Below are 72,089 nucleotides of genomic sequence, written 5' to 3'. Positions count from 1 at the left end.
TGAAGAAGATCAAATTGAAAATAATGATACTTGAACATTAGTTCCTAGACTAGTAGACAAGAATGTAATTGACACAAAGTTGGTATTTAGGAATGAATTGAATGAGGATGGTGAAGTGATTAGAAATAAAATAAGATTATATTTCAAGGGTTATGGACAAGAATAAGAATTAGAAAATGGAAAGTAACCTTTTCACCATTGCAAGACTTGAAGGGGTAAAAATGTGAATTGACTATGCTACTTATAAAAAGTTCAAAGTATTTCAAATGGATGTAATTCTACATTCTTCAATGTAATTCTAAAAGAAGAAATATACATTGAAAAATGAGTTGGTTTTGCATTATTAGAAGATAAGGACATGGTGTGCAAGTTGCAAAAATATTTGTATGCTTTGAAACAAGCACCAAGAGCATGGTGTAAAAGATTTCACTCCTATTGAATTAAGACTAATTTCAAGAGAACCATTGAAGAGAGAAATGTGTATATGAAGATTGAAGGAGATAAGTTATTATTTTTAGAAGTGTTTGTTGATGATATTGTTGGAAATGATTGAAAATATCATGAGGAAAGTTTTTGGAATGATATATGGAAATGGTAAAGAATGTTCTCAATCATTGTTTTGTCATTGATGTCAAACTTGCTACTTGTAGGAATGACAATTTCTTTAGTGATCCAAATACTATCAATTAGTTGATTGACAAGGAGGAGGCAATCAATAAGATGTAACTAGTACACCTAGAGAAAGATTGAAGTTATGATGTTGTAATGAAGTACAAGGATCAGCTAAGCTAAAGATGTAAGGTTTTAGCTAAGACATCTATAAAACCTAATTAAAGTTCATTAGAGAGAAGGAGCTGAGCAAGCTAGTAGGTGCTGAGAAGATTCCTAGTTGAAGTCGAGCAAGATCAACATCAAGTGCCGAGTAAACTTCAGATGCCGAGTGATATCAAGTTTTGAGTAAACTTCAAGTGCCGAGTAAACTTCAAGTGCCGAGTGATATCAAGTGCCGAGTAAACTTCAAGTGCCGAGTAACACAGAGATGTCGAGCACCAATAAAAAAAATAATGTCGAGTTGTTGCATTATTTTGAAAATCCAAGATTCACCAGATCTAAGCTGACAAGGTTATTATCTAGAAGTTTGTCAATTAAATGGAAGATAAGAATGATGATCTGGTGGCACAGAACACCATGTAAAATGTTTTTAAGGATAAAACTGATGAAGTTTCTAGATGAGAACAAGATATGAGGTAGATACATTGTATCCTACCTAATCCATTTTGAAACCCTAAAATTGGAGAAGGAGAATTGAGCGACAAAGGAAAAATCAGATTTCTACTTAAGGAGTCATAAGTTCATGAAGAAAAGAGAGAGAGAGGTGGTCAAGCATGAAAGCATAAAATGCTGAAGGAGGTGCTAAGGAGGAAAAAGAGCATAGTTACTTTGTTTTAATAAGAAGACCCCAGATATGGATGCATTGGCATGATGAGTAAGAAGACTCAAGGAGATGAAGCTTGATAAGAAGACAAGCAATTAGAGCTAAAGTGATTGAAGCCAAGCATAAGGATTGAACTGAAAGTGTGATCTGAAATCTAAAAAGTATGTTGTAAGTTATATCAGATCAAAAGGCCATTATCGTTACTTTCTAGCAATTGTAACAGTTAGTTTAAATCCTATGGACTTAGGTTGGTTTGATAGCCATGAGATAAATCCTTTAACAAGGTGACATTCCTAGTGAATGTTCTAAAGTCCTTTAACCAGGCCCATTCCTAACAGTTTGGTGAAATCCTCTAACAAGGTCACATTTAACAGTGTTTTGTAAGTCTTTAACAGGGCAGGCTTTTAACAGGGCATCACTTTAGAAGAGTGAGAATCAAGTAGCATGTTACTGGTGCTTTTTCCCAAATTGGGTTTCTACGTAAATCATTGTGTCATGTGTTGATCTTGCATGTTTTATCTCTGCATGTTGATTTATTGTAACTTACTAATATGGTTGATTTAAGTTTGGATGGATGAAAAGTGTATGGATTTATTAAAAGTGTAGAAAATGTATTATTAGGGCATTTGGACCTTGAATAACTGATTCACCATGCCCCCCCCCCCCCCCCTCTTAGTTGTTCTAAAGAATTCTAATAGATATAACCTTAGATATAGTATGTAAGTTGTCTGAAGTTAACAAATGAAGTGCAATAAATGAAACTCTTTACAAGTCAATGATTGGTAGGTTGCACTATATTGTTTTAAAAAGACCAAATATTTCTCATGCAATTGGGATAGTTGCAAGATTTTGGTCAAATCCTAAGGAAACACACATGGTTTTAGTAAAGTGAATATTTAGATTCTTGAAATGAACTACTAAATATGATCTTTGGTATCCACATGATGGTGATTTAATTCTAAATGTGTTCATTGTTGTATAGGATGGAAACATACATGATAAGAAAAAAACAAGTGGTGGTAAAATCTTCCTAGGTGGAATACTTGTGTCTTGGATTTGAAAGAAGTAAAATTTCACTTCCCAATACAAAAAATAGGTAGGTTATGTATTAACTTCCAATAACTATTCACAAGTTACATGGATAACTTACAAGTTTGGAAGGAATCAATGAGAATATCATATAGTTGTTGACAATCATTTGTGACAATACTACTGCAATAAACATATCCAAGAACTTGGTACAACACCCTAAGACTAAGAAATTGTGATAAAGTATAAATTTCTAAAACAAAAAGTGCAAGAGAAAGAGGTGAAAATGGATTTGTTAAGCATAAATGCTAATGCTATTCCTATGGTGGAGTATCCTAGCATTTTTGGAGATATGATTCAAAGTTTGTGTGTTGCATTCATGACAAAGTTTTTCATTGATGCCAACATATTGGTTATTCTATGAATATTTCCAGTGTAGCAAAGTTAGATTGGTTTCACGAGGTTCAAGGAATGCATATGAGCTTATGTAGACTTGATATAATGTTATACAAAGTGTTTTAATACTACAATTAAGAGAAAATAAGAAAATAAAAAAAATAGTATATCATATTGTTTGGATTATATATCCTAATAGAGATGTATATCAATTCATGTGGACTTAGACAGAGGTAGAAGGCATGATGAAGATTTCATAGTCAAACACACACATCCAAATGAGCATTGAGTGAAGAGTTATGATGACTGTGAGTTGACAATTGTTTATAATTATTAAAAGTGTAAAAATGTAATGTAAGTTGTAAATTTACTATCTTAAGTTGGTCCTACATTATTATTATAAATTGGGAAAGCCTTAATAATGACTCAATAATTTGTTTTAGGACTTGTTATAAAGGAAATATGTTTTCCTTGTTTTAGTGCATGACAAAAAATTGTATTATGTAAATGTGAGTATGAGAACTTGTATGTGAGATCTAGTAAACCTAATAGAGAATATCTTTTGATCATTGAAGTGTTTGGTATAGTGAGGAATGATGAGAAGAAAAAGTGACTATATTTCCCAAGAAGTTATTTTTGGATAGTTGTATACTTATATTATTCTGAGAAGGATAGTACTAAGGCAAGTTGGATAGGGACTTTGATGCTTTTTCCAAGAAGTTATTTGGATGGTGGGTACATCTATCTTCCTAATCAACCCCTAATAGGGTTGGAATCTCCTAACAAGGATTCAAATTCTCCTAACAAGGACTAATATATACTAAATGTATTTCATTAACTCCTAACAAGGTTCATTCTCTTACAAGGAACATTTGTATTAGTACATCATTTTTGTAGGTACCATCCCCACTAAGGTTAATTAAGGGTTTCCTAGTTAACATATCTGGCGTTATTGTGCATGGTGATCTTTCTATGGTTGTTACATCTACTATTTACATGTTTTTAAATTAATAATGATATTGAGAGTTATTTTAAATGCATAACTAATTTACCCCCCATCTTCTCAGTTATCTTAGTGGACTTTACTTTTTAACAATTGGTATCAAAACATTAGGTTCTTGAAGGAAAAGATTAACATCTTAAGGAGATCTATGGCATAGTTTAGAAAGGAATGTCCAAAGTTTGATAGATTTAGCTATGATAGTTGGAAGGAAAAGATGAAGACACATTTTCTATGCATGGGTCTAGGTGATTGGTTGATTACTAAGAGTAAAAAGGATGTGACTGAAGAAAATAATCTTGAAACTTGAAATGAAGCTCAAAAATATGTATTCATGCTAAATATGCTTGCTAGAGAAGTATAGTTATCATCTCTTCTAGAAAGTGAATTTACATAGATAAAAAAATTATGATTAGCTCATGAAATTTGGATTACTTTGCAAAGTACATTTGAAGGTGATGATCATTCTCAAAAGGTTAGGTTAAAAAATTGGATATGTTCATATCAAGATGCTAAAATGATGGAAGATGAATCTGTAAGAATTTATTTTGGTAGAATAGTAGAAATTATTGTAGGAATTAAGAATTGTGGAGGATCAAAATCTGAAGATGAGGTTATGTGGAAGATATGCAGACAAACATCACAAATGATTGAACAATTTATTCCCTTATCACTTAAATTTACAAGAGACACTCTTCTTGGGAGATTATAGTCAAAAAAAATGTTGATGAGATAGAGTGGAGAATTTCCTAATGTTGAAACTTCTTTCAAGGCATAAGTGTTCAACCTCTATTCACAAGAAGTGCAAGTACCAATGGAGATTATGCTAGTAGTAGCCAAACAAAAGTTGAAGAAGAAAAGAAGATTGAAGAAGGACTTTCCCTTCTTATGAAGAGAGAACCTAAAGGTCACAAAATATTTAAATGTTTGATGTAGTGCAAGGCAGGAGTATCACCAAAGGAGATATCCTAGCCACCAACTATATATCCACACAATGGAAACACAATGAGAAGCAACAATGCAAGATCTGATACCAAATTACAATAATATATTCATAAAATATAACTTGTTACCTGCAATGTATTGGGTTGTAAGGCCTTCCCAGTTATGGCCAAATAAAAATAAAGTAATAGTTTTGATAGATCCCTCAAGATCCAAATCAAAACCTATCTAGTCTAGATCCACACTCTGGTAGAAACCCTCGAGGAAGATCTCAAATTCTGCTCACAAGCCCACCAAGCAATCTCCTTGTTTTCCAAGCCACAGCTACTAGCTCTTCTCCAAATTTACTCCTCTAGCTCCTCCTCTTCTCCATGATGGATGAATAATGACAAAAGACTTCCCCAAAACCCCTAATTATTCCAATATAAGCCTCAAGTCAGCACAAAAAACAAATTAAATACAAATACATAAATTAAATGCCACAAGTTGACTTGCAACAACAATTAAATGTCTAGAAATCGATATCCAAATAAAATTGTGATATCTCCTAGCTCTAATTGAATTAGAAATCATGCTTTAAATAATAGGTAGAAATATAGGTCCTCTATAATCCCTTAAATGTGAAAAGGCTGATTTCTCAAGGAAAAGTGCACATCCATCTTGAAAGTCACCCACAGAGACCTGTCACTTAGTCTTCCAGAAATTGATACTATAGGAGAATTGCCATATCTCCCAACCTATAAAGAGTTAGAATTTGTTCACTTAATAAAAGGAAGTACTCTAGTAAATCTCAAACCCTAAAGTACATAGCTTCTCATTCATTAAGGATAATTAGTTATATGCTCTGCAACAGGCACCTAGAAACCAAAAGAATGCAATTCCAACAACAAGGTTCAAACAGTTCCAACTTCAACACAATCCATCCAATCTATATAAAATCATGAGGAAAGATTTCCCAATGTGTCTCCAACACATCCATAACCATGAAAATGATACCCCCACCAAAATACAAACTTTATGCTCCTACATTAGACTTCCCAATTAAATAGAAAAGTATGTCCCATATGTTGATGCCTAAAGAAAGTTCAACAACCAACTTCATCTTCACCAAAGACTTTCACTTCATCAAATTCAATAGAACTACTTTTATCTCCCTAACTATAAAGAGTTATAAATTTCACACTTGATACAAGGAAGTAATCTAGGCCCTCTTCAAACCTTGAAGTGCATAGCTTCTCATTCTTTAAGGATAATTAGTTATATGCTCTGCAATAGGCACCCAGAAACTAGAAAAATTTAGTTCCAGCAGTAAGGTTCAAACAGTTCCAACTTCAACACAATTCCAACTTCAAAAAAATCCATCCAATCTCTATAAATCATGAGGAAAGATTCCTCAATGTGTCTTCGACACATCCCTAACCATGAAAATCACACCCCCACCAAAATCCAGACTTGATCCTCCTGCATCAATGTTGGACTTGTAATAAATATGGTCATTATTCTTCTAAGTATCCTAAGAGCGTAAGAAAGACTAGAAATCACTTCAAATCAATAAAACCTAATGAATATGTATTTTCAAATGATGAGGAGAAATTAAATACTAAGTTAAAATAAATATTGAGTAAAAGTGATGATGAATTAGAATTTTTTTCTATTAAGGAAGAAAGCCCTGGAAAAGAAGAAGTTAGAGAAATAAAAGAATTAGTATCTCAAGTTGAAAAGAATAAATCTAATTGTATTATTGATAATGGTTATTCCCATCACACAACTAGAGACATAAATAAGTTTGTTGAATTCAATAGCTATGATGGAGGAATTGTTAGACTTGGAAACAATGTAGCCTTCCATAAAAGGAAAAGGATCAATTACACTTGATGGAAAGACTAACACCGATGATGTTTACTTTGTTGATGGCTTGAAAAATAATCTTTTGAGTGTTGGATAGCTAGTGGACAAGGGATATCAGTTACAATTTATAGAGAAGACCTGCATTATCGAAGAAAAATATAATGCACCAATTGGTACTGGTATAAGGACAAGAGGTAATATATTTTAGGTGATTCCTATTGAGATGACATATTTATCTACTAAGGTGGATTATAGTTGGTTGTGACATAAGAGATTTTTTCATATCAACTTTGATAACACTGTGAAGGTTACTACTACATTCATAGTTAGAGATTTGCCTAAAATTTTAAAACCTACTAACATGGTGTGTAAGGAATGTGTGATGGAAAAATAGAAGAAAAATCCATTTTTAAGAAAGAAATTTACTATATTTGTGAAGTTGGACATTGTGCACATAGATTTTATTGGTCCTAAAAAGACAAAAGCATTATATGGTGAAATATATTTTATCATTCTTGTTGATGATTTCAGTAGAATGATGTGGGTAGCATTTCTTAGAGAGAAATCTGAAGCTTTTGGGAAGTTTAAGATATTTAAATGTAGAGTTGAAAATGAATTTGGTTTGAGATCTAATAGAGATGGAGAGTTTATTTCAAATGAGTTAAACATTTTTTATGAAGAAAATGGCATCAAAAGACATCTTTAAGCCCCTAAGACACTTGAACAAAATGGGATAACAGAAAGGAGAAATAAAACAATGACAAAAGTAGAAAGAGTGATGATGTTTGGGAATAATGTATCTAAGATATTTTGGAGAGAAGTAATAAATACAACAATATATTCTATGAACATAGTAAAAATTAGAAAGTCACTGGTTAGACACCCTATGGACTTTGGTTTGGACATGCACCCTCAGTTAAGTATTTTAGAATCTTTGGAAGTAAGTGTTACATTAATAGAGATGATGGCATTGGAAAGTTTGATTCAAGAAGTGATGAAGGTATTTTTCTTTGATATTAAATGAAAATCAAGGCACGTAGATTTTTAATTAGAGAACTAAGGCTATTGTTGAAAGTGCAAAAATAAGAGTTGATGAGAAGTTTAGAATTCAAGAAAGTGTACTTGATTAAAATTATGATGAAGAGACTAATACAAAGTCTAATAGATAAAATTTTGATCAAGAACTATTTATGGGACTAATTCTAATTTGCAAAATGAAGTTCAAAGAGAAGCACGAAAAAAAATTCAAAGAGAAGAACCAATATCTAAACCTAGAGTTGAAGATAGAGCTGAATTGGTGACACCTAATAAAAATATGATAAAGAATCACTATGTTGATCATATTATTGGAAGAAAAGAGAAAGGATTTATGACAAGAAACAATGTACAAGAATAACTATTTTTAATGTCTCATAATTAACCTAAAATTACCAATGAAGCCAATAATGATGATTTTTGAATTATAGCTATGAAAGAACTAGAGAAGATTGAAAAAAAAATACATGGGAATTGATGCCTATACCTAAGGATAATAATGTTATTGGAACTAAGTGGGAATTCATAAACAAGATGAATTTTTGAGAAACAAAGAAATACTAGTATGTATAGGTTATTCAGAGCAAGAAGGAATTGATTTTGAGGAAACATTTGCACCTATTGCTAGAATACAGTTAGTCAGAATATTTTTGTCTTATGCAGCTAACAAATTTTTTAAAGTGTATCAGATGGATGTCAAATGATTTTTTATAGATGATGAATTAGAAGAAGAGATATATATTGAGAAACCTAAAGGTTCCCCTTTGATAGATCTAGGAGATATAGTTTATAACTTTAAGAAAGTGTTGTATGGATTAAAATAAACATGTGGTATGCAAGATTGGATAAGTATGGGACTCAAAGAAGGTGATGTTGATAGTAATTTGTATTTTAAGGAGATCAAAAATGTCTTACTAATTATTGAGGTATTTATGGATGACATTATCTTTGGAGGTGATGTTGAAGTGTAAGAATTTGGCTTAGGCCAGAATTCACCCAAGAACAAAAGAACTCAACAATAGCACACAGTAGACCAAAATAGGCTGAGTATGATCAGAATGATGATATTCATTCAATAATGGATAAAACCAACATATTATGAGTACACTAGGAGTGCCTGAATATAAAGGCCTCAGGAGAGCTTCTAGAATGCCTAGAAGTTAGCACCATGACATGTCATACAACCAGGCACATGTCCACCAGATATGGATTATCCTCCATTAAGCACGAGAATAAGTGCGATGATGTGAGGATAAGACTACAATGGTGTAGCGCGGAAATTAGTGGAGTAGAAAACATGTGCTAAATGAGGAGTGCGGAAAACAAGTGAATGATGCATACTCCTATGTTGTAGACACCATGTGCCTAATTAGAGTTGCGTAACTCAATGAGAGTTCACAAACTCCTAAGTGTCTCACCTAAAATAATAATAAAATAATGCAAAATAATTAAATAATGCATTAACCTAAGTAAAACTTAAGTAAGTGTAATAAGTAAATACTTATTTACACCAACATGAAGAAAGTGAAGCATTTGTCATAGAAATGAAGAAGGGATTTGAGATGAGTATGATTGGTGAGATGAAAAATTTCTTAGGATTATAGATTGTTTAGAACAAAGATGGTATCTTCATACCACAAGATACATATCTCAAAGAGTTGTTGAAAATAATTGGTTTGGAAAGTTGTAAATTTATTGGAACACCTATGATAACTAGATGAAGGCTATTTAGCAAAGATAAAATACCAACTATTAAATAGAGAAAGTATACATCTATAATTGGAGGATTGTAATATATAACACACACTAGACCTGATATATATAATGCATTTGGTATTATGGCAAGATTTTAAGTTGATCCTAAAGAGTCACATTATGTAGTAGTGAAGAGAACTTTCAGATATTTAATGCATACACCTAATGTTGGGTTATGGTATGACAAATTGAATGATTTTAATTTATGTGCATACGCTAATTTGGATTGGGTGGGAAGTGTAGAAGATAGAAAGAGTACAAGTGGTGAAGTATTTTTATTAGGATGAAGATTGGTTTCTTGGCTAAGAAAGAAACATGATTGTATTTCATAGAGTATGACAGAAGTAGACTATGTAGTAGTAGCAAGTAGTTGTAATCATATTACATGGATAAAATGAATGTTGAAAGATATTGGGATTGAGTTTATAGAGCCTATTACCACACATTGTGATAACACAAGTACAATGAGTATTTCAAAGAATCCAATTTTACATTAAAAAAACAAAGCATATATCTATTAAGTTTCACTTTTAGAGAGAAACTTGTACATAAAGAAACTAGATTGGAGCATATTAGAACAAAGGAGCACATAGTAGACATATTTACAAAACCTTTTCTGAAGGATACAGTTGAGTACTTAAGAGGTATGCTTGAAGTTATGCCCCAACCTACTTTTGAGTAGTTGATACAGAGATTGCATCAGTCCAGTGGTAACAAAGCACTATTTATTTTATCTGGACTAGATGCTTGATGCTTCCTCTATGGGGGAGTATCTATGTTTGAGTTGAGTCATTAAGGAACCTTGGTACTAGCATTTAATAATGTATTTGGACACTTGATATTATTGCATATCTTATGTAGAGAATTGAAATAATGATGTCTTTGCCATTGATGTCAATTGGGGAGAATAGTACATGAAAAAAATCATTTTAGGGGAGAGTAGCACATGTAAAACATCTTTTTATATGAATGTTTCTAGATATCTTATGGAGAATCTTTATATATTGATTAATGTCAATAGGAGATAGATTGATATCCTTGGGGGATAAGTGTTTATGAGAGAGATATTTGATTGATGAAGAGGATTTGAAAAGATGTTGATGTATGGGGGAGATTTACACCTTCCCTATACATGTTGGTTACAATATAGTGGACATTTATGGTATTCATGGAACTTCAATTTTTTTCATCTATGTTGCCATCAATGCCAAAGGGGGAGATTTTTAAGAATGAATGCTGGTGGTATCCCAATGGGGCAGTATTCTAGCATCATTAGAGGAGGGTGTGTGTTGCATGCATATGAGCTTATGCATAATTGGGAAAACGTTTGATAGAGTTTTTTGATACTATAGTTAAGAGCACATAAAAAAATATGAATACAATATAGAGGTATTAAAGATTTGGTTGAGGTAGCGTTAAGACAAAGTTCTTGTGTAGCAGTTACTATTGTTTGGATTGTATCCCCTAATAGAGATGTAATCTAGTTATATGGACTTGGACAAAGGTAGAAGACATGATAAATATGTTGTGGTCAAATGCACATATCCGGATGAGCATTGAGTGAAGAGTTATGAAGATTGTGATCCAATAATTATTTGTAATTGTGAAAAGTGTAAAGATGTAATGTAATGTGTAAATGTAATATCTTATGTTGGTCCTATATTATTATAAATTGGGAAAGCCTCAAGGATGAATCAATAAATTTTTTTAGGACTTAATATAAAGGAAAGATGTTTTACTTATGGTAGTGTGTGAAAAAAAATTATATTGTGTAAATGTGAGTATGTGAAATCAAATGAACCTAATAGAGAATAGTTTCTTTACAGAGAAGTGTTTAGTGTAGTGAGGCATGGTGAGTGGAAAAAGTTACTATATTTGGAAATTTGTTGTTGGAGAATTTTATACTTGTATTATTCTTAGAAGAATAGTACTAAGGCTAGTTGGATAGTGAGTTCAATGGTCTTTCCCAAAAGCTATTTGGATGGTGGGTCCATATGTCTTCCTAATCAACTACTAATGGGGTTGGAGTATCCTAAAAAGTATTCAAAGTCTCCTAACAAGGACTAATATTCAAAGTCTCTTACAAGGAATATTTATATTAGTACATCATTTTTGTGGGTATCATCCCCACTGGGATTTTCCCTCTAATCAAGGGTTTCTCTAGTTAACATATCTAGTGTTATTTTGTAAGATGATCTTTATATGGTTGTTGCATATACTATTTACATGTTTTGGAATTAATAATGATATTGAGAGTTGTTTTGATTATGTAATTGACTCACCCTACCACCCCTCTTACTTATCTTGGTGGATTTTACTTTCTAATAGTATCAACTAAGGAACAAGTTATAGATATCTTCATAGATATATTACCTAAGGAGGCTTTGAGTATCTAAGAGGTAAATGTTATAATTGCATTAAAATAATTGAGAGGGGGGATGAATCAATTATTCAAGGTCCAAATGTCCTATTAAAAATTTTTCACTAAGTGTAGTGAACTCATTCATTCATTCATTCATCCAAGCTTTAACTTATCTAATCATCAAGTTATTGTAAATCAACATGCAATTATAACACATAAGAAATCAACACATGACACAATGATTTATGTGGAAACCCAATTTGGGAAAAACCACTAGTAACATGCTACTCAATTCTCACTCTTCTAAAGTGATGCCCTGTGAAAGGCCTACCCTGTTAAAGGCTTACAACACACTATTAAATGTGACCTTGTTAGAGGATTTAACCACCCTATTAGAAGTAGGCTTGGTTAAAGGACTTTAGAACATTCACTTGGAATGTCACCCTGTTAAAGGATTTACAAATGGCTATTAAACCAACCTAAGTCCACATGATTTTTCCATATATAATACAATTTCTAGAGAGTATTAGAAAATCTTGACCTAACTACAACATACAACTTATCTTGTAGATCTCATATCACTTCTCAGCTCATACCCTTGCCTGGCCTTCAATCTTTGCAACTCTTAATAGCTTGCCCTCCATTCAAGCTTTGTCTCCTTGAGTCTCCATACTCAATGTGCTAGTGCAATCATCTCTTCATGACCACTTGTAGAAGCAAATCCTCTGTGCTCTTCCTTCTCCTAGATGTCACCTCCTTGACACACTTTTAACCACTTCCTAGATTTGGCTCTTCAGCAACAACAATATTAGCAACTCTTTGCTTCTTGGTCTATGACTTCTTAAATAGAAGTCTTGGAGTACCATTTCCCACTTGATTCTTCCATTTTTCAATTTCAATTCGCATGGATTAGGTAGGATTCATTGCATCTAACCCATATTCTATTTCCTCTAGTAACTTCTTGAATAATCTTTTAGAATTTGCCCAAAAATGGTTTACATAGTATTTTGTGCCAACAATTCATTATCCTTATCTTCCAACTCATTCACAAAATTCAGTGTAACCACTATGTCAGCTTAGATTTGGTGAATCTTTGTCATTTGAAATAATGCAACAACTTGGCACTATTGAAATACTAGTGCTCGACACATACTATGTTACTCAACATCAACTAAGTTTCTCTTGATGCTCGGCACCTGAAGATCACTCGACACCAACTAATTTTTTTTGATGCTCAACACCTAATCTTCACTCAACACATGAAGATCACTCAACACACACTAGAAGTTCCTATTACTCAGCTCCAAATGAGAATTTTCTCACCTTCAACTAACTTGCTCGACACTCATTAAAGATTTTAATCTAAGCTTTGCAATCAAACCTTGTTACAACTTGTTCTTCCAATGTTTCTAAGTGTGACCAACCTTTGTATCTTTGAGTATGTCATCAATAGATTACTTAAACATTGTCTTAACTGATCCTTGCATTTCATTACAACATCATAACTCAACCTTTCCCTTAGGTTCTCTTGTTACATTTTGTTGATCAAATCCTCTTCATCAATCAACTAGGTGATAGTACTTGGATCTTATAAGAAAATTTCATTCCTAAAAATAGCAAGTTTGACATCAATGACAAAACAATGATTGAAAACATTCTTTTACAATAATCTCCCTCTTTGATCTTCAACAATGAGCTTTTCAATTAGATTTCCAACAATCTCCCTCTTTGGCATTGATGGCAAACCAAACTGATCAACCATCAAACTAAACTATTCAACCACAAGCTTACTAGATTAGAACAGTAAGTCAAATGTAAATTGTAACACCACATCTCCCTCTACTATTTTGATTGCTTCATTTTAGTTTCTCCCTCTTTGCTTTTGTATCCTTGTTCTTTATCTTTCTCCCTCTATATTGCTCATCTTTGACTATTCTGATCAACCTCAAACATCTTCTTCCTCATACTATTGATCAATTTTTGCTTTACTTCTCCCTCTTTGACAACAATTCCAAAGACATGTTAGCATCTTAGTATGTGGGTGTAGCTTTTATAGTTTCATTCAGTGTCTCCCTCTGTCACCTTGCTTGTGACTGATTTGGAATTTTAGTACTTCTACTACTTTAGGCATAGATTCCAAAGTAAACATCTTCTGCATCAATGTATAAAATCTTCAACATTATGCTCCTTTGATGTAGGGCATACTTGCTTTTTGGTTCAAGTAGCCTTACCTAGGGGTATCACCCCTAACTTACCTCTAAGATACTCAAAAGCATCTTTAGGTAGTGCTTTTGTGAAGATATTAGCAATTTGTTCATTTGAGCTAACATATTCCATTTTCACTTGTTTGTCTTCCACCGGCTCTCTTACATAGTGATACTTGATTACAATATGCTTAGTTTTAGCATGCATTACTGGATTCTTTGATATGTTTATGGCACTTGTATTATCACAATAAAGTATCATAGGCTCATTTACTTCTTCCTTCATACCTTGTAGCAAGTGTTTGATCCATACAGCATTGGTGCAATTTATAGGAGCTGCCACCTATTCAGCTTCAACAATAGACTATGAGGTGCAACTTTTCTTTTTGCTTGTCCATGTAATCAACCTTTTTCCTAAGAAAAGTGCCCCTCCACTGGTGCTTTTTCTATCATCAATGTTGCCTCTCCAATTTGCATCAATGTAGGCTTTTAGTTCAAAATTATCATTCTTCTTGTAATATAGACAAAAATCATTAGTTCCTTTAAGGTATCTCAGTATTCTCTTTACTGCCATTAAGTGATTTTCTCTAGGATTTGTAGAAAATCTTGCTACTATTCCAATAGCTAATGCAATGTCTAGTCTACTATGTACAATATATTACAGCTTGCCAATCATTGACCTATATAATGTCAGATTTATTTTAGCAGACTCATCATTCTTGGATAGTTTATGGCCTATTGCCATTGGTGTGCTGACTAGTTTTGACTCTTCTAGCCCAAATGTTTTGAGTACTTCCTTGATGTATTTAGATTGGGTTGAAAATATGCCATGCTTCAACTGATGTACTTGTAATCCAACAAAGAATTTAATTTCTCCAAACATTGACATCTCAAATTCATGCTTCATTTGATTAGCAAAATCTTTGCATAACACATCTTTTCCTCAAAATATTATATCATCAACAAAGATTTCTAATATCAAAATGTCTTTACCTTCCTTAGCTTTGGTATACAAGTTAATGTTGTCATCTATTTTTTCAAATCCTATTTTTACAAGATATTTGTGCAACCTCTCATACCATGCCCTATGTGCTTGCTTCAATCCATAAAGTGCTTTATGTAGGTTGCAAACCATGTCCTTTTTCTTTTCATCAACAAATCCCTCTACTTGTTCTATGTATACTTCATCTTCCAGTATACCATTCAGAAAAGTAGACTTTACATCCATTTGGTAGACTTTGAAACCTTTATATGCAACATATGCAAGTAGTGTTCTTACTCCTTCCATTCTTGCAACAGGGAAAAATGTTTCCCCATAATCCAGTCCTTCTTCTTTTGTATAGCCCTTGCAAACTAATCTGGCTTTATTTCTTGTTATCTCACCATTCTCATCAAGTTTGTTTCTAAATACCCATTTTGTACCAATCACATTCTTATCAGCTGGTCTAGGAACTAGAGACCATGTTTTATTCTTCTCAATTTGATCTATCTCTTCTTTCATGGCTTTATACCAGTCATCATCTTGTAGTGCATCTTTTACTATTTTGGGTTCAACCTTGCTTAGCAGAAATGATTCATTCATGAGCCTATTCCTTCTCATAGGTTTGGCATCCTTGTCTCCAATGATTTGATCTACAGGGTGATGTCTTCTTACATACTTAGCCAATCTTGGTTCAATCCTTCTTTCCATGTTTGATCCTTCAGCTTCAGAGTCATTTTTTTCTTCTTCATCTGGTATTTCATCATTCCTTTCTTGCATACTATTTTCTAAGTCAGAATGTGCATTTTTTGAATTATGCTGCTTGGCTTCTAAATGTAGCTCAACATTCATAGGCTACGACTCGGTAGATACTAAGTCTATTTCTAATTCCCAACTTGATTTGTAGCATTGTTTTCAACTGCCATTACTTCATAGAAGTATACAAAGGATCTATTGTAGACACCTAAATTTGATTACACCGCTTCGATAATCCTATTTAGCTACCTCTAAAGGCATCATTAATTAAATTCATTTTTAATTAATCCTTTTTCCATCCCTTAGCTGATTAATTTAATTAATCATCTATATTCCTAATTGATAAATCAAATAAACCATTATTTACCAATTAATCCTATTCTCCTATCTAATTCCAAAACCCTCATTTATTAAATAAATCTATTTGATAAATAAAGACCTCAAATCTAATAACCTCTAAACTATCCTAAATCCTCCATTTAGCCTAATCCACCCCATGCACCCATACTAACCAAGCTTAGCTACTAGCTTACCCACCCTCATGAATGCCATCCACTTGCATATCTCTAACATCCTTAATCTAATCCTAAAACCAAGCCTAATCCCTCCCCTAACCTTGTCACATTCCGTAAGTGAGCTTAAGACTTTCCTAAGCCAAGCAAAGTCAACAATCTCAACTCCCTCCAAAATATCCCAACCACCAAGCCTTCAATGCTCTTACAAGGCCATAAAGACTCTTACAAACCCATTCATTGCTCTTACAAGCCATTTATGAGGGTCTTTAAGGCCTTGAGCCTCCTTTTTTGACTCACCTTTGCCCTTTCCTCCATCCACTCACCCTGTGACATGTGTCACTCTCTGGTTGGTGCTAAACAAGCACAATCCATGTTCTCCCCTTTGAGTGCATCCTAGCCCTCCTTAAGCTTTGATCTCTTCTTGCATCTTCACCTTCCATCCATCAAGCCCTTAGCCTATAAATTGGATCCCCTCCCAAGCCATATCATCACAAACCTTTGAGCTAAAGTTATAATGCCATTTTAAGACCAAGTTTTACAACAAAGCCATCATCCACACCCAAATCCAAATCCCCCATTGAAGCCATTTTGAGCATTTGAGCATACATACCAAACCTATCAAATAGACTCATCCCTAAAACAAGAGAACAATCTCATTGAGAGAGTCCCTTAATGGCTCACATTCTCATTTGAGTTGTTTCCTCTTTGTCTCACTTTATGTTATGTTTAACAAGTTTGTAAATGCTTTTGATTTCTTAGTTTAGTATTTCTTGCATGCTTATTTCTCATATACACTATAATCCTCTAGTTTCTTTGACTCATCAATCTAAACTTTTGCATGCTCATCAAAATTTACATTTGTACTCTTCACAATCTTGTTAGTGTTAGTGTTCAAACACTTATATGCCTTACTTCTGGTGGAATATCCAAGAAATATGCCTTCATCAGTCTTAGCATCAAACTTTCCATTTCTAGTATCTTTAAGAATATAGCATTTACAACCAAAGACTTTGAAATGTTTAACATTAGGTGAGTGACCATACCACAATTTAAAAAGTGTTGCATTTGTATCTTTCTTGACATGAACTCTATTTAGTGTGTAGATTGCAATACTTACAACTTTTCACTAGTACTTGAGTGCAACATTTTTCTCCATCATCAATGTTCTAGCACAGTCAATCACTAACCTATTCCTCCTTTCAGCAATACCATTCTGTGGTGGAGTTCTTGGTGTTGATGTTTTCCTTTTGATACCTTTGCCATTGCAGAATATTTCAAACTCTCTTAATGTGAACTCACCTCCTCTGTTTGACCTTAGTCATTTCAAATTCTTTCCTATTTCCTTCTCAACTCTAGCCAAATACCAATTGAACATTTGAAATGCATTAAATTTTTTCTTTAAGAACATAGCAGTCATCATCCTAGAATAATCATCTACAAATAGCATTATGTATCTGTCTCCTAGGTAGCTTTGCACTTCTATTGGGCCACATAAATCTGTATGAACTAACTCTAGTACTTCATTGGAAGTGTATGTTTTTCTTTTGAAACTATACTTAGTCATCTTTCCTATTTGACATTGTTTGCACATTGTGTTTTTAGGTTTCTTCAATTTGGGCAACCCTCTAACTTTTTTCTTTTGGCTAATGCTGATTAGGTTATCAAAGTTAACATGACACAACCTTTTATGCCACAACCACACATCATCAAGTCTAACAACAAGACATGTTGCATCTTCCATATCAAGATAAAATAGATTACTACTAGTTTTTTTACCTTTTCCTATCAGATTTGCATGTGTCAGAGATCTTGGCAGTTTTGTTTCCAAATTCAACTTTGCAACCTACATTGCCTAACTGTGATACACCTAACAAGTTGTAGTTCAATCCTTCAACATAGTATGCATTATCAAATTAAATTTTCCTATAATTTTGATAGAGCCTTTTCCTTTGATTTGACATGGGGCATCATTACCAAATCTAACACTATTTCCATCATACTGAGTAAAGGTAATGAAATTACTTTTCTCTACTATCATGTGATGTGAGCATCCACTGTCTATGATCCACTTGTCATTCTTGTTCACATGGGTAACCAATGCTATTGCTTCATCTTCATCTTTGTCTAATTCATCCTTCATGGCTACAAAGACTATTTCATCATCATTCTCATCAGCATCTTCTTCAACAACGTAGCATCTCTTGCCTTTCTCCTTATAGTCCTTACTATCATCCTCTTTCTTGTTCCTATACTTGCTTCCTTCTTTGTAGTTCTTCTTCTGTGTACATCTTGCAGCAATATGACCTACTTCATTACAATTGAAACATATGATAAGGAGCTTACCTTTGAATTTGCCTTTACCTCTATGGAATCTCCTAGCTAGTAGTGCTTCTAACTATTCCACATCTTCCTCATTTGTGATACTATCATTGGATGCATGTTTTCCTTTTATTCTCTTTTTGATTGATGTGTCCTCCTCAGTATCTTTTATTGTTGTTTTTGCCTTGAAGGTAGATTCAAGGTTCTCAGGTCTATAGTTGTCAAAATTGGATAGCTCAAATGTAGTAAGTCTTCCCACTATTCCTTCAAAGGTTAGTGTGTTCCCTTGTACACACCTCAATTCTTGGATGGCTGAAACTCTTATAGCATAGATAGAGAGAAGAGTACTTAAGTATTTGTTGATAGCTATTTCTTCTTCCAATTGTCCACCTAGACTTCTTATTGCACTCACCACTTCTTTCATTCTTGCACCGTACTTGGCAGCATTTTCACCTTCCTCCATCTTCATGTCATCAAACTTTTCCTCTTAGGCTTTCTCTTTTTGCTCTCTGAACAGTCTGATCTCCTCCATAGATATCTAATAAGGTTTTCCACATTTTGAATGTAGTTTCACAGTCTTTGATGTCATCATATTCAACATAGTTAAGTGCAGAGGTAATCTCCAATATTGCTTGGTTATGCTCCTTCTTTTTGTTCAAATCATTTACAGTAAGAGGTCCTATTGGAGTTACATGTTCTATTCCAATTGAGGTTTGTGCATAGTCACCTATTGATCCAAGGTGCAATTTCATCAAACTCTACCATGCAGCAAAGTTGTCTTTGCTAAGCTTGGGAACTTCTCTCTTAGATATCTTGATCTTCCTTCTTCTAGTACCTTGAAATGAAATTAGTAGAAGGCTTTGATACCAATTATTATAATTGCATTAGAATAACTGAGAGGAGGGGTGAATTAGTTATTCAAGGTCCAAATGTCCTATTCAAATTTTTTTACTAAGTGTACTGAACTCATTCATTCATCCAAGATTTAACTTATCTAATCATTAAGTTACTATAAATCAACATGCAAGTATAACACATAAGAAATCAACACATGACATAGTGATTTACTTGGAAACTCAATTTGGAAAAAACCACCAGTAACATCCTACTCAATTCTCACTCTTCTGAAGTGATGCCCTGTGAAAGGCCTACCCTATTAAAGGCTTACAACACACTATTAAGTGTGACCTTGTTAGAGGATTTAACCACCCTGTTAGAAGTGGGTCTAGTTAAAGGACTTTACAACATTCACTTGGAATGTCACCCTATTAAAGGATTTACAAATGGCTCTTAAACCAACCTAAGTCCATAGGATTTTTCCATATCTAATATAATTGATACAGAGTATTAGAAAATCTTGACTTGACTACAACATACAACTTATCTTGTAGATCTCAAATCACTTCTCAGCTCATACCCTTGCCTAGCCTTCGATCTCTACAACTCTTAATAGCTTTCCCTCCTTTCAAGATTTGTCTCCTTGAGTCTCCATACTCAATGTACTAGTGAAATCATCTCTTCATGACAACTTGTAGAAGTAGAGCACTTCCTTCTCCTAGATGTTACCTCCTTGACACCCTTCTAACCACTTCGCAGATTTGGCTCTTTAATAGCAACAATATCAGTAGCTCTTTGCTTCTTGGTCTATGACTTCTTAAATAGAAGTCTTGGAGTACCATTTCCCACTCAATTCTTCCATTTTTCAATTTCAATTTGCATGAATTAGGTAGGATTCATTACATCTAACCCATATTCTATTTCCTCTAGACAGTTCTTGAATAATCCTTTAGAATTTGCCCAAAAATAGTTTACATAGTATTCTGTGCCAACAAATCATCATCCTTATCTTCCAACTTGTTCAAAAAATTCAATGTAACCACTATGTTAGCTTAGATTTGGTGAATCTTCATCATTTGAAATAATGTAGTAGCTTGACACTATTGAAATGCTAGTGCTCAACACATACTGTGTTACTCGACATCAACTAAGTTTCTCCTGATGCTCAGCACCAACTAAATTTTTTTTATGCTTGGCACCTGATCTTCACTCGATACATGAAGATCACTCGACACATGCTAGAAGTTCCTAATACTTGGATTCAACTAAGAATTTGCTTGACTTCAACTAACTTGCTTAGCACTCACTAAAGATTTTAGTCTAAACTTTGCAATCAAACCTTGTTACAACTTGTTCCTCCAATGTTTCTAAGTGTGACCAACCTCTACATCTTTGAGTATGTCATCAATACATTACTTAACTATTGTCTTAATTGATCTTTGCATTTCATTACAACATCATAACTCAACCTTTCCCTTAGGTTCTATTGTTACATTTTTTTGATCAAATCATCTTCATCAATCAACTAGGTGATAGTACTTGAATTTTATAAGAAAATGTCATTCCTACAAATAGCAGGTTTGACATCAATGAGAAAACAATGATTGAAAACATTCTTTTACAACAATCTCCCTCTTTGATCTTCAACAATGAGCTTTTCAATTATATTTCCAATAGTAAATTAGGGGCCATACCCCTACCATAGAAGAACTAAGATGTTGTTACAACAAAATCAATCCAATGGAATCATTACAAATATTTCATTGGATTGATGTTAAGGGGACTACTTCTTAGAGGGTAGTTACAAGTAAAAGGTTGGTTGTAGAAAAATGTGACTCCTAATTAATTGGAAAATTTGGCAATATTTTCAAAGGGGGATAAGGTTTGAGATTATCATTACCAAGTAAAGGGGAGAAGAATTTATGATCATCAAAAGAATATAAAGATAACACATGAACTAAGGGATAGAAAATTATTATCAAGAGAATTAGTGATAACCAAAGTTTCTATCAATGCTAAAGTGGGAGGTTGTTGGTATCACTAATGCATATTGTATAAAAGGGGTCTTATAGTGTAGGTTTGATGATCAAATTATTAGATACTATGTTTTCATTAATGAAACTTAAGTATTATTTGTTGATAGTTTATCATAAGTATTGTTCTAGCATATGTAGTGTAGAAATTAGTGTTGAATTTTTATTGTAGTAGGAAGTAGTGTTGGAAGTGGGCTAACATTTCTTGTAGGGTTTGTGATATGGCTTAACTACCTCGTGTGGTTCTATATCTTAGAAACAATAGTCCACCAAGATAACTAAGAGTGGGGGGTGAATCAATTATCTAATAATTATCAACCTTAAATAATCTTAACCATTCAATCAAAGTAAACAATAACCATACTAAGATGCACATACACAATTACACTAGATATGTTAACTAGGGGAAACCCTTTATTAGAGGGAAAACCCTTGTGGGAATGATGCCCACAAGATGATGTACTAATAAAAATATTCCTTGTTAGATGATGGACCTTGTTAGGAGTCTATTACAACATTTAGTACATATGAGTCCTTGTTAGGAGACTTTGAATCTTTGTTAGGAGATTCCAAACCTATTAGTAGTTGTGCCAACCCTATTAGGAGTTGTAGAATAAAAAATGACCCACTGTGCAAATAGCTTCTAGGGCAAGACCACTAAACTAACTGTCTAACTGATCTTTCAACTATTCCTTGTAGAATAATTGTATATACTATACTTTAACTTCTTTCCTTTGTCCTATCAACTGGACCAATCATTATTAGACCTTGTAGACTATGACACAAACCTTAGATCCAATTACCAAACCCCAGATCTCATAATAAAACCTTAGTAATGAAGTTTTCTTCAACTTCACTCCACTCTTCTTATCTTCACATTCTACTATTTGTTCTTATTAAAATCATTCACATATCCCATATAAAATCATGGAAAATTTCCTTCCTTTATATCAAATTCATAAAACAATCCCCTAAGTTAGCTATTACACCTTCTCAATTAGTTATTATAGGACCTCATTAAGAACATGTTAAACTTAGTGATAACATTAATCTTTCACCTTATAACTTGAATAACTTTCTATATGAGTAACATTATGATGAGTGAGCTTAGCTATGTCAACTCTAGAATGTCTTCTTCACATATTTAATTTTGGATTCTCAAAATAACAACTTTGCTAAGAGATATAACAAGTTTACCAGAACATGCTTCTGCAAACTCTATCTCAAAATAGTCTTCACCAAAACTTGTATAACTTATTCCAGACTTAATATCTTATGCTTCCAAGGTTAGCTGCATATAATAGAAACTTAGTATTATCTCCTTTTAAGCTCTCTTGGTGAAAGTACTCAACTATTTGTTTGTATCAACTTGATCTTTACCGTTGTTCTTCTGTTAGATACCACAAAAAACTGCCATGTTGACATCAATGATAAACACGGTCATGAATGTAACATATCATCATGATAATGATGTTATCATGTTTCTACAATACTCCCCCATGGAATTATCATCAACATTCATGCTTCCAATAATCTCCCCCTTTGGCATTTATGGCAACATAGATGAAAAACATCTAGTTCCAAAAATATCACTAGAAAATATTGTTAATCTTTATTTTTAAATCCTCTTCATTAATCATTTTCAAATCTTCTTCATCAATCATTCTCCTCTATTGATATATCTCAATGTACTCTATATCAACTACAATCTCCCCCTTCAACATGCTCTATATCAAACTATTTTTCATGATGTAATCTCTCCCACATTGACATCAGTGTCAAAGGTTTTAACAACCATCAATCTTTGCAACAACTATCTTTGACTTTATCAAGTGTCCAAAGACACTATTCAAAGTAACATCCAAAAAGAGTCCTAGATGACTCTATCCATCATAGATACTCCCCCATATAGGAAGCATCAACATTCAGTCTAGACAAATAATAGTGCTCTGCTACACTAGGCCGATGCACTCTTGCATCATCTAGTCTAATGTAGGAATGATCATAACCCCTATCATACCTTGCAAATACTCAAAAGTCTCTTTGGGTAGAGGCTTGGTGAAAATATCTACAATCTACTCTTTGATACTTACATACTTCAATCTAATTTCCTTTTCTGCAACTTTCTCTTTCCACATGTGATACTTGATAGAAATTTGTTTAGTCTTAGAATCCAACACTAGATTCTTAGACATGCTCAATGTTCTTGTGTTATCACAATGTATGACAATAGGTTCACTAAATTCTATCCTCATATCCTTCAACATCTACTTCATCCAAACAACTTGATTACAATTTTTTGCTACTACAACATATTCTACATCTATTGTACTCTACAAGATACAATAGTGCTTAACAAAGAAACCAATCTTCCTCCAAGAAAGAAGGCTACACCATTGGTGCTCTTTTTGTCATCCATACTATCTACCCAATCAACATTAGTATAGGCATATAAAGTGAAATCATTAGAAATGTCATACCACAACCCAAAATCTAGTGTTCCTTTAAGGTATGTAAATATCCTTTTGACTATTTCATAATGTGCTTTTCTAGGATCAGCTTGAAATCTTGCAATAAATCCAACTACAATTTCTATATCTAGTCTTTTGAGAGTGAAAGATTACAACCCTCCAATCATAGATCTGTAATTCTTCTACTCAATAGTAGGTGTCTCATCCTTTGTAGATAAATTGTGTCTAGTTACCATAGGTGTTTCAACTGGTTTACATGTTTCCAAACCAAACCTTTTCAGTAGATCTTTCAAATACTTAGTTTGAGAAATAAAGATTCCTTCTTTGTCCTGCACAATCTATAATCCTATGAAGTATTTCATCTCTCTTATCATACTCATTTCAAATTCCTTCTTCATTTCTTCTACAAACTTGTCACTTTAATCATCATCTCCTCCAAATATGATATCATCAACAAATATTACCGAAATCATCAATCCATCCTCTATTTATTTCTAATATAGATTACTATCTACCATACCTTTTCTAAATCCAAGCTTTTTCAAATGCTTGTCCAACCTTCCATACCAGGTTTTGGGTGCTTTCTTTAAGCCATACAATGCTTTCTTCAATCTACATACTATGTCCTTGTCATCTGTTAAACTAAAATCTTTAGGTTGTTCTATGTATACCTCTTCTTCAAGTTTTCCATTTATAAATGTTAACTTGACATACATTTGATACACTTTGAATCTCTTATGTGTTGCATAGGCTAAGAATAACCTTACTGCTCCTATTCTTGCATAGGCTAAGAAGAGCATAGGTTTCATCATAGTCTATTCCTTCTTTTTTCAATTAACCTTTACATACCAATCTTTCTTTGTTCCTTACGACTTCACCTTGTTCATTCATCTTGTTCCTAAATACCCATTTTTTTCTTATTACATTCTTGTCTACTAGTCTAGGGATCAATACCCATGTCTCATTCTTCACTATCTAATTCAATTCTTCTTTCATAGCTTGCTTCAAATAGTCATCTTTACATACTTCATCTCATTCTTTGGTTCAACTTGAGATCTTAGACATAGTTCTTCATTGATTTGGCTTCTTGTCATCCCACCTTTTATCTCTAATTTTGATGATCTACTCCAGTGGATGATTCTTTGTCATATTCTTACCAGAAGTAGGAGTTGTTATCTCAATGCTTAGCTTTGATGAAGGTTTTGGGCTTTGTTCATGCCTTTTCTCTCCTTCATTCTACAAATCATTGTTAGTCTCAAAGAATACTTCATTATTCCTTGGTTTAGTAACAACATTCTCATCATTAGAATTGTAGTCAACTATTATTTCTTGTATCCTAAATTTCTCATCAACTCTTACATTTGCACTCTCAAAAATAGTCTTAGTTCTCAAATTATAGCATCTATAAACTCTAATTTTTAATGAATAACCAATACACATACCTTCATCACTTCTAGTATCAAACTTACCAACATCATCATCTCTTTTGATATAACATTTATTGCCAAATATTCTAAAATACTTAATTGTAGGTGAGTGACCAAACCATAGTTCATAGGGGTTTTTTTTTTTGTGTCCTTCCCAACTTGCACTCTATTCATAGTGTAGACCATTTTATTCATAGATTCTCTTCAAAAAATCTTGGATACATCATTCTTAGCTAATATAGCTCTTGCAACTTTTGTTATTGACTTGTTTCTTCTCTCTGCAATGCCATTTTCTTTAGGGGTTCTTGAAGTTGATAACTATCTTTTGATTCCATTAGCTTCACAAAATATGTTAAACTCATTTGAAATAAACTACCCTCTTCTATTTGATCTTAAACATTTAATCTTCATACTTGATTCATTCTCAATTCTATTCTTGAATATCTTGAACTTATCAAATGCCTTAGATTTTTCTTTAAGAAATGCAACCCACGTCATTTTAGAAAAATCACCAACTAAAATCATGAAATACCTTTCACTATAGAATCCTTTAGTCTTAATAGGACCACTAAGATCTATATGTACAATCTTCAACTTTTCTTTTGTAGTCAACTTCTTGTTTGGAAAAGAAGTTTTGGTATGCTTTACCAATACACACTCCTTGCAAATTTTGTTACTAGGCTTAACAATCTTAGGAAAATCTCTAATTTCAACCATACTACTAGTTTTCACAATGTTGTCAAAGTTTAAATGAAAAAATCTCTTATGTCATAACCAACTATCATCTACCTTAGCAACAAAACATGTCATTTTAGTTGGACTTAGCTAAAATACATTACCTCTAGATCTAGTTCCTATTCCAATTACCTTTCCATCTTTGTCTTTGATCATGCATGTCTTCTCTGTGAATTGTAACTAATAACCTTTATCTACTAGTTGTCCAACACTCAAAATATTGTGTTTCAAACCATCAACAAAATATACATTCTTAGTGTTAGTCTTACCATCATGAGTTATAGATCCAATACCTTTAATATGGAATGTTGTATTTTTTCCAACTCTAACGATGCCTCCATCATGACTTTTGTAGTCAACAAACTTGTTCATATCACAAGTCATATGATGTGAACAACCACTATCAATTATCCAAACATATTTATTTTTCAACATGTGATACCAAAGTCATTTTCTCTAGACTTTCTTCTTTAATAGCTACAAATCCTATTTCATCATCACTAGCACTTACTACTTGTTCATAATAATCATCTTCTTCATTTGCATACAAACACTCTTTATATCTCCTAGGTTTGAACTTTCCTTTATACTTTTTCTCTCTTTTAGGAAATTTAGATGCATAATGGCCAAACTCATTACAAGTCCAACATTAAAAAAATTTCTTACCATCCTTTTATCTTCTTACTAGAAGGGCTACTCATTCTATCTTCATGTCCTCATCTGATCTGCTACTACTAGCAAAGTGTAGCACTTGTGCCCCTTGATAAAATAGGTCAAATATTTAGGGCACTAAAAGTTGTTTCTATTATGGTCAATTCTCCAGATTGTCTAAGCTCATTCTCAACTACTTCAAGTCTTTCAAGTAGTGTCTCCTTTGTGAAATCTTTGGTACAATAGATCAACAACTGTATCATTTGAACTGCTTGCTTAAATGGTGGCATTAAGCTCTTCAATATCTTCTAGATCACCTCATTATCTTCCTTTGTTCCTCCTTGAGATTTGATACCTACAAGAATTTCTATTATCTTTCCCACATATGTTCTTAAAGATTTATTTTACATCATTTTAGCATCTTGAAATGCACAAATCCAACTTTGTAGCATGAATTTTTTAGAATCTTCATCACCTTCAAAACTATATTCTAAATCTTTCCAAATCTTATGAGAAGTATCAAGTTATTTTACCTAGTTGTAATCAATTTCAATAAGTGCAAACAATAGTGCTTCTCTAGCTCTCATGTTGGACATGAAAAGTTCTCTCTCATTCTCAGTACAAGTGTCCAATGAACTTTTAATAATAATTATCTTTTCTAATTTTGTCAAGATCCAATATCCTAGATCCATACACAATAGGTGTGTCTTCATATTTTCCTTCCAACTATCATAATGTGTTCCATCAAACTTTAGATTGTCCTTTCTAAATATGTTTTCCATGGTTCTCCCAAAGTTGTTAAACTTTATCTTTTAGGACCTGAAGCTCTAATACTAATTTTTAGAAATAATAGTCCACCAAGATAACTAAGAGGGGGGGCGAGGGGTGTGTTGTGTGGGGGATTGAATCAATCATCCAATAATTATCAACCTTAAATAATCTTAACAATTTAATCAATGTAAATAGCAAGCATACTAAGATGCACATACACAATTACACTAGATATGTTAACTAGGGAAACCTTTGATTAGAGGGAAAACCCCAATGGGAATGATGGCCACTAGATGATGTACTAATATAAATATTCCTTGTTAGAGGATGGACCCTGTTAGGAGTCTATTACAACATTTAGTACATATGAGTCCCTGTTAGGAGTCTTTGAATCCCTGTTGGGAGATTCCAACCTTGTTAGGAGTTGTATAAGGTAGAAGGACCCTTTGTCCAAATAGCTTCTGGGGCAAGATCGCTAAACTCACTATCCAATTGATTTTTCAACTATTCCTTGCAGAATACTTGTCTATACTTTACTTTAACTTCTTTCCTCTATCCTATCAATTGGATCAATCACTGTAAGATCTTGTAGACCAAGTCATGAACCTTGAATCCAAATATCAAACCTCAAATCTCACAATAAAACCTCGGCAGTGAAGTTCTCTTCAACTTCACTCTACTCGACTTAACTTCACATTCCATTCTTCATATTTCTTGTAATCATTGACATATCCCATATACAATCATACATAATAAAGGAAAATGTCCTTCCTTTATAGTAAATCCAAAAAAAATTCTCTAAGTCAACTATTACACCTTCTCAATTAATTGTTATAGAACCTCATTAAGAACATGTTACACTTAGAAATAACATTAATATTTCACCTTGTAACTTGAATAAGTTTTTGTATGAATAATATTATGACAAGTGAGCTTAGCTATGTCAACTCCAGAATGTTTTCTTCACATATTTAACTTTGGCTTCTAAAAATAACAACTTCTCTAGGAGATATAACAAGTTTACTAGAATGTGCTTCTACAAACTCTATCTCAAAATAGTCTTCACTAAAACTTGCATAACTTCTTCCATAATTAATATCTTATGCTTTTGAGGTTAGATGCATATATTAGACACTTAGTATCATCTCCCTTTAACCTCTTAGTCAAGGGGGTGAATCAGTTATCCAATAATTATCAATCTTAAATAATCTTAAACATTTAATCAAAGTAAACAAAAACTATACTAAGATGAAAATACATAATTAGACTAGATATGTTAACTAGGGAAACCCTTGATCAGAGGGAAAACCCTAGTGGGAATGATGCCCACAAGATGATGTACTAATATAAATATTCCTTGTTAGAGGATGGACCCTATTAGGAGTCTATTACAACACTTAGTACATATAATTCCTTGTTAGGAGACTTTGAATCCCTGTTGGGAGATTCCAACCCTATTAGGAGTTGTAGAAGGCATAAGGACCATTGTCCAAACAACTTTTGGGGCAAGACCACTGAACACTATCTAACTAATTTTTCAACTATTCCTTGTAGAATAATTATCTGTAATATACTTTAACTTCTTTCATCTATCCTATCAATCAAACCAAGCACTATCAAACCTTGTAGACTAGGTCATGAACCTTTAATCCAAATATCAAACCTTAGATCTCATAATAAAACCTTGGCAATGAAGTTCTCTTGAACTTCACTTTTCTCTACTTATCTTCACATTCTACTCTTCATGCTTCTTGTAATAATTCACATATCCCATATAAAATCATACATAATAAAGGAAAATTTCCTTCCTTTATAGTGAATTCGTAAAACAATTCCTTGAGTTAGCTATTATACCTTCTCAATTAATTATTATAGGACCTCATTAAGAACATGTTACACTTAGTAGTAACATTAATATTTCACCTTGTAACTTGAATAAAATTATGTATGAGTAATATTATGAAAAATGAGCTTAGCTAAATCAACTCTAGAATGTCTTCTTCACATATTTAACTTTGTCTTGTCAAGAAAAAAACTTTGCCAAGAGATATAACAAGTTTACCAGAACATGCTTCTACAAACTCTATCTCAGAATAGTCTTCACCAAAACTTGAATAACTTCTTCCATACTTAATATCTTATGCTTCCAAGGTTATCTACATATACTAGACACTTAGTATTATCTCCCATTAACCTCTCTTAGTGAAAGTACTCAACTATCTATCTATACCAACTTGATGTTTACCATTGTTCTTTTGTCAAATACCACATAAGATTTCTATGTTGACATCAATGACAAACACAATCATAAATATAAAATATCATGATGATGATGATCTAATCATGTTTCCACAATACTCTCTCATAGAAGTATCATTAGTATTCATGCTTCCAAAACTATAAGACTATTGATTGTATTAGGCTTTAATAGGTCAATCTTTTGGAACAACTCCAGCCTTTCTAACAATTGGTATCAAAGCTTGGTCACATGTTTGAATCTCATAGGCCATGGCAAGTGACACTAGGAGGGAGATTATTGGAAATGGGCTAGCATCCCTTGTAGGGTTCACAACATGGTTTAACCACCTCCTATGGTCTATAAGACTATATATTGTATTAGACATTAATAGGACAATCTTTTGGTGCAACGACAACTCTGGCCTTTGTAGCAAGGTTATGGTTTGTATGGTAGACTCAGAGATGTATCATAATGTATTTTCTATGATTGTACATGTTGTAAATAATTTGGGACAAAGCCATGATTGATTGAAGTGTGATAAAGCATAAATAATAGTTAGTGACATAAAGTGAATGATTTGATTGGTGTAACAAATCTATAAAGATTTTGTTAGGAATAAGGTGTCTCAACCTTGGAAAATTCATATTCTTATTATTTTTTTTGTAATTTTTTTTGTGTGAATAATGTACTTAAGTGTGAGTGTATATGTCTAGTTGGCATGTTGATGTGTCAACTCCACTTGTATGTGTCGACATCTTGAATTATGTGTAAGGAGATCATGGCTAAAACAATTATGATAGATTCCTATGAAATGTAAGAGCTATCTCTAGAAGATTTTATGATGGGTGAAGACATGAATACATGTAGAAATTTATCATTGAGTACTATACACTCGAGTCTCCCACTTACGTGCCATTTTTTTTGGAGAATGGTAAAACCCTAATATGATTGTTCTTTGGAAGTTTCCTTAAAAGGGAAAGTGTTCTTAGAATACTTTAGAATAACTGAGAGGGGGGGTGAATCAGTTATCCAAGGTCTAGATGTACATATAAATTTTTTCACATCTTATTGAACCCATAAAACATCATTCATCATGCATGCATCCATAATATTATGCAATTACTTAAAACTTGTATGTTACTATCAAATCAACTTTGCAAAAATGTAAAACATGAAACATAATAGATTTATCAACACACTTGACACAATTATTTACATGGAAACTCAATTTGTGAAAAATTATTAGTAACATGCTACTCTCTTTACTCTTCTAAAGTGATGCCTTGTGAAAGGAAAACCTTGTTAAAGGTTACAATACACACTGTTAAATGTGACCCTGTTAAAGGATTTCAATCACCTTGTTAGGAGTGAGCCTTATTAAAGGACTTTAGACTATTCACTTAGAATGTCACCTGGTTAAAGGATTTACAAATGAATTTTAAGTCAACCTTAATCCAAAGGATTTACCCTAGACTGATATAATTATTAGAGAGTAATAGTAAGGCTTTATCTGATACAACTTACAACTTCATTTGCTTAATCCAAAAGATTTACCCTAGGCTGATATAATTATTAGAGAGTAATAGTAAGGCCTTATCTGATACAACTTACAAATTCATTTGTAGATTATAGATCTCTATTCACTCCTCAATTCTGCTTGGCCTTCATACTTTATAGCTCTAATAGCTTGTTCACCCTTCAAGCATTCATACCCTCAAGCCTTCTTTCTTAATATGTGATTGCAGACTCTTCTCTTTGGTCACTAGATGAAGAAAAACCCTTGACTCCTTGTCTCCCTTAGGTCGTCGCACATGAAAACCTTGCTTCATGACCAACCATTTCTATGAATAAGAAATTAAGATATTTTTCCACTCATTCTCCATTGTCCAGTTTAGGGTTTAGATGAATTAAGTAGGATATAATGTATGTACCCCATATCTCATATCTCTTCTAGAAAATTCACCTAGAATCCACTTTGAATACACCTAAAAATGGTTTACTTTGAATTTTGTACCACCAGCTCATATACCTTATCTTCCACCTAGTTCACATAATCCAAAAAAATAAACTTGTTGGCTTAGATCCATCAAATTCATGATCTTTTGAATAATGCAACAACTTGACACATATTTTGTTGCTTGGCATCCACTGTGAAATTTCCCGACACAAACTAAAGTTTACTAATGCTTAGCATCAACTAAACTTTACTCGATATTCACTATTCTTCTCGACATACACTAGAATGAACTTTTACTTGGCTCCAACTAATTTTCTACTCAGCTAGCTCTGCCTTTTCTCAGCACCTACTATCCACTTGGTCAAGCTTGGTAGAAAACCTTTGTGTAACTTGTTCTTTTAAACTTTCTTAGTGTAACCAGCCTTTGTATCCTTAAGTAAATTTTCAATAAATCATGTCATCACTATCTTAATTAATTCTTGTACTTCATTACATAATCATAACTCAACCTTTTCTCTAGGTGTTATTGTTACATCTTTTGAAAAAATCCTCTTCATCAATCAAGTAAGTGATAGTACTTAAATCTTATAAGAAATTGCCTTACCATCAAATAGTAGGTTTGACATCAGTGACAAAACAATGATTGAAACACATAGTCCTCTTCACCAATCTCCCTCTTTCAATCTAGTTTCAACAATCTCCTTCAACAATGATCTTTTCAATATGATCTCAACAATCTCCCTCTTTGGAATTGATGGAAAACCAAACCAATCAACCAAATCAACCAAATGGTAAACACACTATTCAACCAAATTGATTAGGTTAAAATAGTAAGACAATGCCAAAAAGAAAACTTGTATTGAAATCTCTCCCTCTATTAGCAACTTTCATCTTCTGAATAGGTCACAAAATAATTTCTTATAACTCCCTCTTACTATATTTTCCTCTTACTAGGTAGATGGTAGGATTTCTCTTTCTTTGCTCTCCTAATCAACAACTATCTCCTTCAGCAATTATCTCCCTCTTACGATTAGTAAACTCTCTTTCTTTTTGATAACAATGATCTCTTGATATAGATTAATCAATCTCTCTTGATTAGTAAAACTCTCCCTCTTTGACAACAATCCCAAAGACTTGTCATCTTTAACATGACAGATATAAACTTTTTTAGTTTCTTCAATTTCTCCCTCTGTCACCTTGCTTGTAACTGATTTAAAGTTTCAGCTCTTTGATTACTTTAGGTAGCTCCAAAGTAAGATCCTCTACATCAATGTGTAACATATAAACATTATCTTGTTTGATGTAGGGCACTCCTCTTGTTACTTCGATAGCCCTAGATAGGGGTATCACCCCTAGTTTACCTCTTAGATACTCATGAGCATCCTTAGGTAATACTTTTGTGAAGATATCAATAATTTTCTCCTTTGTGTTAACATATTCCACCTTCACCTCTTTATCTTGAACTAACTCTCTCAAGTAATGATAATTGATTGTAATGCACTTAGTCTTTATGTGTATCATAGAATTTTTTGATATATTGAAAGCACTTATTTTATCATAATAAAGTATCTCTAGTTTTGTGATCTCTTCATTCATACCTTTGAGTAGTTGTTTGATCCATACAATGTTTTTACAATTTATAGCAGCAAGAACATATTCAACTTTAGAAGTAGATTGTGAAGTACAATTTAGTTTCTTGCTAGTCCATGTAACTAGTCTCTTGCCTAAGAAAATGCTCCTCTACTAGTGCTCTTTCTGTCATCAATGTTTCTAGCCCAATCAACATTAGTGTAGGCTCTCAATTCAAATTTCTCATTCTTCTTGTGGTATAGACCAAACTCTTCTATTCCTTTTAGATATCTCATTATTCTTTTTATAGCCATCAAATGATTCTCCCTAGGATTAGAAAAGAATATTGTAACTATCCCTACAGATAATGCAATGTTATGTATGTTATGTACTACATATTGCAATTTTCCAATCATACACTTGTACAATGTGTGATTCACCTCAGTTGAATCATCATTCTTTGACAACTTTTTTCCTATTACAATAGGTGTACTTACTAGTTTGAAATCATCCAATCCAAAAGTTTTTAGTATTTCCTTGACATACTTTGATTGAGTGATGTATATACCATATTTCATCTAATATGTACTTAAAAACCTACAAAGAATTTTATCTCTCCAAATATAGACATCTCAAATTCTTACTTCATCTGATTTTCAAAATCCTTACATAAAGCATCTTGACCTCCAAATATGATATCATCAAAAAAAAATTAGATAACAAAATACCTTTTCCTTGCTCTATCTTCATGTACAAATTTATGTTATCTTAGTGCTTTCAAATCCAATCTTCATAAAATAATTGTGAAGTCTCTCATACCATGTTCTTGGTGCTTGTTTCAAACCATATAGAGCCTTGTACAGTCTACATACCATGTTCTTATCGTTAACATCACCAAAACCTTTTGGATATTCTATGTAAACTTCTTCCTCTAATTTACCATTTAGAAATATAGATTTAACATCCATTTGATAAACTTTAAAAACTTTGTATGCAAAATAAGCAAGTAATGTTCTTACTCCTTCCAATCTAGCAATAGGAGCAAATGTCTCTCCATAGCCAATTCCTTCTTCTTGTGCATATTCCTTGCAAACTAGTCTTTCTTTGTTCCTTGTGATTTCACCATTTTCATTTAGCTTGTTTCTGAATACCCACTTAGTAATAATCACATTTTTGTCTTTTGGTCTAGGAACTAGAGTCCATGTTTTGTTTTTCTCAAATTTTTCAATATCTTCTTCCATGGCTTTACTTCAGTCATCATATTCTAAAGCATCTCCCACTGATTTGGTTTCCTTCATGCTTAGTAGACATGTATCATTTCTCAATTTTTTTCTTATCATTGGTCTAGCATCTTTATCCCGAGTGATTTGAGTAGTAGGATGATGTCTTTTGACATACTTAGACAATATTGGTTTAGCTCTTGTTTCTTCATTTTATCTTTCAACTTTAGAGTCACTACGTACATCTTTGTGAAGTAGCTCAACATCTCTTTCATGTGCACTAATCTTAAAATCAAAATGTGTATCCACTTCGTTCTATAACTTGGCATTTGTATGTAGCTCAATTCTTGAATACAACTTGACATTCATAGAGTGTAACTCGGCAGTCACTGAAACTTGCTATTGATTTGTAGCTTGATTTGCAACATCTTCACTAGCATGCATACCTTCATAAAAGTATACAAATGATTTGTATTCTTCTAGTTCTTTCATAGGTTCAGCCTCGTATACCTCTATATATTCATCAAAGTTCACATTTGCACTTTCCACAATTTTTTTTAATGTTAGTATTTAAACACTTATAAGCTTTACTTCTTGTAACATTTACTTCTAAATATCTTAAAGTATTTTACATTGGGTGAGTATCCATACCATAGTCCAAAAGGTGTTAAATGAGTACCTTTCTTGATTTGCACATGATTCAAGGTATAGATAGTTGTACTTATGACACAAGGAAGGATAGGGAAAACTAGGGCCAATGGCACACCTAGCTCTCCGAACCACCCTGCAAGAGTTAACACGATGAAAGAAAACACAAAAAATAGCAGAAAAATTACATTTTCCCATTGTACTCTACAATACTCTTCCAAATTGAAAGGCCTTTTGGCTTACAGCCAGATACAAATTAAATTCATACATAAAGATCAACAACAAATTTACATTTTCTCGTTCTGCTTTGCAATCCTCTTCCAAACTTCCTAAAACTCTTAACTGCCCTAGCTCCTAGCTTAAACACTCTATTTATACTAGCCAAAATGGCTTATAGATCATTCTAAAATATGGAAAAGCCACAAGTTGGCTCTCAAAAAATATTAAATGAAAATAAACCTATCATTAAATGCACAAGTTGGCCTACATTAGCAATTAACTATCCTAAAATCAATGTTAGAGAAAAATTGTGATATCTCCTAGCTCTGATTGATTTAGAACTCACACTTAAAATTTTGGCATAGATATCTTGGTCCTCTACAACACCTTAAGTGTGTAAAGTCTTATTCATCAAGGAAAAGTGTGCATCCATTCTAAAATTTGAGCATAAAAAATTGTCATGTAGAACTGCCAGAAATCAATGTTCTAGGAGAATTTTCATAACTCCAAACCTATAAGGAGTTAGAAATTTCACCTTAGATTATAGATAGTAATCTAGGCCTTCTTTAATCCTTGAAGTGAATAGCCCTTAATTAAATATGAAAAATTATTTACATAGTTTGCAATAGGCACCCAGAAATCAGAAAATGTAGTTTCAGCAAAACACAGTTTCAACAACAAGATAAAAATTGAAAACATGTAGGATAGCAGTGCAACCCAAGATGCTCCTACATCATACAACCAAGGTTGGAAGAAATTATTCTCTTGAATCATTGAGATGTCACAACTTGAGCTAAATCCAACTCATATTGAGAAATCCATGAAGCATCTTCCATAGGTTTGTTCTTCCACTTCACCAGATATTCATAATAATCTTTTTCCCTTGTGCTCTTACCAATTCTCAGATCCAATATCTATTCAACTTCTTCAATCTATTTCTTAGGATAGTCCTCTGATACAATAACTTCATCATCTAACTCATGATATTTATACAAATTAGCAATATTGAATATAGGAGATATATCCATGACATCAAATAACTCAACTTCATAAGGCCCCATTTGGTTGGGGAAGATGAATTTCTCTCATAAATTGGTTATGTATTTTAGGAAGATAGTTGGAACATTTGGTTGACACGGAAGATTAATTTTCAAATCCATATTCTGCGTTTGGTTGCCAATTTAGAAATTGGAATTGGAATGGAATATGACTGGGAATATCTTTTTCTTGCATTTGGTTGTTCATTTTCGAATTGGAATTGGAATTTGATGTAATTTTTTTTAATCTTATTTTATTAGTGAAACACAAAGATTATAATCAGTAAAGTATTAATATTTATGATTTAATTTATTTATAATTAGACTACATTATTATTATTATTATTTATTCTTGAATATTCACAGTTTTATTTTGTTAGTCAAGAATAAATAAAATGATTATTATTTTTTATTTTAATTCTATTTATTAGCAAAGAAAAGTAAAAAAAATCATACTTGCAATCATTTGTACAAAGTTATTTTTTGTCCCATTGTTGGAAATTGTGATCATATATATTATATATTTTTGAAAATTATGTAAGACAAATTTATCATCGAATTGAATTTATTGTCAAGTTCATCTAAACTTCATAATTGTCAAACTCGAACTCAAACTTGAACCTTGTGACTTAGCCACTAAATATGTGTGTGTTTATGTCCTCCCTCTATCGCTCTCTGTGTTTGTGTTCATCCACGTGATTTGGTAGAAGGATTGGACACAATAAATGATGTTTATGCAGATGAATTATAGCCTACACTATATGAGAATTCTCGCATCTCTCAGGACCAGTTGCTGACATAGAGAGGGATTGTGAGGCATGTTGTGGCTCTTGGTCAGTATCTTCAGAATCCATTGGCCATGGTTGCAACATTATGTAGTCCTAGCAAAGAAATATTATCATTGAAGCTTCATTCACTAGAACATTTCCTTACTCCAGACAAAAAGTATGAAATTGTTGAGCAGGTAATGGTTATAGCAACCAACTATAGAGGCTATGAAGCGAATTGTCTTTATAAATGCTTTTGGTTTTTTTAAGGGTTAGAGGGACTGGACAAACAGTGTCCAGAAACCATGTTATGGATCCCTTGGATGATACTAGAATTCATCCAAAGTCATATGAACTTGCCAAGAAAATGGCTAAGGACATATATTATGAAGAAGCTGGACATGATATAGATGATATGGATGAGGAAACACAAGAAATGGCTGTTGAGCATGTCAAAAAAATCTTGATCTGTTAAATGCTCTTGATATTGATGAATATGCTTGAAGTGTGGAGCAACAGACATCCAATAAAAAGAAAGAAACCCTTGCTGACATAAATAGTGAATTGTTACATGGATTTAAGGATTTGAGATCTCTATATAAAGAGCCATCCCAGGATGAGGAATTTTATCTGTTGACTGGAGAAAATGAAGAGACCTTGTTAGTGGGAAAAATTGTCCAAGCAACAGCCCATAGAGTCAAAAATCATTGTATAATTTGTGATCTAGAATCAAGCTTGAAAGGAATAATATTGAAAGAGGAGATTTCTGATGATCTAGATATAGATCCTGTAGAAAAAATTGTAGAAGGTAGCATCCTTAACTATTGGCTGAAAACTATGACAAAAGTGAAGTACCTAGTTGAGTTAACTTGCAAAGAGAGTTCACTAAAGAATGATAACTATCAGGGTGAACAGGATAAGGATAAGGAGGTTAAGGATCCATATTTTGTGGAAGATGATTCCATTTCATGAAGTGAACAAGAGAATGAAACCATTAAGTTCCTAGTAGATAAAGAGCCAGAGGAGTGTATTATCCATCCAAGCTTGAAAGGGCCTACTCACTTGATTCTAACACTAAAAATATGCAATGGAGTTTATGCACACAAGGATATTGTGGAGGGAGGAAAATACCAAAAGGATTTTGCTAGCTATCTTTGACTTGGAAAATGCTTTCAATGGGGAGGAGACATTTGAAGATCTTGATGAGGTCATAGATTGATATATATTCAAGAGAGGATAAGATATTTCATTATTTTGTTCTACTATTTGGTGAGTCATAAAACACACATCAACATACACCTTTCTACAGATGCAGGAACACACAAGCTCCTCTCTCTCCCTCCCTCCCTCCCCTCTTCCTATCTTGCACTCTCTGCCCCTCTATGTATCTCTCCCTTTTAATAAATTTATTTAGTTAGTTAATTATTCAACAAAATATGCAACTAAAATTTTACGTGAAATATTATATAGGAAAAAATATACCATTTTACATTCACATACATTAAACATCTGGTGATAACTTTAACAAGAAAAATGATGCTTTGTCAATAATTGCTCTTAAAAAATGTGGAATTTTGGCTACATAGATTTTACATATTAATCATATAATCATATTTTAACATCATGAAATTCTGATAATGAATTTCAAATAATTACTACAATATGAAAACTTGCTAACTAGATCACATATCCATGAACAATATGAAAACTTGCTAACTTGATAGAACAATATCCATGATCTAAATGGTGGTGTGAAAACACACCGTTAAATATGAAAACACTGAGAAATCCATGATGTATGCCCTTATGCCCCACATTTGACAGCAACCCTCTCATGTTGCTCAATCTTCCCATTACTATTTGTGTTGTTAGATTATCAATCCTGCATATATGAACTAAACATGCTTCAAAAATTAAAACCTGATTTTTTTTAATGGAATACACGAAGGAGTGGCATTAGAAATATTGACCATTTACAAACATAGTAAACAATCATCAGATAGCTCATTTTTTTATCAACATGTGTGGTCTTGCAATATCAGCAAAGCAAGAGCAATAAAAAAATACAAGAGAAAGACACTTTATCAATACTGTTGACAATCTTGTCAAGAAGCGCGTACATAGGAAACCAAATTGTGGAAAAAAAAACAAGAAATTAAAAAAAAATCCAAGTAAATTAGGAATATACATATATTAACATGGGACAAAATCATGACTATACAATCATCTACTAGAAATCCTCAATACTTTTGATAATCTTGTCAATGAGAACATACATAGGAAATCAAATAGGGACAAAAAGACAAAAAATAAAAACATATGCAAGAAAATTAGGACTATAGATATAACATAGGACAAAATCATGAACTATACAATCATTTAGCAAATCACATTTCTATATGCTTTCAAGTTCTACAATTGAGTATTCATCATTTGCCACTCCTTGTGTATTCCATGTATGTATGGTTCAAATTTAACTCTAATTAACAATGCAATGAACAACTATACCAAACGTTTATGAGATCATAAACTATGTGTTGTGAGAGATCAATGCAATACCATTAAACAAAGCCAACTAACCATATGTAATTATTTCACATGCCAATCGTGTGAATGCCAATGAAATGAACAACTAAACTATGTATTAACCAATGCCAATCATGTCAATGAAATGAATGACTAAACTATGCATAGATCAAGTATGTATACATACATACATACATGTGTGTACATACATACACACAGACATACATACGTACATACATACACATGTACATACATACATATGCACATACATACATACATACATACATACACATACATACATACATGCTTAGCAAAATAGTAAAAATGTGCTCAGTAATGATTTCCAATATAGTGTTGTGATACATCAATACAATACCATTACACAAAGCCAATTAACATCTGGAATTACTTCACATGCCAATTGTGTGAATGCTAATGAAATGAACAACTAACTTGCATATTGAGCAATGCCAATCATGCCAATAAAATGGATGACTAAACTATGCATAGATCAAGTTTGTATACATACATACATACATGTGTGTACATACATGCTTAGCAAAATAGTAAAAATGTGCTCAGTAATGAGTTCCAGTATAGTGTTGTGAGAGATCAATGCAATACATAGATCAACTACATATACATACGTACATACATACATACATACGTATGTATGCACATACATACTACATACATACGTATGTATGTACGTACATACATACGTATGTATGTACGTACATACATACTATTTGTTTCAAATCTGTTTAGAAAAATAGTCAATATGTGCTCACTATTGAATTCCAGTATAGTGTTGTGATAGATCAATACCAGTGAAATGGACAACTAAACTTTGTAATAGTTTCTTGCCAGTAATGAGTTCTAGCATAGTGTTGTGAGAGATGAATGCAATACCATATAAATAGAGCCAAGTCATAAACTATGTATAGATCAATGGAAATCATGTCTTTTATCTAGACATAATCAATATGTGCTCAATAATGAAATTTACAAGTATATCACTAGTTTTTATCTATACATAGCTGACCTATACATAGTTTATCATGGTTCTATTTCTATATGCTATCTGCTTATCATAGTCAATAGATGTGGTAATTGTTTATTTCAAATCTATTTAGCAAAATAGTCAATATGTGCTCACTAATAAATTCCAGTATGGTGTTGTGAGAGATCAATACCAGTGAAATGAACAACTAAACTTTGTAACAGTGTCTGGCTATTTGTGTCAAATCTGTTTAGCAAAATAATCAATATGTGCTCAATAATGAATTCCAATATGTGCTCATGTGATTACCTGTATATATCATAGTGCCAATCATAATAGAAAAACATGGCAATCATGCTTTTATCTATACATAGTTTATCATGGTTCAAATATATTTAGCAAAATAGTCCAATATATGCTGTAACAGTTTGTTTCGAATCTGTTTAACAAAATGGTAAATATATGCTCACTAATGACTTCCAGTATAGTGTTGTGAGAGATCAATGCAATACCATTAATCAAAGTGAATCATGCCAATGAAATGAACAACTAAATTATGGATATATCAAGAATGTATAGATCCATGTAAAATCAATCAACATACTTATGAGGTCATAAACTATGTACAGATCAATGCAATACCATTAAACGCAGCCAACTCATAAATTATGTATGGATACAAGGAAGATCAATGACAATCATGGCTTTTATCTATACATAGTTTATCATGGTTCAAATCTGTTCAGCAAAACAGTCCAATACATGATGTAATAGTTTGTTTAGAATCTGTTTAACAAAATAGTAAATATATGCTCACTAATGACTTCTAGTATAGTGCTATGAGAGATCAATGCAATACCATTAATCAAAGTGAATCATGCCAATAAAATGAACAACTAAATTATGGATATATCAAGTATGTATAGATCCATGCAAAATCATTCAACATACTTATGAGGTCATAAACTATGTACAGATCAATGCAATACCATTAAATGTAGCCAACTCATAAACTATGTATGGATACATGGAAGATCAATGATAATCATGGCTTTTATCTATACATATTTGACCTATACATAGTTTATCATGGTTCAAATCTGTTTAGCAAAATAGTTCAATACATGCTATAACAGTTTGTTTAGAATCTGTTTAACAAAATAGTAAATATATGCTCACTAATGACTTCCAGTATAGTGCTATGAGAGATCACTAATTAAATAGTCAAAATGTGCTCAATAATGTGTTCCAATATAGTGATGTGAGATCAATATAGTTTCAGTTTAGTGCTATTCGAGATTAATGCAAAACCATTGAATAGAGTAATCATGCAGCATAAGTCATTGCAATCTAGTCAGTAGCTAAAATAGCTAAATGGTACCAAATGTCATTGCAATCCACTCCACTCTCTCTGCCTCATCCATCATCAAGAACCCTTTGGCTCTTTCACGTTGAAGCATGAAGGTATCATGTGCTTTCAAAAAAATTGCTCGACTCAGTTCAGAGATAGCTTTGAGAGTAGTATATGCAGCAGTCAAAATATTATGATCTTCAAATTTATCCACTTTTACAATTTGAGGCTTACCGAGGCCATCTTTCAGTTCCTTCATAGTTTTTCATATCACATCCAATGATGTAGATAAATATGTCTTCTTCCTCTTTCCCCTTCTTGATGATGATGGTGGAGGAGTCCCTCTAGCACTTGCACTCGACTGATTGGAATGATATAACTCTTCATCAATATCTGGTTGGCTATCAAGAGGTGTACCACAATTGGTATCATCCTCATCAAGCACATTAAATACATTGTTCACAGGGTGCCCTTCTTCAGCATCAAGGGAATTGTAGATGCAAACCCTTCAGCAATGTCATTATCAACAATTACAACCAACTCATTGAAATATTGGAAAGGTGACCTCTTATACATTTTTGCATTTTTGAATTCTCTCCTCTACATGTAAGCATTAATAGATGGATTAGGTTGTAAGTTTTTCATTATTAAAATAAGAAGGGAAAATTTCTTCAATGAAAAGAGTACAAAGATCATCCTACCTTCAAAAGGTCATCCCACACTGAATCCTCAGCATCCACAATTTGAGTTTCTTCATTCCAAGCTAACCCACTTGTATTTTTCAAGTCCTTCATTACTTTATATCCTACTTTCTATGTTTTCAGCTTATTCTTAAAATGATCTCGTGACATATTCAAGTTCATCACTACATTGAATGTCCTCTCTATTGCAGTCCACACCTCTTTTTTAAACCCACCTTCACCTTTTCGTCTGAGATGGACTTGTTCGAGGAGCAAGTCTAGAAACTTGCATTCCATTGGTTTTGTCTACATTTTCTTCTTTGAAGAAGAAGATTTGTTGCTCACAGCGAGGGGTCCATCTATATCACTCAAAGTAATAGGAGAACACATCTGGTTGACATGATTAGGTCCGTCCATGCTCATCATGAGCTCGATATATGCCATTGTGTACTCCTTCCTGTATTTCATTTAAATTTGAAGGTGAAAATCTTTAACTATCAATTTGTAATATGTCATAATGGAACAAGACTAACATATTGAATAGGTAAATGTATTACGATTTAAAGTAATCATACGACTAAAATTGAAAGTTATTGCTCTTTAAATTTAAATGGAATGCAACAAGCAGTAACATCAAAAAAATAGGATTTTTAATGAATTTGTTGTTCTCTTCTTACTAGTGGGCTTATGATCTTCATCATTTGATAATCCTTGTTGGATTTCATTTAAAATTGAAGATGATAAACTTTAAATATCATTTTTTAATACATCCTAATGCAATGAGGCTAACATTTAATAAACTTGAAAACATTTAACTGAAGATGATACACATTTTAAGCAATAATTGATGATAACACATCAACATCAAAAAAACTACTAGCAAGACAAAATGGTGATATCAATGGCAAGTAAATAGTTGTGAGCCCCATTATGAAGCATGTTATTGTACTTTCTTAATGCAAAGATGTATAATAATTGTGCTTTCTTGCATTTAAAACAATGTAATATATTTTTCAAGTTGGATTATGTATTGCAAATATGATCAACAATTTTTGTACATAATGTAGGTGTGAAAGTTAAAGTTAATGTTCTTTTTATTTAATTAGAATGTAGCAAGGACTAATATCAGAATAATAAAATCACACACCATCATTGTATAAGCATACATCAATTTAATCATATAAAGCACATTGCCTTCTAATAAATCATTTATTCTCGATATCTATAATCTTCCCACATCCTATTTTCTATATCTTCTCAAAATTGGGCCCACTCATTTCTATCGTCTTGAGACAACCCATATGTCTCAAGTAGTGGTACCTCTATCCCATCATGATCATCTTCCTCTTCAATAGCTTCTTTCGATGGAAGGCCATCCTCTATCGTAATGAAATTGTGAAGTATGCAACATGCTGAAACAATATAGGATTGTGTCATGATATCATAAGACATTGTATGTCTTAAGATTGAAAAATTTTGCTTCAGAATACCAAATGTATGTTCTATTGCATTTCTAAGAGAGGAGTGTCGATGGTTGAACAACTCGTGTTTAGAGTTTATTGGGTTTTCTCTTAACCACTCTTTCAAGTGGTAGCATGTACAACGATAAGGAGTGAGAAATCCAGGTGCATTTGGATATCCAACATCCACGAGATAATATTTTCCTACATAAAGAAAGTATATTGTCAATACTTGAACCATTTAGCATAACCTTGAGCATATTAAAATTTGATTTGGCTTACCAAGGGGAACTACAACTAGATCTGATCTGGATAGAGCTGAGGCTAGAACACGACTATATACAGCAGAGCCTTCCCAACCAGCAAGGCAATACTGAAACTTACAATCAAAGGAGAAGACACCCATAACATTTTGTGATAGGTTCCTTTTTCTATCACGATATTTACCCTATATGTCAACATCGACTGGCACTAGAATATGAGTTCCATCGATGGCTCCAATGCAATCTTGTGGGATATGATACACTAATCAAATGTATGCTCAAGTAATAATAAGATAAGGACAACATTCTAGACAATAAACTTGTAACAATGTGTGATTTACCTTGAAGAATGGTTCAAAACTATCCTTCCCACTAATTTCGGGAGGAGTGCTTGGACCAGGTTGTATGAAGTAATCTCTATGAAGGGCTAAGATAGCCATCAAAACCTTGTGAAAGTACCGATTGACTGTCTCTCCTGAGTGCCCAAAGTTATGGGCAATCTTGTGGTTCCTTAGATTGTGCCCAAGGGTGTGGAGGAACATCACTAGTTGTTCCTCTAACTTCAAGTGGATCGTATCTCTCAAGCTTCCTTTCAAACTCAAAATATGAGCTAGAGAAAAGAAGGCCGCCCTACTCATTTGAATCTAATCATGACAATCCACCTCATTCGAATGAATAATGTCTCTACAAAAGGAATTTCCTTTTCTTATTCGTTTACCCATTTGAATCTCTTCTCAAGCTATCAGTACTTTGGCTATGCCAACATAAGCAAAAAGAATTGTGAGAATGCGGGTGTATGTGGTCTTCCTAACTATGCTTCCTTGGACCTCTATACTCTCCATAGGATCCATCAGCAACTTGAAAGGTGGAAAATTTAAACACTATCAGTTATGAGATATCAACTATCACCTATTGAGATAGAACATGATTATTTGCTAGCCTCATTGCATTAAGAAGTCAATTATTTATTCAAATATAGCAAGGAGTACCAACTACTGAGGATCATAAGCCCATAATGAACAAATTAAAATAATGTGTCATTCTACTCCATGAAATCTATCTATACCAATGAAAGCATAATACTGATTCCATTTGTCTATATGTATACACACATGTATGTGTATATGTATGTGCACACACATGTATGTATGCATGTACATACATACACACACATGTACATATGTGTGTATGTACATACACACACATGAATGTATGTATGTATGTATGCATGTATGTACATACACACACACATGTATGTATGCATGTATGTATGTACACACACATGTATGTATGTATGTATGTATGTATGCATGTACACACATGTATAAATGTACAGACATATGTATGTATGTACACATACACATGTACAAACTATAACCTGAATTTGGTCTTTTATGAATGTGTTTTAATAAACCATTAGGTCCACTGAAACTGAGGCTCGTCTTTTAGAAGATGAAAAGTAGCATTGTTGGTAGTGGGAATAGAGTTTCTTTCTGCATTGATCTATACATATTTTATGACCTCATAAGTATGTTGAATGATTTTGCATGGATCAATACATACTTGATATATCCATAGTTTAGTTGTTCATTTCATTGGCATGATTCACTTTGATTAATGGTATTGCATTGATCTCTCACAACACTATATTGGAACTCATTGGACTGTTTTGCTAAACAAATTTGAACCATGATAAACTATGTATAGGTCAACTATGTATAGGCAAAAGCATGATTGCCATGTTTTGCTATTATGATTGGCACTATAATATATACAGGTAATCACATGATCACATACTGAAATTCATTATTGAGCACATATTGAGCACATATTGATTATGTATAGATAAAAGCCATGATTGCCATTGATCTATACATAGTTGATCCATACATAGTTTATGACTTGGCTCTATTGAATGGTATTGCATTCATCTCTCACAGTAGTATACTAGAACTCATTACTAGCAAGAAACGGTTAGAAAGTTTAGTTATTAATTTCACTGGTATTGATCTCTCACAACACTATATTAGAATTTATTAGTGAGCACAAGTTTATGACTTGGCTCTATTTAATGGTATTGCATTCATCTCTCACAACAGTATAATAGAACTCATTACTGGCAAGAAACTGTTACAAAGTTTGGTTGTTCATTTCACTGGTATTGATCTCTCATAGCACTATAGTGGAATTTATTAGTGAGCACATATTGACTATTTTGCTAAACAGATTTGAAACAAATAGCTAGAAACTGTTACAAAGTTTAATTGTTCATTTCACTGGTATTGATCTCTCACAACACCATACTCAAATTTATTAGTGAACACATATTGACTATTTTAAAAATAGATTTGAAACAAATAGTTACCACATATATTGACTAAATTGCTAAGCAAATAACAGATAGAAATAGAACCATGATAAACTATGTATAGGTCAACTATGTATAGATAAAAGCTATTGATATACTTGTAAATTTCATTGCTATGAGTACAAAAAATTTAAACTTTAACTATGATATATACAAGTAATAAGAGTTAAACATACTGGAACTCATTTCTAAGCATATATTTTAGCTATTTTTCCAACCAGACCTGCAATAAACTGTTACATTTGAATGAACAACAGAAACCCCAAAAAAATCTAGTATGCAAAGGTGGGTGGGAGAAGAGAATTGTTTAAAACTTCCACCACCATTCAAAGTGGAGAAACCCTAACCATGGCCACAGAGAAACCTTAGAAAATGCCATGGCCACACACCACAGCCACAGGAAACCCAACAAACACCACAGCCACAGGGAACCCAAAAAACCCAACAAATAGCCACAACCCAACAAACGACATGGCCATAGCCCAAGAAACCTAGCAAACTAGAAATCCTCACCTTCGCACAATAGGGCACAAAAATTTGTTGTCTTCCAAAAACAACACAACATCTCAATTTGTTATTCCAAAAATCTAAGGCAGATTTTGCAGACCTGACAATTTATTCAAACGCATTCATAAAAACCCAAAACTTGGTTTTCATTTCAACTTCCACCTATTTCCTGGAAGATATTTCTTCCAATTTTTGAGAAAAATTGGCAGACAAAATTCGAAACCGAGTTCTGCGTTTGGTGAACCAAATGCCATGTTTTTCCTCCATAACCTAGTTTTGGCTTTGAAAACCCTATTCTGCGCCCTTTCTTCCTGTAACCAAACAAGGCCTAAGCATTTCCACTATCAAAATTCTTCATCTTCAGTTTACTATGTGTTCCAACTAGAAATCTTCCTTTCTTCAAATGAACTATTACCTCATCACCAACTTGAAAATCATGATGTCTCCTAGATTGATCAACATTCTCCTTATACTTCTAATTACTTTATTCTATCCTCAACTTCACTTCCTTATGTAAAGACTCCATATAATTAGAAAATTCTTCTCTTGCATCACTTCTTTTTTCTTCACCAGTAATATCTCTCAAATTTGATACTCCTCTAGGCTTCATTCTAGTAACAATTTCAAAAGGTGTCTTTCCTATACTCCTATTTACAGAATTATTATATGTGAATTCAGCTTATGTCAACACCATGTGATGTCCCCATTTTGACATATAATTTATATTAAATAAGTATTATATACAAAGTTTATAATATTAAAATAATCGATAATGCATATAAAATATTATAATTATACTAAGATGAAAATATAAATTATTATATATCATAATAATATAATTCTAAATATTATATAAATTTACATATATATATAAATATTATTATATATTTATATATAATAAGATATTAATGTCATAGAAAATTTATATCTGTATGACAATAGTATATTATATCCTTGTTATATATTAAAATAATATAATATATAATTATATACTATTATAATATATAATCATATATAATTAATTTTAATATATATTATTAATATAAAAATATATAATCATATATATTTATAATATAATTCTTTTATTAATTTAATTAATGAAAGGGCATGACTTTTAGAAGTATGGCTATAAATATAGGTTACTAAATAATGAAATGCATCAGATAAGAACATTATTATGAAATGGATACAAAATAGAAGGAAAATCCAAAATGTCCTAAAATGGGACATTACAAGTGGTATCAGAGCACTGTTCTTGCCAGCCTATGGAACAATATGCATAGGGGTGATTATGAAAAACTATGGAAATAAGAAGTGAATTAATAAATATCCAAAATGAGACATTACACAGTGGCTCTCATATTTCATCACTTCAACACCTTTTTCTGAGATGTTTAGATGTTTTTGATAACTACGATAGATGATATGGCTTAAGCCACCTTCGAATGCTTTCAAGCACAAGCTCAGGATGGTCAAGCACTGGGAATATAGATAATGACTAATCATTTAACTTAAATATTATTAGTGAAAGATAATTAATCCTCAATTTCAGATGTTTTTGGTTAATCCTACTCAGCCTTTGATGAGGTATAATCAAAGTGTAAGAAAGATCAGGATGCATTTTACAGAAGGAATCCATATCAATCTGTTTGAGAAACTGAATGCAGGGTTAATTGATGAGATATCAGTGTTAGCATTCCCCAAAAAAGAAAAAAAAATGGAAAAAGGGTATTTCGCAGTGGTTATTCAGTCACAAATTTGATTTTTGCTTCATAACTTTTTCAAAAAAAACTAAGTTTTCCCCTTAATATGATTAACTTTCATGACTACAAATCCAATGCTCGGTTCTTCAATTTTCCCTAACACAACCACCTAGATGAAGGTACTTGAACTTCTCAGCATTGTCAATTAGATAAGATGGAAGATTTGGAAGAAGCTATTGTTGTTCCCCTTCTTTAGTATAACTCAGGTAGAGGAAGTACCTATTTATTAGGGTTAGATAAAGTAGCAAAATATGGAGTAGAGGAGCCTGACGGTATATGTAAAAAAACCAACAGTCATCTTCCTGAGCAATGGGGAAACTATAGTGGAGGCGAACCTCTTTAATACGTGGACAAAAGGAGGCATGAGGATCACAATAGAAAGAATAATAAAACTTTGACAAATAGATATATATTACAACCAACCAAATACAACCAATAATCAATACAATCAATCACAACTCACTGTATTTGATAATCTAGTCAGCAGTCACATATATGGGTGCTATCAAATATTCATACAAAATGTCAAACTATGGATTTAAAGTTCCAAAATCAAAGTAAAGAATGTAGGATGCATCATGCCGAATATGGTAGCCATACGGAATAAAGTTAGATGCATTTGGATATACCAGTGAGTGGTACCATCCCTGAACGACATCTGCCAACATGTCAAGGACATATAGCACCCATATACCTCAGCAAATTTAGTTGGATGAAACTTAATTGATATATGTTTTCATCACCTTGGTTGATATTCTTTAAATTATATATATATATATATATATATATATATATATATATATATATATATATATATATATATATATATATATATATATATATATATATATATATATATATATATATATATATATATATATATATATATATATATATATATATATATATATATATATATATATATATATATATATATATATATAGTGACAGGTGGTGTTAAATTCTAAGCATCGCAAGTGGATAAGGAGGAGTGTGCTAAGTTAACCAATTTTGTGAAGCTCTCACTCAAACCCTAATTTCCCAAATGGCATTAAGCTATGCAACAATGCAGAATACCAAGGATATCAATATGGTTATAAAGTGAAGCTATCGATCCCAAAGGAAAAAGTGAATAATTCCCTCGTAAAGGTAAAAGGAATAATCCCTACCATCCAAGCATAGACCAAGGTAACAATTAAAAGCTATGGTAGGAATTGAAATAAAAGAGATTGAACATAATAAAAAATGGAGGCATTAATAAGATAGATGGAAGATATATCACTTATATAGAATATAAGTGTTACAACCTTTTCATGGACTACGAGTGTAGGTAAGCCAAAGTAATGATGAGGTAAGAGATATTTGTCTATTTTATTATGGTTATGTTTTTTTTTTTTTTTTAAAAGTAATATGGATTATGAAAATTGATTATTATATTTTCATAATGAATAGAAAATAATATGTTTTAAAAATATATATAAAAGAGAGATTTAGATTTGAAATGGTTAATTAAAGGATAAGTAGATTTCTTGTCCATACATGAATAATATAGGCCAAAGGTATTATTGATGAGAAAGACCGATAATAAGGCCTTCATAAAGGTATGATTTTTCTTCTTCGCTCTTATAAAATGTTGGAGAGTTTTAATTTCATCGTTGTTATTTATATATATGAACATGTAAGTACTCTACATGCTAATTAGTTTATTAATTAAAGGAGGTTATAAATATATAATTTTATTATATGTTTTATATATAATTGAAAAAGCTTTGGATAAGGGCATGTGGAAGCTTTGTGAGTACTTGGGTGTAAATCAAGGGGAGTCCAATATTTCATAAGAGGATTTGTTGACTATAAGAGGTTATAAAGTTAATACAATTAATAGAGATTGAATTTTAATTATTAAGAATAACAACGCCAGAAGAGGAGTTTCATCTATTGGCTCGACTAAATTAAGAGACTTTAATATGGGAAATGGATATGAAGGTTGCTTCATGCTTTTAAATGGTCACTAAAAACATATGGGTAATGAGGTAACTTATTTATTTTCTTCGTATATTTTCATGAAATATTATTATTAGTATTTTTGATGAATATTGAACATTCAAATATCTATTATTCATTCTTATAATTGAATAGTTATAAGGGAGTGTGATTAATTGACCAAGTTAATAGGTCATAATCAAACAATTAAGGAATAAGATATTGTTAAGTTTTCAAAATTCTAACATTGAATTTTAAATGAGATTAGTTTTCAGTCATTATCACAAATAATTTTGTTAAACTGATTAAATTATTTAAGGTCATTATCTTCCAAGTTGAGATAAGGCCTACGGTGGAATGGACTGGGTGACATCACTCGAGGTACCAGATAAAGCCTACAGGTACCAGGTAAGGCCTACGGTGACGGGATATCCCAGGGTACATCATATAAAGACACCTTATTGGAAATAATGATCAAAGAGAGATAACGACAATGAAGGCAAATGGTGAGGCCCACTATTTGGGTAACAGGGCACCCCATTATGGTTTCTCCTCCCATAATTGAATGATAAGATTAACTATTTGATATTTCAAAGATTATGCTTTAAAAGACTTATTGGAAAATAGTTGATAGAATCACCTTAAGATCATGATTCTCCAAGTTGAGATAAGGCCTACGGTGGAATGGGCTGGGTGACATCACTCGAGGTACCAGATAAAGCCTATGGGTACCGAGTAAGGCCTTGGTGATGGGATATTTCAAGGTACATCATACAAAGGCACCTTCTTGGAAATAATGATTGGAGGGAGGTAATGATAATGAGGGCAAATAATGAGGCCCACTGGTTGGGTAACAAGGCATCCTATTATGGTTCCTCCTCCAATATTTAGAAAATGATGAGTTAATAAATAGATTGAGACTATAAACACCTTTTCAAGAGATTGATTTATATATATAATATGTTCTAATGATTTTTTAAGGTTGTAGGTTCACAATTAAGGAAATGCATAGTGTGTATCTTATGTGTTTGCATTGTGTTTGCTTCGTGTCTTCATCTATTTGCATTGTGTCTACTTTGTGTTTTCATGATCTGTCTACATCGTGTATACTTCGTGTTTTCATTCAATGTAAATTTCATAAATCTTTTGGGTCTTTTGAATGCAAGTATGATTTGTGTCTATGACAAAGCTTGTGTATGAAAGATTTTGCTTGAGGGCAAGCAAATTCAAGAGGGGAGGACTGTGATGTCCCCATTTTGACATATAATTTTATATTAAATAAGTATTATATACAAAGTTTATAATATTAAAATAATCAATAATGTATATAAAATATTATAATTATACTAAGATAAAAATATAAATTATTATATATCATAATAATATAATTCTAAATATTATATAAATGTACATATATATATATAAATATTATTATATATTTATATATAATAAAATATTAATGTCATAGATAATTAATATCCATATGACAATAGTATATTATATGATGGTAAAAAATCTTTACACAATCGAATCCAGAAATATATCAGTTTATATTATATCCTTGTTATATATTAAAATAATATAATATATAATTATATAAATTATAATATATAATCATATATAATTAATATTAATATATATTATTAATATAAAAATATATAATCATATATATTTATAATATAATTCTTTTATTAATATAATTAATGAAAGGGCATGACTCTTAGAAACATGCCTATAAATATAGGTTACTAAATAATGAAATGCATCAGATAAGAACATTATTATGAAATGGATACAAAATAGAAGAAAAATCCAAAATATCCTAAAACGGGACATTACACACCATCTCCCAATTACTTGGCTTATTCCCAACTAAACATCTTAGCAAATTACCCAAGCTTCTATTCACAAACTCTATCTATCCAACTATTTGTGGATGAAGTGTAGAACTAAAATTCAGCTCAGTACCCATCTTCTTCCACAAAGTCTTCCAAAAATAACCAATAAACTTACTGTCTCTGTCAAAAATAATACTTCTTGGTAATCTATGCAATCTTACAATCTCTTTAAAGAAAATTTTAGCAACATGTTTAGCATTTGATGTCTTCTTACATGGTATGAAATGAGCAATCTTAAAAAATCTGTCCACTACAAAAAATATGGAATCATACCCCTTCACTATTTTAGGTAATCCAAGAACAAAATCCATACTAATGCCACTCCAAGGTTTCTCAGGAACAGTAATAGGTGTATACAGACTAGTATTTTGACTCACTCCTTTTGCAACTTGACAAACTTCACAACTCTTTACAATTTTTTGAATATCCTTATACATTTGTGGCCAATAATACTTCTCTTTTAGCAAACTCAATATCTTATTAATTCCAAACTGTCTAGTCAATCCATCATTATCCTTTTCCTTAATTAGATTCAACTTTATAAAACTTCTAGGAATACACAACTGAATACCTTTGAACAACATACCTTCTTGAATGAAATACTCATCATACTTACTGATATGATTTGTTAGATTTGGTGCCTTGCACTCTCTCCATGCCTTAGAAAAATCAAGATCAACATTATACAACTCTTTCATTTCATCAAATCCAAGAACTTTAACCTTTATTTTAGTCAACAAAGAATGTCTTCTACTCAATGCATCAACAACGCTGCTAGTAACTCCACTCTTGTACTCAATGGAAAATGTAAAAATCTACAAATACTTGACCCACTTCATATGTCTCTAATTCAATTTATGTTGACTTCCCAAGTATTGTAAAGCTTTATGATTAATATACAACACAAAATCCTTAGGAATCAAATAATGTCTCCATTTCTTTAATTCTTGAACAATAGCATAAAATTCTTGATCATACATAGAATACTTCCTTTCAACATCATTCAACTTTTCACTAAAGAAAGCAATAGGCTTACCTTCTTGACTTAATATAGCTCCGATTACATTACCAATTGCATCACATTCAACATGAAATATCTTATTGAAATTACGCAAAGCCAATATAGGTAATTCAACAACCTTTTGTTTTAAAGTGTCAAAACTCTTATCAGCTCCATGTGTCCACTTGAATTCATTTTTATCTCCCCTCATTGTCTCACTCGTAGCATTACAAACAACACTGAAATTCTTTATAAACTTTTTGGAAAAACTAGACAAACCATGAAATGATCTTACCTCATCCATATTCTTAGGTGTAGGCCATTCCAAAAATGCTTTAACCTTCTCAGGATCCATCTTCAATCCATTAACTGAAATCACAAATCCCAAATACACAATCTCCTCCTACATAAAAGAACACTTTTTTAGATTAATCAACAACTTTTCCTCTTTCAACCCCTACAATACTTGTCTAATATGCTCAAGATGTTCTTGCTCAGTCTTACTGAATATCAAAATTTCATCCAAATAAATAATCACAAACTTCCCCAAAAATCTTTTTAAAAATTCATTCATCAACCTCATGAAAGTACTAGGTGCATTAGTCAAACCAAAAGGCATAACCATCCATTCATACAAACCATCTTTTGTCTTGAAAGTAGTCTTCCATTCATCACCTTCTCTATTTATAATCTAATGATAGCCACTCTTCAAATCAATCATTGTAAAATACCTTTCTCCACTCAAACAATCCATTATGTCATCCATCCTCGGCATAGGAAACTTATATTTCACTGTGATTTTGTTAATAGCTCTAGAATCAATACACATTCTCCATTCTCCATTTTTTTAGGTGCTAATATAGTAGGTACAACACATGACTCAAACTTTCTTTGATCAAACCCTTTTGCACCAACTCATGCACTTGTTTGTTAAGTTCTTCATTCTCTATAGGTATCAATCTATATGGTGCTTCGTTTGGAAAATTACCTCTAGGAATCAGATCCATACAATGACTTATGCTTCTTACTGGATGAAAACCATCAAGAATGTCATCAAAAATAATATCTTTGTATTCATTCAGCAATTCAACAATTTATGTTGTCAAACCAACTTTTGATGCTTGGTCATTACTACCAACACTCGGTCCTCTAGGAGCTATAGCAAAAAAAAATTGATTCTTCTTTACTTCCTTTTAAAATTTCTTCCCATTAACCATGCAAACTTTTATTGTAGTACAACTAACCTCATATGGACTTTCAATCAAAGACAACAATATTTGTTTCTTCCCATTTACCCAAAGAGTATATTGATTCAATATTCTATCATGCACAACATATCTATCATATTTCCAAGGTCTACCCAACAAAATATGACAACAATCCATAGGCATAATATCACACAACACTTCATCAAAGTAAAGTCCAATCTTGAACTTCACAACATATTGTTTACTTACCAATATCTTATGCTCATCTTTGATCCATGAAACATGATAGGGTTTGTGATGTTTTAACCTTTACAACTGCAACTTTATAACTAGTTCTTCTAATGCCAAATTTATTGAACTTCCACTTTCAATGATCACCTTGCAACATTTTTCATTCATCTTACATTTAGTCTTGAAAAGACTTCTTCTAAAGATAGGTTCCTCATCACTTCGACCCTTATTACATAAAGTTCTTCTCACCATCAAATTTTCTCCAGCCTCAAGTCCACTTGGTGAACTCTCAATGTCTTCTTGAATCATGACATTTTTATTATTCTACCCACTTTCAGAAGATCTACATTCAAAAGATCTATGCCCTTCTTTACCATATCTAAAATAACTACCACAAAAACCACCTCTAGAATAAGAATTACCTCTTCCTTGGTAAGATCTAGTACCTCCTTGGTACAAAGTTACCACCTTTCCACTTGGTCTTGTCTTTGTCATCATTCTTCCATTTATATTTGCCTTCATCTTGCATAAAATTATCAAATCTACCACCTTCACCATAAGATCTACCTCTACCTCCTTCAAATCTACCACCTCTACCTCTTTTTCTTTGTTCATGCTTCTTTGCCAAGATCTCCTCAGTGTTATCAAATAGATTGTCCTCTGAAGAAAAATATACAAGTTAACCCCAAAGCCCAAATAAGAGGACTAAATATACACTAACAATTGGGTCATTTTTCTATTGAAAAGTGTAAATGCCCTCTAAATTTATCTAGATATAGCTCCTCATACATGATTTACAATAAATTCAAATATGGATGCTTTTAACCAAAAAGCACAAAAGGTTTACAAACATCTACCCGTAAACAAAAAGTAGATGTGAAAACCTAGTGACTAAAAAGAAAAGAATGGCAAATAACACAAAGTCTATTTGCCTGGATGCAACATTACAAAGAAAAAATGAAGAATGTATCTTCCATCCTCTTGAGAAAATGAGGAATTGGAGCTTTTAAAGATATCTTCAAATGATAACGTAATAAAAAAATAGTGACATTAAAATGTATTTTAGAGAAAACTGAAAACAATACAAAGATTGTGATCAGTGGAAGGAAACTACCTCATAATTAAAGTTTTGATGCAATTATACTCTAGTCTCCCTTCTCTAAAATGTAAAAGACAACAAAGATCCTCTTACACATTTATAGTCAAAGTCACTATCTAAAGAAAACTAAAACTCTTCCCTTAGATTACATAAAACAAATTAAAATTTATCCCTTTCTCTAACACACAGTTCAAAAAAATAAAATCAACACACACTTTGCTTCCCATAGCCTCTAAAGAGCTAGAATCAATCCAAAAAAACTTCCCCTCTTGCTGTAGCACACAATCTGCAGTCTCAGGGAGAGAAGGTGGAGCCTCTAGGTAATGTAAAACAATTTCAATAACTAAGCCTTCAATAAGCCTTCCTCTCTTTTTTTTTTGATTTCCCTGCATAACCAATTCTTTGCAAAATCTACCTCTTCTTACCTTCCTCGTAACTTTTTAGTTATTAAAATTAATTCATTTTTCCTGCAATAGTGGGTACCTAAGTCTTTTTTCTCTAATAACACTTGTTATTATAATGATGAGTCATCATTAATATAAATTGGATTTGTAAAACTTTTAACAATAAACTTGGGAAGGACTTTGTATGTCTTTTATTCATATTTTCACATGCAGAGGCTTTAATTCACCATCCTCATGTCAAGAAATAAGGATATCACCCATGTTGACAAGTGCAAACATGACATTCATATCTTCTAATCTCACTACCATGGATAGAGAGTAGAACTCTATATCTTCCTCATAGAAAAATCCCTTACATTGGCTCAGATGATGTTCTATTTGTTCATCAATCAGGCTTTATGTTAAACAATTTTCATGCACTTTTAGTGCTTTGCATATTAAATTCAAAGAAGTTTGACTGATTCAGTCACAGGAGACAGTGGATTCTTCCATTTCCCACTATGGATAGTGTGTTTGGTGCCATTGGTACTTATGATTAAACTTGGTCTTTTATAATGCCCAACCTATGAGTTTCAAGTTCCTTCCTATAACATGTAAATTAGTGGTACTTTACTTTTCACAATCCATGTTTCCTTCCATCAATAAGGTGTCGTGTTGAACAATTCATGTGTATTCTTTTTCTATGATGAGGAATGTTTGTTAAGGGAGATCATAATAGATTTGTATGTGGTGGATGTCAGTTTAAAATTGACTTTTATCAATTATCATCCATGTTTTAAAGATACCCATGCCCCCGCCAAATCCTCATGTGAGCTCATCCTTCATGATTTTGTGGGCATTATATTGATACTTTATTTGTACCCATGACAACTTCATAGAGAAATTTGGACATAGGTTTTGCACTCGATGCTTTTGCCATGTATCAACCACCTCCTGATCATAGTCATTTCGTCAGACATTTCATGTATAGTCATGGAAGACTATGGAACTACGATGAGAAGAATAGGATTTCCACATGGTTGATACCAAGTACAGACAACATCCATGCTTTTTCCTTTCTCAAATTTGTGACCTTTAAATTGTTGTCTCTTCCCATTTGACTGATGCTGAACCGAACATAGAAGCACGAAGGCTTTATTTTGGCATAGGTCATAGTGAAAATCTCAACTTCCATCATGAACATGATGTGCTACCTTATGTTGAGGTGATTCCCTTAAGTTGCCACGAGACCTGTGAGCTTAGATCTTCCCATATTTCGGTTACTTGATGTCTTTGTGTCCACTGACACTTTAACCATGATGGACTCATTTCATTTCACAAGTTCTTAATGCTAAACATGTGTTTTAGCCAATGAGCATCTCATCAAAAAGAAATTGACACCAATGTAATTAGTATTATAAAAACATAATTTTTTATTTTTTTAGGTTTTGCACCCAATGATGGATTATAGTGACTTTGACTATTTGTATAAAAACTAGATTTCCATTTTGAATTGAGATTTTCTTGTGCTCATACTATGAATATATTATTCTGAGGAATTGATTGATATGGGCAAACATATTGTGTCAGGTTTTATAATTGAAAGCTCAATTTTTTTTAGAATAGACTAGGTTTGGAATACTCGACTTGGCTAGAGGATAAGATCAACATTCCAAAAGGTAACTTAGATATTCACTTGGCATAATTACATTTTGATCTCAAGGAATTACAATAATTTCATGTTGATGACAATAAATATAAAATTCTGACAAATCTGCCTTTTCAAAAGATCTTTGTTTTGTCTCATTCTCCCATTACTTGCCTAGAGCATGACTTCAAGTTTCACTCAAAACTTGTAACCTCAAACTTCAAATCTTGAATGAGTACTACTAAATTAATGAATTATGCTTTGATTTGAGTTGCACTCTTGAAATAGACCTTCCAAATGGGAGTTATTTTTATGGTGTTGAACTTATATTTGAATATGAGCATTTGAATAATTGCATTCTACAACTTTAGATCCATTCTTTAAACTTGAACTTTGAATCACTTAACCTTTTCACTACTGAACTGGTAGAATCTAAACTTGAAAGATGGATCTTTTGAACCACTAAACCACTTTGAACTACTTTGAACCTTGGTTCAAAGAGGTTCAAAACCATAAATTGAAAAATTAAACACCGGGTCCATATTGGCTACCAACACTCAACTTTCAAGGCATATTGATATGCTTCTTCTACACTTTCCAACTTTATGAAACTTATTTCATCTTGGATTCCAAATCTCAATCCATTTATGTACCTTGCAATTTTCTCAACATCATCATCCACATGTCCAGATCTGATGTCTAATTTATAGAATTCCTCAGTATACTCTTTCACAGTCATGTCATTTTCTTTCAAATTTTGCATCTTTGTCAACAAGCTAACTTGGTAATCAGCTGGAAGGAATTTTTTCTTTACCTTGTTCACCATCTTTGGCCAAGTTCTGATCTTCTCCTTTCCTCTCCTTTGTCTATCAGTTTACAAATGCTTCCACCATAGTGATGCATGACCTTTCAACCTAGTGACAAAAATCTTCAAATTTCTATTATCAGAAGTGTTTTCATACTCAAAGAACTTCTCCATATCTAAGATCCAATCTAACACAACATTGGTGTCCAACTTTCCATCATAAAGAACAACTTTTATAGTAGGCTTTGAATTTTCCCTAGACAACACTCACAACAATCTTTTCTCATCTTGATCTTCTTTAGATTTTGGATTATGGTTTGGTGCTACTACTTAATCATCACTTATATCATAAAGATGCACTCTTCTCCTCTAGGCTATCTACACAATATATAATCTAGCTGCAATTTGTCTCAATTGATCCAATATAGCATTATCAATATTTTCTCTACCATTAACCATCTTGACAAATCAGGTTCTTGCAAGATCGTAACCCTTTGCAAGTTATAGGTCAAATCCAAAGCTACAACCCTATAACCAATATCCAAAATAGGGTTCTACATGATCCAATCTCCACAAGGATGAACCTCAAGTTTTGGTACCACCTAACACAAGGAAGGATAGGGAAAACTAGGGCCAATGGCACACCTAGCTCTCTGAACCACCCTACAAGAGTTAACACAACAAAAGAAAACATAAAAAACAACAACCAAAGGAGGAAGAAGAGTAAAATAATTTTATTGATTCTTCAAATATTCAACATACATGCCTAGTTGTGAGGCCTTTTGGGTTACAGCCATATACAAATTATATTCATACACAAAGATCAACAACAAATTCACATTTTCCCATTCTACTTTGCAATCCTCTTCCAAACTACCTAAAACTCTTAACTGCCCTATATCCTAGCCTAAACACTCTATTTATACTAGCTAAAATGGATTCTATATCATTATATAACATGGAGAATCCACAAGTTTCCTCTAAGCAAATATTAAATGAAAATAAACTTATCATTAAATACACAAGTTAGCCTACATCAGTAATTAACTGTCCTAAAATTGATGTTTGAGAAAAATTTCAATATCTCCTAGCTCTGATTGAGTTATAACCCATGCTTTGAACTATGGGTAGATATATAGGTACTCTACAATACCTTAAGTTCACAAAGTTTGATTCATCAAGGAAAAGTTTGCACACATTCTGGAAATTGAGCACAAAAAACTATCGCATAGAACTACCAGAAATTGATGTTCCAGAAGAATTGCCTATACTCCCAACCTATAAGGCATTAGAATTTTCATCTTGGATCATAGATATTAATCTATGCCCTCTTAAATCCATAAAGTTCAAAGCCCTTCATTCATTACAAAAAATTAGTTACATGGTCTTCAATAGGCACATAGAAACTAGAAAATGTAATTTCAGTAGAACACAGTTTTAGCAGCAAGATAAAAATTAAAAACATGTAGGATATTAGTGCAACCCAGGATGCTCCTACATCAACTTATAGCTTCTCTCCAATATTCCAAAGTAACATTCTTATCCATCATGACTGTTCTAGCACAATTCATTATAGATCTATTCCTCCTTTCAGTTATTCCATTTTATGGAGGTGTTCTAGGGGTAGATCTTTTCTATCTTTTGATTTCTTTGTTATTATAGAACATTTCAAACTCATTTGATGTGAATTATTATTTTCTATTAGATCTCAAAAACTTTATACTTTTACCTATTTCCTTCTCAACTCTTGCTAAGTACCACTTAAATGTTTGGAAAGCATTAGATTTATGTTTCATAAATATAACTGTCTATTGGAATTATGATATATTTGTCATTAGTACAAAAAATTATTCAATTCTGAATGCTTATCTAGCTCATCACTTAGTCTACAATGTATATCTAGCATTTAGTGGTTACCTTATAAGTTCATTAGGTAAACAGTTCTCACCAAGCATTCTAGAGGATATCGAGTGAATGAGAAGTTCAATAGTGTTTACCGAGTGAAGAAGGTAAACAAATAACTCTGTGTTTACCAAGTGAAAAAGGTAAGCAAAGGACTCAGTGTTTACCAAGTGAAAAAGATAAACAAAGGACTCACTGTTTATCAAGTGAAAAAGGTAAACGAAGGACTCAGTGTGTACCGAGTGAAAAGGTAAACAAAGGACTCATTGTTTACCAAGTGAAAAAGGTAAACAAAGGACTCAGTGTTTACCGAGTAAAATCAAGATAAATGAAGAAGTTAGTTTCTACCAAGTGACACTATATCTACCGAGTCACCAATGGTTATCGAGTTTCAAGTAATGTTGTGTGATTAGTATGGACTGAGCCTTCACTTCTACTGAGTGCATGATGATGCCGAGTAATGTAGTGGATGCCGAGTATCAGAAGGTCACCAAGTCAGTTCAGTGAACTTGAGTTATTTACTATTGGGCTGACTCAGTAATGTTTTGTTCACTTGTGTTTTGGTCGACCTTGCAATTATAGTTATTGGGATGGTATATATGTAATGTATTATATCATTTGTGAGGGAGAGATATGGAAAAATGTATCAAGAGAGACATGTAATGTTTTGTGAATCAACAGAAGAGTAGAGTATTCAACAAGGTCTACAAGGACCAAAAGATTCATTAGTCACAAGAGGTGATCTATACTTCAAGGATCTAATCAGAAAATAAAGTTTTTAAGTAGATCCACTATTTCATCCTAACAGGTGAATCAGTTTTGTAAATCCTTTAACAGGGTAGACTTAATAGTCTTTGTATAAATCTCCTAATAGAGTGCATACTTTAGTGTATGTTTGTAAATCCTCTAACAAGGTGGACCTAGTAGTGCTCTGTGCTCTTAACAGGGTACATCATCAGAAGTGATCAATGTAAGCCTTAACCAGCCAACTTGATATTGCAGTAATGAATTTTTGTGGGAATCATCCCCACCCCAGTTTTACTTTCTATTTGGAAGGTTTTTGGGTCACCAAATCTCTGTGTACATGTGCAATGAATGTTTGATCTTTCATTTATGTAGTAGATTAGATGAATGAATGTTGAATGGTTAAAATCTTGAATTGTTTAAAAGTTTTATGAGTTACTGATTCACCCGTCCCCTCTCAGTAACCTATCTTATCCTGAATATTTCCAACAATTGGTATCAGAGAATTTTTGGTTCTCAGAACAAAGCTTGATAGCTTGAGCAAAGATCAAGGATAATAGAGATATTCAAATTTGACAAATCTATTGAAAATGAAAAGCTAGATCTGGAAATGGCCATGGCTCAACTCAAAGAAGCAAAGGAGCATCTTTCTCAATCTCTAAAAAGAAGGAAGGAACTTTAAAGACAAATGAATGATCATCAGTATATTGAAGAAAAGGTTGAAGACCTTTTACCATCAAGTAGTTCAAATGAAGCTAATGAATCAATCAAGGAACTCCTTGCAAAGAATGGTTCTCTGTAGGAAGAAGTAAGAAAGCTTAAAAGAGAACAAGAAATCCAATCAATCAGGCTATGTGAAGTTTTGGAATAGAGAAACAAGGCAAATGAAGACTTAGAGGTAAGAAATAATTAATCCCTTCAGCATGAAGATCTTGTAGGTCAACTATCTAATGCAAATGAAGAAATTATGAATCTAAGATCTAAGAATGAAAGTTTGAGAAATGATTTAATCACTGAAAGAAAAATCAATGCAAGATTACAAAGTGATCTGAGATCTGAAAGACAAATCAATGAAAGTTTGGAAAATGACTTGATCACTGAAAGGAAAATCAATGAAAGAATGATGAAATCTCAAACAGACATGAATCAATTGAATCAACAAAATGAGTAGAATCTTCATAGAAAAAAAGGTAAAGCCAGTCTTGGACACAAGGAAGAAGGTGAAACCTCCAAAAAAGGTGCCCAAAGGAATCAAAGACCTACTTGAAATCACTGTGGTAAGTTAGGTCATACATCAAACAAGTGTTGGAGTAATGGAAAAGACAAATTCAATGGCAAATGCTACAATTGCAGTCAGCATGGTCGTAAAACTAATGAATTCAAGGACAAGCCAAAGTTTGAAGGAAATTGTCACAAATGCAAGAAGCATGGTCACAAGGCATTCCAATGCAAATCCAAATCATTCAATCCAGTTGAAAAACTTGTTAAAGCAATATTTGGATGGGACTACAATACTTGGTGTAGATGTCATTATTGTGGAGAATATGGACATGTTGGCAAAGGCTATTCAAGGCATCACTTGAGGAAAAGAGACACAATAGTAAGATGTTATACATGTATAGAACTCGGTCATATAGCTAAAAATTGCATGAATATTGGAAGAATTGAAGATGAAAAGAAAGTTAAAGCTGAAAACATTCAGAAACAAATGAGGCAGCAGTGGATTCCAAAATCTATCGAGCAAGACAGTTCAAGTGATGGCAATGTCACTCATGAAGTGGGTGACTCCATCATTTCCAATTAGATTCATAAAGAATCTAGAACTATATCATCAAGCTATATCTAGAGTAGTTCCAAATGCAAGTAAGCAAATAGATTGAATCAGTATTCTAGATACACAAAGATCAAAAGAAAGGTATCTTTCACCGAGTTGCATCTACCGAGGAAAGTTGGTTGAAGACCTTATCGAGCTAGGTTGGGAGTAACTAAAAGTTTTGTTCGACCACCGAGTTGCAAGGATCTATTGAGTAAATCAATGACAGACTAGAAAGCACGATGTCATCATAGCTACCTTTATACTAAGCATTAATGATAGTATTTTCATCAAAAAAGGGAGAATTTGATTTCATTCTTCATCACGATTTCAGAGCAAAGAAATTTCCAACGAATCCAAAGAAAATTCCAAGCGATTTCAAGCAATTTTCAAGCAGAGAATTTGTTCAAAGATTTTCTTATACTTACCAAGCAACTATGGCATCCGTGAGTAGCAGCAACACCAAGGCAAAAAGGGGTTCAGAAATGCTAGTAAAGGGTACAGAATGGAATGCGCCCCACTTCAAAATTGTTCCAACTGTTGCAGAATCACTTGACCCAAATGGAGCTCAATCACGAATTCCACCTAAGGTACTTCTTATCAATGATATTCGTACTCATTTCAAATGTTCTAATCAAGAAATTGGAAACCTAGAAATGGACAATATCCTAGGTGAAATGAGTGTAGATGGCTCTCTAAAACCCAAATTCAAGCATCTTGAAACCAAAGGCTTGACTCATATCTTGCATATGCCTAGAAACTTTCAAACCAAATGGATTAGGTATATTTTGAGTCGGGTGTATAATGGGAAATTATGGTTAGAGCAGTCAGTGTTAATCACAAAGAAGATGATTCACAAAATCATGGGTCTCCCTATGCTCATCAAAGCTAAAGCCACCAAAACCCTAGGTCGGGAGGAGTTACAGAAGAAAACCCTAGCCGAGTGGGATGGTAGAGGTTTAAAGGTCAACACTGTATTAGATGTTGAACTAATTTTTGGCATTCATGTAATTTCCCACAAAATCTATAGCTCTAGTCAACTAAATAGTGTACCTTGTGAAGCTCTGGATTTGGCCTTTAAAATTGTAAAGAAAAACCATGAATTTGATTTGTCAAAAGTATTGTTGAGAGAATTGAATAAAAAATATGGATAGTATAAGGACTTCCAAGAATAACCCTTGTAAATTCAGTTCTCTGTTGATCTATTTATTTTTCTATGTTCAAAAATTCTTTCCATCTAAAGGAACTGTCATATGGAGAAAAGACATTCCAATTTTGTATCAGATAAATGAGTTTGTAGCAGAGATGGGTAAAAATTTTGATAGCATCATGGAAAATTATTTTGAAGATTTCATGGAGAGAATGAACAATAGGTTCTAAATTCCTCCAAAACTAGTTTAAGATTACAAAGATAATGTATGCTTTATGGTTGACTGTGACAAGGTATACATTCAGGCAGTTAGACCCCGAGTTGCATGGGTGAAACCTCTTCCCTATGAGGTAAATATTGATGAAGCCAGAGACATCATAGAAGCACTAGTAAATGAGCCAATAGACCCAAGGAAACTAGATTTTGGAACTTATGATGAAGCAAAGGCTAGAATTGAGCTTGAAATCAAGCTACCATAGGCCATAAGCAAAGGCAAGAGGAAGATAGCCAAATTAAAAATTGCAACCGGCCCTCTTATGCTAACAGAAGGAAAAGGTGAGGACAAAGGAGATGATGAAGAAGGAGGAGAAGAAGAAAAAGAAGAACAAGAATCTGAAGAAGAGCCATCAAAGAAGAAAGGTAAGGTAATCATTACCAAACCTAAGAAGAAGCCTACTACAGTATTCACCAGAAGGACCAGAAAAGGGAAGCAGGAACTTATACTAGTGAGGCCTGCACCCACATTCAAGGAAAGGCTTGAACAATTAGAAGAAGGAGCTATCATCACAAATTTCAAGGCATTGAAATTTGAAACAAGAACAGATGCTGAGAAAATGCAAATTGAGGAACTGGTACTTAGCAAGATGGGTAAATGGAAATACTCCCTAGACCAGCTTGCCTCCCAAATATCAAAAGAACTGTTAGAGAGATTGCAACTGAGATGGGAGTCAGCCACCCAAACGTTAAAAGACATATATGAGCAATCTCTAAAGAATCTTAAACCAAGTCTCACTGGAGCAGAAATAAAGACTGAAATGAAAAACCATGAAGGTAAAATGATGATCAGATTTAACACCTATTTGATTTTAATCAAAGACATTGAGCATGTTGTAAATGATGCTACAAACATGTGGAAGAATATCAATCATCTGCAAAAGCCCAATGAAGTTCCAGTTGAGATCAAGGATGATGACAACAATGATAGTGATGATATTAATGGCACTCCATCCATCACAGTCTCACCAGCAGAGCTACATGCATAATGGAAGAAGACAAGGAGGAAGAAGGAATGGAGGAAGAAGTTGAAGAGGAAGATAAAAAGGAAGATGATCCAGTAAAAATTGTTGTAGTAGTTATTGCACCCCTTCCTCACTCTCCACCAAAGACTGTTACATCTACTAAGGAGATAGCTTCTATAAGTGAGATTGTGAGCACAATTGCCACATCAATTGCTCAATCTTCACTGGCCTCCTCCCAGCTCTAGGTATCTAAAATAGATGTGCCAAGCACTTCATCTATCATCCTTACTGTTACTTCTTCAGCCATCGAGCCAGCCTCCTCAGCTCCATCATCATCAGTTAGGATAACAGTAAGTTTCACAATTTTGTCTTCATCAATTCCAGTGAGTTCTAAAATTTTGTCAGCATTATTTGCATCTACTTCAAATCCAATTAGTTCAGATACTACTATACCGAGTGTATCATCATTTTTGGGAAGTATTCCAATTTTTGATCTGGTTAATACCTCTATTGGCATTCAATCCTCAAGTCCTATCCTAGTTTTTACTACTAGTCCTTCCATCTCCACTATAGAAGTTAAACAAAAGCATACTATTAAGAATTCTAATCACTATACTATTCCTAAGATCAAACCAGTCACTATAGAAGTTAAACAAAAGCATCCATTAAGACTTCTAATCACTAGAAACGAAATTCTAGAAGATATTGACTTAGACACAGAGATAGTACTTCCTAAGATTGACTATGAAAATGCTACCATTGAAGAGATGAGGTTTGCTAGTCAACTAATAGAGATGAAAGCTACGCAAAAGTAGTTAAGGTCTGAAAGGGATAAGGAATACAGAATAATTGAGAACGCCAAGAATATAATTATAGATGCTATAGATGTTGAAGTAGATTCTACTCAATACATTTTGATTTAGTTAGAAGAGGCTATAAATAAATTCAATGAGGACACCTCTGGTCAAGAAAAATTTATTGAAAAGGCTAAAATGAAATTTGATAATAAGGTGCTTGAGCACATTGCAATAAAATAGGTAGAATTGTCCACAATTTTGGCCAATCTTGAAAATTCCTTTAATAATATAACTTCACTTTTTTCCAAACTTTGTGATGTTACCGAGTACACCAAGGAGATCAAATGAAAATTGAATAAAATTGATGAGGATATGAAGGTTAGTGCCCAAATGCTACAACTTGACCCAATTCAAGTTCATCCCATCATTTCAGAATTAGATTTTTGTTAGAAAAGTAGGCAGAATTTTTGAAAGAGGAAACAAGGATCAGGTCTACCTTGATTGATATTCAAAATTTGATCCTTCCTATCATGGACACAATGAAAAAACACATTGTCTACTCCAAAGCATTGATCCATGACAACAAATCTCAGTTGCAAATCATATGATTGAAATTTTAGCTGAAGTTCAAATAGGACTCTCCATCTGCAAAATTTTGCAAGAAAATTGGGATAAGACTTTGGTTCTTATTCTCAAGGTACACTCTGAGTTTATCTCCCATTTTGGTGTCTCTATGTAAATACATATTGTGTAATTTGGCATTATTGTCAAAAAGGGGGAGATATATGTAAATCAAGAAGCCATGTGTAAAGATAGAGATATTTGTAAAATATTGTATGCATATTGTATGGGGGAGATATATGTAAATTAGTACATCAAATTTTGCACATAAGTTTTGGATCATAAGTGTTTTTTTCACTAATGCCAAAGGGGGAGATTGTTGAAATTATGATATATTTGTCATTAGTGCAAACACTTATTCAATTATGAATGCTTATCTTGCTCATCACTTAGTCTACAGTGTATACCAAGCATTCAGTGGTTACCTTATAAGTTCAGCAGGTAAATAGTTCTCACCAAGCATTCTAGAGGATACCGAGTGAATGAGAAGTTCAGCAGTGTTTACTGAGTGAAGAAGGTAAACAAAGGACTCTGTGTTTACCAAGTGAAAAAGGTAAGCAAAGGACTCAGTGTTTACCAAGTGAAAAAGGTAAGCCAAGGACTCAATGTTTACCGAGTGAAAAAGGTAAACAAAGGACTCAGTGTTTACCAAGTGAAAAAGGTAAACAAAGGACTCAGTGTTTACCGAGTGAAAAAGGTAAATAAAGGACTCAATGTTTATCGAGTAAAAGCAAGATAAACAAAGAAGTTAGTTTCTATTGAGTGACACTATATCTACCAAGTCACCAATGATTATCGAGTTCCAAGAAATGTTGTGTGATTAGTATGGACCGAGCCTTCACTTCTACCAAGTGCATGATGATGCCGAGTAATGTAGTGATGTCGAGTATCAGAAGGTCACCAAGTTAGTTCAGTGAACCTAAGTTATTTACTATTGGGATGACTCAGTAATGCTTTTTTCACTTGTGTTTTGGCTGACCTTGCAATTATAGTTATTGGGATGGTATATATGTAATGTATTATATCATTTGCGAGAGAGAGATATGAAAAAATGTATCAAGAGAGACATGTAATGTTTTGTGAATCAGCAGAAGAGTAGAGTATTTAGAAAGGTCTACAAGGAGCAGTAAAGATTCATCAGTCACAAGAGGTGATCTATACTTCAAGGATCTAATCAGAAAATAAAGTTTGTAAGTAGATCCATTGTTTCATCCTAACAGGTGAATTAGTTTTGTAAATCCTTTAACAGGGTAGACTTAACAGTCTTTGTATAAATCTCCTAATAGAGTGCATAATTCAGTGTATGTTTGTAAATCCTCTAACAAGGTGGACCTAGCAGTCCTTTTTGCTCCTAACAAGGCAGATCATCAAAAGTGATCAATGTAAGCCTTAACCAGCCAACTGTATACTGCAGTAATGATGTTTTGTGGGTATCATCCCCACCCCAGTTTTACTTTCTATCTGGAAGGTTTTTGGGTCACCAAATCTCTGCGTACATGTGCAATGAATGTTTGATCTTTCATTTAAGCAGTAGATTAGATGAATGAATGATGAATGGTTAAAATTTTGAATTGTTTAAATTTTTTATAAGTTACTGATTCACCCCTCCCCTCTCAGTAACCTATCTTATCTTGAATATTTCCAACACTATCATCATCCTAGAATAGTCATCAAAAAATAACATAATGCACTTATCTCTTTTGTAGCTTTTCACATCAATTGGTCCACACAATTTATAATGAACAATCTCTTGCGTTCCTTTAGAAGTATAAGTTTTAAAACTTGACTTTGTCATTTTTCCTAATTGACATTATTTACACATTACATTATAAGGCTTCTTCAATTTAGGCAATCCCCTAACTTTCTTCATGTTACTGATACTAATCAAGTTATCAAAGTTAACATGACATAACCTCTTGTGCCATAGTGATACATCATCAAATTTTACAACAAGACAAGTAGCATCCTCTATATCAAGATAGAATAGACTACTTCTAGTTTGATCACCTTTTCCAATCAGTTTCCCATTTGTGTCATATATCTTAGCAATCTTATTTTTAAACTCAACCTTACATCCTAAATTATTGAGTTGTGATACACTCAACAAATTATAGTTAAGTCCTTCAACATAGTAAGCATTGTCACATAAAATCTTATCTGTGAGTTTGATAAAACCTTTTCCTTTTATCAGATATGGTGCATCATTACCAAATCTTATACTATTTCATCATAATAATTCAGGTTAATGAACTTACTTTTGCCTCCAATCATGTGATGTGAACATCCATTGTTAATGATCCATCTATCATTCTTGTTCACACAAGTCACAAGTGCAATTGCCTCATCTTTATAAAATTAATCCTTCATTGCAACATACACCACTTCATCATCATGTTCATCATATTCTTCTTTTGTTTCCTCTTTAGCAATGTAACAAGACTTCTTATCTTTGTCTTTGTAATCCTTGCTATCTTCATCTTTTCTACTCTTGTACTTGTCACCACCTCTGTAGTTCTTTTTCTCTAGACATCTAACAACAATATGACCAACCTCATTGCAATTGAAACAAATGATGAGTAACTTACCTTTGAGCTTGCCTTTACCTTTGTGGAATCTTCTTTCTAGTAGTGCTTCGAGTTGTTCAACATCATCCTCATCTGTATCACTATCACTAGACACATAATTCTTCTTTTTCTTCTTCTTCTTCTCATCAAATTCCTTTAATGATACTTTAGCTTCAAAATTAGATTCAATCTTTTCAGGTTTTTAATTATCAAAGTTAGATAGCTCAAAAATAGTGAGTCTACCTACCAGACCTTCAAGTGATAGTTTATTCCTTGGAATACATCTCAGTTCTTGAATTGCAGAAACTCTAATAGCATATATAGGCAATAATGTCCTTAAAAGTTTTCTTAGTATAGTATCATCAACTATATTACTAGTAGCTCCTCTTATTGTAGTAACAACTTCTTTTATCCTTTCAACATATTTAGCAATATTATCACCTTCTTCCATTCTCATATCATCAAACTTACCTCTAAGACTTTCAACTTTGGCTCTTAGAAAATTTTAATCTCCTCCATAGATAGTGGTTAGGGCATCCCACATTTTTTTGCACTATCAAGATCTTTGATATCATCAAATTTGGCATAACTTAGGGTTGAGGCAATCAAAAAGATCAACACATAAATGATAGATTGTGCATGATCTTAGAGTCCTCCAAGGTGTAGCTTCATCAAACTTTTCCATGCAGGAAAGTTATCTCTATTGAGCTTGGGTACTTCTTTTTTTGACATCTTGTATGCTTTTAGTACCTTCAAACTAGTCCTCTTAAGAAGATGGCTCTAATAATAATTTTTGGGATACTTTAATCAATTATCCAAGGTCTAGATGTATAAATAAAATTTTTCACAACTTAGTGAACCCATAAAACATCATTCATCATGCATGCATCCATAAGATTATGCAATCACTTAAAACTTGTAGGTTACTACCAAATCAACTTTGCTTAAATGTAAACATGAAACATAACAGATTCATCAACACACTTGACACAATGATTTACATGGAAACCCAATTTGGGAAAAACCACTAGTAACATGCTACTCTTTTCACTCTTCTAAAGTGATTCCTTGTGAAAGGCCAACCTTGTTAAAGGTTACAATACACACTATTAAATGTGACCCTATTAAAAGATTTTAATCACCCTTTTAGGAGTAATCCTTGTTAGAGGACTTTAGACCATTCACTTGGAATATCACCTAGTTAAAGGATTTACAAATGACTATTAGGTCAACCTTAATCCAAAGGATTTACCCTAGATTGATACAATTGTTAGAGAGTAAAAGTAAGGCTTGATCTGATACAACTCACAACTTCATTTGCAGATTATAGATCTCTATTTAGTCCTCAATTTTACTTGGCCTTCATTCTTTGCAGCTGTTATAGCTTCTACACCCTTCAAGAATTCATACCCTTAAACCTTCTTGCTTAATATGCCATTGCAAACTCTTCGCTTAGGTCACTAGATGAAGAAAAACCCTTGATTCCTTATCTTAGTTAGGTTCTTGCACATGTCAACCTTACTTCATGACCAACCATTCCTATAAATAATAAATTAAGATATTTTTCTACTCATTCTCCATCATCCAATTTAGGGTTTGGATGAATTAGTTAGGATACAATGTACCCACCCCATATCTCATATCTCTTCTAGAAACTTCTCCTAGAATCCACTTTGAATTCACCTAAAAATGGTTTACCTTGAATTTTGTGCCACCAACTCATCAACCTTATCTTCCATCTGGTTCACATAATCCAAGAAAAGAAACTTGTTAGCTTAGATCCATTAAATCCATGATCTTTTGAATAATATCGCAACACAACATTATCAAGCTTCTGATGCTTGACATGTACTTTGTTGCTTGGCATTCACTGTGAAATTGTTCAGTATGAACTAAAGTTTAATGATTCTTGGCATCAACTAAAATTT

This window comes from Cupressus sempervirens, chromosome 8, assembly GCF_028749045.1.
Source record: "Cupressus sempervirens isolate cs-2001-9-10 chromosome 8, ASM2874904v1, whole genome shotgun sequence".
NCBI lineage: Eukaryota > Viridiplantae > Streptophyta > Pinopsida > Cupressales > Cupressaceae > Cupressus > Cupressus sempervirens.
Note: the sequence above shows the minus strand (reverse complement) of the source record.